The following is a 72,089-nucleotide window of genomic DNA, read 5'->3' as shown; positions in this document are numbered from 1 at the left end:
TCAGCCCCCGCCACTGCCCACCTGCCCGCCTCCTCAGCCCCCTCTCCCCCAACACCTGCTCACCTGCCCCCCCTGCTCGCCTCCTCAGCCCCCCAACTTTCCTCCTCATCCCCCACCACTGCCCACTCGCCTCTTCAGCCCCCCCTCCCTCACCCGCCACTTGCCTACTCACCCCCCGCGGGCCGCACAGTGAGCCTACACGGCCGCATGCGGCCCCTGGGCCGCATGTTGTGCAGGCCTGCTCAAGACGATTGCTCCTTGTTCTGTCATCTGCCACTACTGAGAACAACCTAGCTCCATCCTCTTTGGAACTCCCCTTCTGGTAGTTGAAGGCTGCTATCAAATCCCCCCTCACTCTTCTCTTCTGCAAACTAAATAAGCCCAGTTCCCTCAACTTCTCCTCATAAGTCATGTGCCCTAACTCCCTAATAATTTTTGTTGCCCTCTGCTGGACTCTCTCCCATTTGTCCACATCCTTTCTGTAGCAGAGGCCCCAAAACTGGACGCAATACTCCAGGTGTGGCCTCACCAGTGCCAAATAGAGGGGAATAATCACTTCCCTTGATCTGCTGGCAACGCTCGTAAAAAATGCATCCCAATATTCCATTAGCCTTCTTGGCAACAACAAGGGTAGAATGTTGACTCATATCCAGCTTCTCATCCACTGCAATCCCCAGGTCCTTTTCTGCAGAACTGCCACTTAGCCAGTCGGTCCCCAGCCTGTAGCAGTGCCCATGGGATTCTTCCATCCTAAGTGCAGGACTTTACACTTCTCCTTGTTGAACTTCATCAGATTTCTTTTGGCCCAATCCTCCAATTTGTCTAAGTCACTCTGGACCCTATTCCTACCCTCCAGCGTATCTACCTCTCCCCCCAGTTTAGTGTCATCCATGAACTTTCTGAGGGTGCAATCCATCCCACCATCCAGATCATTAATAAGATGTTGAACAAAACCGGACCAAGGACCGACCCCTGATACCGCTTGATACCGCTGCCAACTAGACATTGAGCCGCTGAGCCTGACAATCTAGCCATCTTTCTATCCACCGTATAGTCCATTCATCCAATCCATACTTCTTTAACTTCCTGGCAAGAATACTGTGGGAAACTGTATCAAAATCTTTGCTAAAGTCAAGGTATATCACGTCCACCGCTATCCCCATATCCACAGAGCCAGTTATCTCATCACAGAAGGCAGTCAGGTTGGTCAGGCATGACTTGCCCTTGGTGAATCCATGTTGACTGTTTCTGCTCACCTTCCTCTCCTCTAAGTGCTTCAAAATGGATTCCTTGAGGACCTGCTCCATGATTTTTCCAGGGACTGAGGTGAGGCTGACCGGTCTGTAGTTCCTCAGATTCTCCTTCTTCCCTTTTTTTAAAGATGGGCACTATATTTGCCTTTTTCCAATCATCTGGGACCTTCCCCAATTGCCATGAGTTTTCAAAGATAATGGCCAATGGCTCTGAATTCACATCAGCCAACTCCCTCAGCACCCTTGGATGCATTGCATCTGGCCCCATGGACTTGTGTATGTCCAGCTTTTCTGAATAGTCCTTAACCTGTTCTTTCACCACTGAGGGCTGCTCCCCTCCTCCCCATATTGTGCTGCCCAGTGCAGCAGTCTGGGAGCTGACCTTGTCTGTGAAGACCAAGGCAAAAAAGGCATTGAATACTTCAGCTTTTTCCACATCATCTCTCACTAGGTTGCCTCCCCCATTCAGTAAGTGTCCCACACTTTCCCTGACCACCTTCTTGTTGCTAACATACCTGTAGAAACCCTTCTTGTTACCCTTCACATCCCTTGCTAGCTGTAACTCCAATTGTGCTTTGGCCTTCCTGATTACACCCCTGCATGCTCGGGCAATATTTTTATACTCCTCCCTAATCATCTCTCCAAGTTTCCACTTCTTGTAAACTTCCTTTTTTTGTTTAAGCTTACCAAAGATTGCTGTGTTAAGTCAAGCTGGTTGCCTGCCATGCTTGCTATTCTTTCTGCATATCGGGATGGTTTGTTTCTGCACCCTCAATAAGGCTTCTTTAAAATACAGCCAGCTCTCCTGAAATCCTTTCCCCCTCATATTAGCTTCCCAGGGGATCCTGCCCATCAGTTCCCTATGGGAGTCAAAGTCTGCTTTTCTGAAGTCCAGGGTCCGTATTCTGCTGCTCTCCTTTCTTCCTTTTGTCAGGATTCTGAACTTGACCATCTCATGGTCACTGCTACTCAGGTTGCCACTTACTTCTACTTCCCCTACCAAGTCTTCCCTGTTTGTGAGCAGCAGGTCCAGAGGAGCACGGCCCCTAGTTGGTTCTTCCAGCACTTGCACGAGGAAGTTGTCCCCAACACTTTCCAAAACTTCCTGGATTGTCCATGTGCTGCTGTATTGCTCTCCCAGCAGATGTCAGGGTGATTGAAGTCCCCCATGAGAACCAGGGCCTAAGTCTGAGGTCTGTCATGTTTCAGGATGGGCCAAATCCATCCTGCCCCCTGTCTCTCCTCACCGGCCTTCTGACATGTGGCGGTGGTCAGGCCCACTGCTCAGAACAAAGCCCTGCTCTTAAGAAGTCCTCTGCCTCTCTGCTGTGTTCTCCACTGGGAAACTCCTGCCCCCTCCCACTGTCACACATGCCCCATCTGTGTGGAAAGACCATAGTTCTGTAGGAGTGGGATGGTAGTTGACAGTCATTCAAAGTCCATAACTCCAGATTACTCTCTGTGACATCTTGTTGAAGGGCTGTCGCAGAGGTGCTCTTTCCTTAGCAGGGCAGCTGTCTGGAATGCAATTCAATAGGTTGCCCTCAGGCAAGTTTAGATGTGTGTTCAGCACATGATACAAAATGGAGTTCATAATTTGATACAGACCTATTACACTTTTGTCATAAAGTGTATTTTAAAACAAATTATTGATCACATTTTAACTAATACATTTTAAAGTCCTAGTATAAACAAGACCAGCTTTTTTTTAACAGGTATTAGTGGGTCAAGGAAAACCCTGAAACACTCCTTTTATCCTAGTATGGACAGGTCCTGAGTTTTTAACATTGTGTTAATTAACACATGTTCTAACACAATGTGTTTTTCCAGTGTAGACATCGGCTAGCTTTAAACAGACCATATTAATCAGATGTTCATCTTCATGAAGTTTCCGGATACTAGCAAATCTAGCTCCTCTAACAATTCACAGCTCTACCTACTCCCTTGTCTTCAGCATCCAGTGACAGTTGATGCCACCCACTAGGCATGTCCGTGTCTCTAATCTCAACTGACGCTACCCACTCTCTTTCCACTCTAGGCTTCTAGTAACTTCTACAGCATTGTTATTGTTTTCTAACAGGCTTAACGCTAACCTTAACCTTCTTCTCATTGCTTCTCCTTTAACTTTTTGTAGAATAGTTTAAAGTTTTCATTTATAGATTGAAATTAGATCCTCAAGATTAATTTCCAGTGTCAAAAAACTGTCAAATACATGCTATACTCATATAAAAACTTCAGTGTGACACAGTGACATTTTAAAAATAAAATTAAAAAAACCCTGACTCACTGTTACCACAAACACACACTGTTGGACTGGGTTTATTCCTGTAAACACCCATTTACCCTGCCACCACTGTTGTTCTTAACCCTTTCTAAATGAGTAACATAAAAGGTTTAATTGGCCCAGCACAACTTCATTGGTAGATAAGATTAGACTTTCATTTGTATACGGTCCACTTGTTACTTGAAACCATTTAAAAACAAAGTGGAACCAAAAAAGTGACTATTTCACATAGGAAATAACCAATAATATTTTAATTTTATTTGCGTTTCAGTTTTTTGAGTTATGATTTGAGCCATCAAAAATCTATATCCAGTTGGTAGTAAAATGGTAAATTTTATGTAGCATGTCACTAGTCAAATTATTCTGCTGTACTTTCTAACCTTAATTTTAAATACTGTCAGCATCAGCTAGAATTTCAAACAAATGGAACAACTCATCACCATACTAATTGAACGAAAAATGCTCCATGATTTAAATACCTATAGCTTCATCATTGACAGTTTTATGCTTCCATTTTGTTAAGCATGAGGTTGGTGATTAAACTAGATGCATAATTATTAGCAACAGAGAGACTGTTGTCATATCTTGCAGTTTCCTGACCAGGTGCAGGCTTCTCAGATTCATACTGAGCTTATCTGTCAGTCTTATGAACAATCCAGCAAAATAAGTGACTGATTTCTCGTTATAATCACAGAGGCACTTTTCAGCAGATTGTCACACTAGACCCTGTTTTCTGAATGGTATAATGAACGTTCCAGTGTCTGAAAAAAAAGTGTGTGCACATTTTTTATATTTATATATATATATATATATATATATATATATATATATATATATATATAAAAGACATGTCAAAATGATATTTGCAAACCAATCCCCGTTATCAATATAACTCACAGTAATTTCTGGGTTAATGATGCATCTTGCAACAATGTTGAAGAACAGAATGAAGGATTATTGAATTAACCCAATATGATGAGAACTTCAAAAGATCAAGGTTCTTTGCCCTTGTTCTCCAAAAGTCTTTCATGTTTAAAATCCTTAACACCAAGTAAGTGAATTAACCATGTGGATAAGAATATCTTTCATGATCTGGAGGATTAATAGTTTTAGGATTGTGAACCTGTCTTGTTGCAGTCCATACCAAGACTCATTTCAACAGGTGTAGTAGCTGGCCTCTGACTAGCAATTCACTAGGTAAAAGAGAGAATTTAGAGTTCAAAAGTTATATGAAACAGGACTTAAAAAACATGTGCTTTGTGATCAGTTACAAATGTACTGTGTGGCCAGATTCTGCAGTCTTTATTCAGGCAAAACACTAATCGACTTTGAACCTAATTACCCGAAAAAGAACTGCTGGATTGGCCCCATAGTTTGGAAAGTCAGCTTCTATTTCAAGGTAGAGTAACAGTTATTTTGTTAAAAGTGACAAAGAGTCCTGTGGCACCTTATAGACTAACAGACGTATTGGAGCATAAGCTTTTGTGGGTGAATACCCACTTCATTGGATGCATGAAGTGGACATTTCCAGAGTTATTTTGTAAGTTCTTTACATTTTGTGATATAATACTTCTTCATATCCAGTGGAATTTTGCCATCATTTACAATGGGGCCAGGACTTGACTTACATTGCACGGATACCTATATTAATATCTTCTTAGATTAGAGTATTGGTGAAACTTTCGCATGATTTTTGTCATAAGAACCATGTAGTCGTCTGGTTATAAACTATAAATATCTCTTCTTGTAGCTGAACTTGTGGTTCCCGGTTCTCAGTGGGGAGTTGCTAGCCAGTAGAATATAAGTGTACGAGAAATGTAATATTCCAGTTTTCCAATGGCAAATAAGTCTGATTTAATTGTCACTGCAGGCGAGCTGGAAGATACAGGTTATTAATTCAGGGCAAAAATAACCTTCAGACTCATAAGTCATAAAACAACATTGCATTTCAAAAGCTGTTCCTTCTGAGCCCAGCTGTCACTTTTCAGAATGTTCCTTCCATCCTCTCCTGTTGCCTCCCTTCCACCCTTCTCAATGACCTGCAGTTCAAGTTCCCTTATGTTCCAATTCCCTTAAGTGAGATGAATAGTCTGTTGTGGGAGAGCACTGTGCTGACACCTATGCCCCAGAGTCTGACTCCCGGCTCATGGCTTTTGACATTGGTTGGTTTGGATTGAACCCCATGGTGGGTGATTTCAGAGAGTTCCATTGGACTACCATAACTTGGCATGCTGGACTGGGGCAGGACTCCAGATGACTGAGTTAAGTTGAGGGAGCTGGGACTGGTTTTGGTATCTAGTGGATAGTCATAAGAGAAACCACTGGGCAGGAGAAGCCTCTTTTTCAGCCTGCTGGGGTCCATAGCTCAGCTTGCCCAAGCTTTTAAATATGCCACTGCTGTTAACTGAGATGGCTACTTGGTAGTCTGTTTATTGGATGGGCAGTTGCATCTGTTTATTGTGTAGACTTATGAGACATCTGTATGTTGCTTTCTGTTATTCCTGGCAATGGAATTGCTTGCGCTCAAAGCTGCTTTGAATGCTTCTGCTGCTTTCTTGCATCTTCTTTTATTTAATTTACAGTAGCACATGAGTACCCCAAGGAGGATTAGGGCCCTAATGTAATAGATGCTGCATAAACGAGGATAAGAATCGTGAGAGCAGCCAATCCCTGCCCCAGAGAGCTTTAAATCTACATGTAAGAGACAATACAGATGGACAGAACAGACAAGAGCGGTGGGTGGGGGTGAGATGAGGTAACAAAATGAACAGAGAATAAACAGATAAATAGGACTCTCAGCTTGCCACTTGCCTACCCAACTATTATTCACATTAGTAATGTCAATGTCATTGAATCATAAAAATGTAGGGATGGAGATGGTCTATTAAGCCATCTAGTCCATTTCTTTCCATAACAAAGTGTGGGTGGGTGGGTGTGGCCGGCCAAGGGAGGAGAGGGAAGAATTACAGCTAAAAATCAGACTTTATGCATCCTGAACACTATACTTACAGCTAGAGAGCAATGGAAACAGTAGAATCTGCAAGGCTGGTAGATGTGCCTGCATGCTGATGGCTCATTACTTGTATGAAAATGGGCATGGCCAGGGATGTAAGTAGCTGCACTCTAGAAATGTCACCTGCCCCATAGCTAATGTGCTTGCTGTTGGCAGAGATGTGTCTGTGGGGGTGGTTTTGCCGTGCAATAGGGTTAATGAACAAGCCTGAGGTTGACCCTGGGCACCTCAGTGAGCGTGCAACATATAGCTTGTGATTAGGCAAGTACTACCTACATGCACGTGTTATTTGCACTTTGTAAATAACATTGTGATATTGTGTATCCATAAAAACAGGTGCCTGCCTTACTGGTGATGCATCTTTGGAATAAGAAGGGACAGAGTCTCAGTAGTTTAGATCTGTGTGTCTCTATTGACTTGGAGCTGATTTACAATAACTGAGGTTCTGGCCCTATGTATTCAAGTGTAAACGGCCATAAGTTGATGCCTAAACTGCACCTACAAAATTTGAATCCATTCCCACTTATGTGAGCAAATTTTCTGTCTGCACATACAAATGTACATGGGCAAATTAGGGTTTTACAAATTATTCAAGCATGATTTAGGTGCCAGCCTAAGTGAACGTTTTGCCCAATGTGTGTTTAGAGGATAAGACTGTTCAGTGTAATGTTCCTTTCTGTCACTTTTCCAATATAATTTGCTACCTAATTTTGCCAGATCAATCTACATTTAAATGTGGAATAAACATCCAATCTAAAAATCAAGTCTGCTCAGTAGGAAGATAAACATTTTGTAAATGTGCTATTAAAATGTTATTCTGCGGGATTAAAAACATCATGTTGGAGAAATCAATCTGTAAGTCAAGTTTTCCTGTTTGACTCTCTTGTAAAGTAAATTCTCCAGGGTATTTGTCATTTCTGCCTCTCATTGAAAATGTTCATCTGCTTTACCAATATAGAGCTAACCTAATCATGGAGCTTTCAAGTGCATCCTACATGTCCCATGAAATAGAAAAGCAGACTAGAAGTTAATATGCTATAATTTTGTCCTGAATAATTTTGTCCTGTTTTTTAACTTCCTCTTCCTCTTTCAAGATATGTGCCCTCGTAGTCACATTTTCACAAACACAACAGTAACTAACTCGAAATGGGTTTAAACTAGGTTTTAAAAAATCAGCCTAATTTCACTTAATGCAAGTATAGCAATACTATTGCATTGCTGGAAAACATGGTTCTGCCAAAGAACAGAAGTATCCTGAAGCTCTAAAACATGTGAAAAACATATTTTTCCTTTACATCAGTACAATGCCCCAAAAGAATAAGCGAAAAATCTATTTTTCACCCTTTGTCTATTTTGCTCGGGTAACATCATCAGAGTAGTTTCACTTTTGTATCTAGTGATTTTTGCTTTCTGATTGTCTTGAACTAGCGCAATAATACATCGTTTCAGCTGCAAATATTGGAGGGAATGAATGTGTAAGTTCCAACCACCTCCCCAGGTAAACAGGAAGCACAGGAACGTTTCTAATAATAGTAGGTGTTGTCAAACGTTTGGGGGTAATGGCTTTGAGCACCTTGCTAAGGGCAATGTTAGTTGGGATCCCTTTTCCCAAACAGGGGTGTTGAAGCAGGACAGCGTGGGTGCAGGCAGAGCTGAACAGGCTGTAGGATGCTATCTATCTTTAGTCTGATATATCCTGCAGATTATATACACTATACGTGTTCTATGGCTTTTAAACCAAACTTTGTACTTTTGGATAATTTAAGCATTATACCCAGACTATAGAAATTCTTTCCTTAACCCATGTATTAGATCATTTTAACATTCGCTTTAATACAGTTTTTATCTCGACCTTGGCACCTTTGCGTCTGAGTGCCTCACAATCTTTAATGTATTTATCCTCGTAACACTGCTGTGAAGTACGGAGGTGCTATTATCCCCATTTTACTGCTGGGGAATTGAGGCACAGAGAGGCTAAGTGACTTGCCCAGGGGCACACACAAAGTCTGCAGCAGAGCAAGGAATTGAATCCATATCTCCCAAGTCCCAGCCACTGGAACATCCTTTCTCTCTGAGAACCTCTCTACATGCTGGGCTTTATTATAGCTTTACAGACAGTATTTCACAGCACTAACACAAGCTGCCCCTTCTGGCCCAGGTAGAGAAGGAGACCAGCTCTAAAAGAGTCCTGGCCCTCTCCACTGCTGGCAGAGGCTGCTGTGGCATAAGGGGCTGGTGCAGAATGCAATATATGTCCTGCTCATAGAGGACTAGTGGTATGGAACCGGGAGAAGAAATACTCAGGGGGAGGAAGACAAGGAATGTCTCTCTCTTTACTAGAAACACTTTCCCTTCCCTCTTCCCTGCTGGTTAAACACCAGCCTCCCGTGCTCTAAAGGGAGAGATGATGGCATTCCATAAGTGAGTATAACCAACATGGAAATGAATTAAGTCTGTCAGTTACCCTGTTACAAATGACTGCATTATATTAGATAGATTATTTGAGAAATAATGTGATCATGAAATTGAAGATGGTAAGGTAATCATCAGGCCTACACCTAAAGGGGCAGACTTAAGGCTGCACGTGAAACCTTATCTTAGGCATCTCCAGACTTTTGAGTGCCAAGCAGAGCAATCTGTACATGTTTTTAACACAGCTCTTTTTGTAGGGGTAACAGACATGTTCAATGAAAATGTCAATTTTTTCAACCTGTAGTTGAAAATGCTGCTCAAACATTTGAAAAAAGAGCTGGCAAAAATTAACTGCAGAGCATTTTATTATTAACGAATTAAATATTTGTCTTTATTTAAATATCAGTATTATTAATTTAAGGCACTGACCCTGCACTGTTTCACAGACAGCCTCTGAGTCACAATTCCTCCTCTGCTGCTTTCTTGCTATAAGGGGTAGGGTGAGGTAACAATTTGCTCCTGGCATTATCTACTCTGGCCATAGAGTAGGGGGAGAATAACCAAGGCTGTGCTCATGCCCCTGCCTATTTGCTCTGGAGAAGGGAATAAGCAGGTGAGTAACCCAGTTACTCCTATATCCTTGGACCGAGTTCCTGGTACCCTACACAGGGGGAATGGGCTTCTTTCTCCCTCTCTTTGTCCTGAATGAATTCGTAGCCCAAGTCCAAATCTAGCCCTTAGCTATTTCTCTTGAGATTAATTCTCCAAGAGGTATTAGAACAACACCTTCAAAAGAAAGCATAATCTAGTCAAAATCACTATATTATTTGCCCTTTCCAGCAATGTATTTGAGCTGTACAGTGATATTTGAAAGCCTTTTTTAAAGATCTATTTTCTTTCTAGAGTAAGCCAGAAAATAAATTAATGGTTTTCTGAAAACAAAGAGGCAGCTGGTAGTTTGTCTAACAGAAAACGCCAAACAAACAAGAAATTCAATTTAGTTTTTATCTCTTAATGACAAAAAGTGAGAGAGGTTCCATTAGGGTCAAATATATGAACTACCCAAAAGGCACAACAAACAGAAATATTCAATGGATTTGTAATTTACCCTTGAAACGGCCTGGTCTGATTGAAAGTAATGATGTCTCACTGTGCTGGGGTCAGCATGTTACTCTTTGTTAATGCACAGCTAACCAAGATCAACCCTGCACTGAGACTCAAAAACCAATTAGCTATTCCAGAAAGTATATTAGCATTGGAAGATAAAATGTTCTGATTAATCCTGTAGAATATACATATTCCTTAGTTCAGTAACTCCTGTTTGAATATGTTCATTAATAGTTCTGAGTGAAATAATTTAGTTGTTGGATGTCCCAGCAGAGATCTTGGAGCCAGCTATAAGTTAATTCTTCTGAGAGAATGTACGTGTGTATATGTATCTACAAATACATGATGTCAGATATAGCTATAATTTATATAAATGTCTGCATGTGAGTATATATGATTACAGGAACAAATACATTTCACTTACTCTGGTGCAAATCTTAAAGAAAATTATTTAAGTATTACTATATTATGCTGATTACAGTTTTATTAGTAATGTACAGGAAACTTCTTTCTTGAGAAATTTACCATTTTTCCTATAAGTTATTAACAAAAATATATTGGTATGGTGCAATATTACTGATTTTAATAATTTCAACATTTTTTTATACTGGCATTAGAATACTAGTTTTATCCAATTGATTCTTATAAGAATCCAGTTGCTCCTTTGGGTTCCTTATGCTACATTTGTACTGAATGGTATAGGAAGCTTTTTAATGTTTATAGCTGTAAGTGCATGAGAAAATGGATTTTCAGTTAAAAATAGGAAATCAAGTAAGGGTATCTCTACACTGCAACCTCTTTCCGCTGCCCCCCACACCCGGCAGTGAGTCTTAGAGCTTGGGTCAATTGACTTGGGCCCACATTACACGGCTAGAGATAATAGTGTAGATATTACTACTAGGGCTGAAGCCTGGGCTCTGAGTCCCTCCCCCTTCATTGGGTTTCAAATCCTGGGTTCCAGCCTGAGCAGAAACATCTATTCTGCTATTTTTATCTCCGTAGCACAGGTCCCATGAACTCAAGTCAGTTCACCCGGACTCTGAGACTCCCTGCCTTGGGTCTTTTCTGCAGTGTAGCCATATCCACAGCGAGAGGTTTTGTAGCAATTGGAATAAGTTACTCTAGTAATGAATTTTTCATGTATGTTTTTAGCTGCCTTCTTGGAGTAGATTTTGTAGCAGAAGAAGCGCACACTGCACACAGGTGATTGAAACATCAGTCATTCATTTACGCTACACCAAATCATTTACCTGTAAGTATCCCCACTTATGTTACCTGGCTGCTGACCTGTCCAATGCAGAGCTCTTTAATTACAAGCTGCCCACATCAGTGGAAGGAATCCAGTTACAACACACCCAGACACCCACCAACCTCCAACTAGATTGTGCCTTTCTGCACAGCACTCAGCTACTCTGGCCAGTGAGTGGCAGGGGATGGGGCCAAGGCTTTGCCCATTTTCAGCTTGTCACAACCCCAGGTTTTCTACAGCCTGGACTCAGGTAACTTCTGCCACCACCTAGCTTTACACTTGGAAATCTTACCCTGTTTCGCCCCTCGCTTTGCTCCCTCATTCCAAGGATGCTGTTCCCAAGGAGCAGTGTGATCACTGATAGATATCATTGGTGCTCTTCAATGGCCACTGCAGGAAAAACCCAGTCACCACAGCTACACTCCAGATTTGATTAATGAATTATTTATTTCAAGTAAACCCATGAATGAACTAATTTAGAGTCCCTTTCTGCACTTCAGCCAGGTCCTGGAACAAGTCACCTCCAGCCAGCCAGCCAGGGTCAGCTTTCCCTTCCAGCGGTGCTTGGCCAGCTGCCGGAGTGTGAACAAACATTCCGTGTTGGCTCCTGGCAGCCAAGTGGGCCTCTACAGAGTCCTCAGATGTTGTGTTACTGACTCATGTCCAACTCCCGCCTTTACTTCCCCGACAATCCCATACACAACATAACAGTAACTGAACACATCACCTAACTTTCTCCACATAGCCCCATCCTATTCACTTGCTGACAAGAGGGAGTACCCAAAGAGCAGGGACTGCGCTTCATGCCAGACTTAGACCAAGATTCACATAGGTCTCATTCAGCTGAACGAGATGGAAGGGTCTTACTCTCCAGCTGAGCAGTGGACAGGGTAAGTAAGTTAATGACTAATAAGTAGGGGACAAGTAATTCAAGGGCCCAATATGGCCCATTGGGATTAGATTACAGAACAAACTGTCATTCTTCCCTTTCCTCATGCTAAGAATTTGGGCACTCAATTTGTGGTCACTGTTGAAGCCCAACACCCTTTCCCATCCCCCTGAGCTACAGGTGTTATAACTTACGTGTGCTTAGTTATAGCTCAGAAAATTGTTAGTGAATATTAACTTAACTAAACTCTGCTATTGTTATACCCATTTAAATGAATATTCCAGTAAACATATTCTCGCTAGACAATTTCTATCTTGAAATCCAAATATTAGCACTAGAAAGCTGATTTGAAAAATAACTCATTCAACCAGGGAAAGGAAAAATACCATGTAATCTATCAGTTCAGGCAAAATGACCCAACTTTACTTAGATTTTGAATACAGAATACTTGCAATAAACTGCTCATGAGTAAGACTAAGATTTAGTCATGGGCATTTTTAGTAAAAGTCATGGACGGGTCACAGGTATTAAACAAAAAATCACAGCCCCGTGTCCTGTCCATGACTTGTACTATATACCCCTGACTAGATCTTTGGTGTTCTGGGGTTTCCAGGGGTACAGCTGCTGCTCTGGGGGGTGGGGGGACTCCGTGGCATGTGCAGGGGGGAGGGCCTGTGGCTCCCACTGGTGCTGGGTGGGGGGCTCTGGGTCACTTGCTGGTAAGTTGCGGGGGGGGGGGGGCTCCAGGGTGCCTGCTGGTGCGGGTGTGTGTGTGTGTGTGGCATGGGGCCACCTCTGCTGGCAGGGGCGGCTTGGAACTGTGGTGGGGCAGGCCCACCAGCCTGGAACTGCCGTGCTGCTGCAGGTGCGGGACAGCCCAAGACTGTTGCTGTTGCGGCGGGTGGGGAGCATGGTGCGGCTGTCCCCAGGGCCGCCTGAGCTGCTTGGGCAGCCTTGGGGTCAGTCGCACCTGCCGGCTGCAAAAGACTTGCAGCCTTTCTTATGAGCACTCTACAGACCAAGAATTACTGAATGAAATTATTCAGGAATTAATTTTGAATAATGAATATATCACAAATTGTTTGCAGACAATTCATTAATAGAAAAAGTAATAATCTCTATGTGGGCCAGTCAGGAGAGATAATTTGAGTGCCTGCACAGACATCTATGCATAAAGGCCCTGATCCTACAAAGATTTTGTGCAAATCCTTAACTTTATGCATTTTGGATGAGATCCTCACCACTGCTCTGGCCCCTTGGCAGGTAAAGAGGCCAGAGGGGCCTAATGGGGCCCTAAAATCTCTGGTTCTAGCCATGGGATGATTCTCCCAGCATAGGTGCTGTAGAAAACAACCATAATGCTATCTTCAGGTGAACTCTTACCACCACTGACATAGGGGCATGTCACAGGTGGGGCTATAGGGCAGGAGGGGAGCATCAGGGTGGGGATGCAGCACACAACACTGTGGAGATTTTGGGCAGCATGGAGAGGCTGCTATAATTTACAGGCCCCTAAGGCTGTGTTATACCGGGGGCCATTCCTGCTCTGGAGCAGCCAAGAATTAGGATGGTGCAAAGGTGTCTTAAAGCTGCCTTAGCCACTATTCTCCCACACTGCAAATTTTGTGCTACTCCTCTCTGGCTATGTCTTCATTTTAAAATAATGCAGTTTTTCAGTGTGCTAGTTATCTCACTGAACGCCCCCCCTCCCTACCCCACTCTTTTGGCAGTATAGAAATAGTTTGAGGCACAGTATGAAACACTGAACGTATTTCAGGAGAGCGACTCAATGTATAAAGTTCAGAATGCATATAAGACTCTGCAGGGTTGGGGCCAAGGCTAGTACTTTACAATTGCCTCTGCTTTGGGGCAGATACTTTTGAATTCCACTCCCCTGGCTAATTAATTCAGAGTTAGAACACTCTGTCTGATTAAACACTAGTTCGGTTTAAATACATAATATCTTATAGCAGGTGGCTCATTTGCATGCCAGTTCCCATATTCTTGTCCAAGCTATTTCTTACCTGTGTTGAGTTCTGAACTCTAGGGAAAAATCTCATGGTATATACTCGATCATAAGATGGTTCGTTTATAAGCTGACACCCCCCGCCCCCCTATGGATAAGTAAAAATGGAAAAATTTTATGACTCATTCATAAGCCGACCCTATAATTCAGGGGTCAGCAAACTTTGGCTCCCGGCCATCAGGATAAGCCGCTGTGGTGGGCCGAGATTGTTTGTTTACCTCGAGCATCTGCAGGCACGGAGGTAAACCTAGGCTGACCAGGTAGCAAGTGTGAAAAATCAGGACGGGGGTGGGGGGTAATAGGAGCCTATAAGAAAAAGCCCTAAATATCAGGACTGTTCCTATAAAATCAGGACATCTGGTCACCCTAGGTAAACCTAAGTAAACAGAGTGTCCTGGCATGCCAGCTGCTTACCCTGATGGGCCGGGACAGCAACTGGTGGGGAGATGTTTAGGTGGGGAGAAGCTGGGGGTCAGGGGAGTAATCCCTGTGACCACCCCCCCACATGACCCCACCCCTAGCCCGGGACTCCCACACTCTCCCCATCCCATCCCTTCCCAGCTTATCTGGGGAGGGCCAGGGGAGGATGTCTCTGGCCTGGCTGGAGCTGCTCTGGCAGGCTGGGCAGCGTGGCTGCAGTCTGCTGCGGGAGGCCAGACCGGGCGGCGTGGCCGCAGCATGTTCCATTGGGTGGGGCCGGGCGGCATGGCCGCAGCGTGCTCTGGCGGGCCAGGTGGCATGCCTGCAGCCTGCCAGCCCCAGAGCTGCAGCTGCTTCGGACGCTGGGGGCAGCAGCGTGGCCAGAAGCAGAGAGACTCTGGCCCTGCCTCTTTCCTTCTGGCTCTGCTGGCAGTGCTGCCTCTCCTTGCTCCCTCTGTTGGGGGGAGGTGCTGTGTCCCACCTCTCCCTCTCTATACTCGTTCATAAGCCGACCCTCTTCTCTGGTGCTTCCCTTTTTTACTAAAAAAATTCAGCTTATGATCAAGTATATACGGTACTCTGAGTTCTTGCCTGTATGTTTAGCAGCAATTTTAAGATATTAATCAAGCGATTTCAAATTTCTCCAGGATCAGTTCTGTACCTAATAATGATGACATTGGCAGTGGAGGTGCACACACGTTCATTAGCCTACTGATATTCAACCAGTTTGTTGACCTTGGCCCAACATTTACCTTGCTTTAGGACCACTTTACATCATATGTGCGGTCCCAGACCAAAGTCAAGAGAGGGAACTAAAAGATAGGTAGAGAAAGCTATAGGAGTAGTGATTCTTCTAGCCTGTATAGAGAGGATGGATGGTTTGTTACCTTTCACTCCAACTCATCCAAGTCTAGAATAGGGAAGGCAACTTTAAGGTAGCAGAGGGCCAAAAAACCCACTAAAACCCTTTGGTGGGCCTTACATTTTTTAAAGAGGCTACCTATTGCATAACTCAGAAACGTTTGCTACAGTCCAGCATTCTTAACATACAATTTACTATGTATTAACTGTGTAAACCTGAAGTGTTCTTAAATATAAAAGCCCCCTTTAGTACAACCTTTAAAAACAAAACAAAAAACTCCCACACCACAGTTTACACATCAATCTTTCATTAACCTTTTTTTTCAAAGTTCAGAGGAGCAGAGGGGTTAATCAATGAAAATAATAAAAACGTCCTTCTGAATGTTTTCTCTCTGCTGCTCCCAGTCTCTGTTCCCCCATGTATACATGCTCCAACAGATGGGGTGGAGTCCAGGAGTGGGAGCAGGAGCATGTGGACTGGGTTGCAGTGCCACTCAAATTTGGCCTGGACACTCATCTGTCATGCCAGAAGGATCACATATATTCTAAGTAACCCATCTACTATGCATGACAAAATTAATTCTCAGGCTCTCAGAACATTAGTAAAGTTGTCTAGATTACTTGGAAACTAAAACACATCTATGAATAACACTGTGGAAACTCATCATTTTTTTAGAAAGCCTCTCCCTCCTTAACCTGCCTTGAGCAATTGAGAGACAACACTATTAATCAAAAAGTAATTAGTCATTCATTCATTTGGTTTGTAAAATTTTCTCAGTATTTCATTTCAGCCTGGGGGTGATTTATGTACTGATTGGGCTGACAAAATGTGTGGTTTTCTTTCTACCATTTAAAAATAAATACAACCTTTAAAAAATTGCTCTCTCTCTCCTTGCTCAAGGATAAAGAAGGGTAAATGTTGTGTATTTGGTTGTCATGGTTTTTGGTTCCTATGGTAACTGAGTTAGATTATTAGGGGATAGCTCAGCCAGCTTCAGCCGGCTGGGTGAGTTCTCTGAGTCTGTAAATAAAATGGTGGTTTTGTTAGCTGTCTGCTGTCTGGCCTCAAGTGATTTCTTCCTAAACCGGCTGCCCCCAAGGATATAACAAGTGGCGACGATGGATGGGATCCTGGTGCTGCTCCAGTAACAGAAGGAAGTAGAAGTCAAGGTACAAAACAAACAAATAAAAATACTGCTTGTTTGCACTGACTGTGAAAGTGAAACTAAAATCATGGCTACTCTGACCAGGCCACTGGAACCTTTTGATGAGACTATAGAGCAGTGGCATGTGTATACTGAGCGTTTTGAGCTTTTTGGTATTGCAAATGACATTACAGAAACAAAGAAGGTGCCAATATTCTTAAGTGTTGTAGGGGCTAAAAGCTACTCCCTGCTACGCAGCTTACTACATCCTGTTAAGCCTGAGACTAAATCTTACAGTGACATTGTGGAAATCCTGGGGTCCCATTTCTCCCCCAAACCACTGGTAATTGCTGAAAGATATAGGTTCCACAAAAGAGACCAAAAGGAAGATGAAACAGTTGTACAATTTGTAGCCATTTTAAAAAAGCTAGCAGAACACTGTGAATTTAAAGAGATGTTAAATGATGCCCTGCGTGACAGGTTAGTGTGTGGCCTGTACAGTGAAGCTATACGGAAGCGCCTACTGACAGAGGCTCAGCTTACCTTACAGAAGGCTGTTGATATTGCTGTCTCCATGGAACTGGCTACAAGGGAGGCGCAATACATCGGTGCATCCACTAGGGTGCAAAAAGTGTCACAAGAACTGACCCCAAAACGGTGCAGAGTCAAGAATGTTACCGCTGTGGTAAGCCGGGTCACCAGGCATCGGAATGCTGGTGTAAGGACCTGGTGTGTTGACACTGTGGCAAAAAGGGACACATTGAGTGTGCCTGTAAACAAAAGAAAAGGAGGCCTGTGGTCTGGCCGACAAAAAGAGGAACCCTGCATACCCTAGAGCAGACCCAGGATGATCAAGGTGACACCTCAGCGCAAGAGAAAGTGCCACTGCATGTTTTGTCTTTGGCAGTGGGCTCACATGAATACTGGGTAACCCCGTTATTGGATGGCAAACGTATACGCATGGAACTGGACACCGGTGCAGCCGTCTCACTGTTCTCCGAGACTGTGTATAAAGAAAAGCTACAGCATCTTCTGCTTAAGGCAACAAAAACTGTTCTGAAGACGTATACGGGGCTGTGCCTATGCTGGGCACTACTGATGTTAAGGTGGAGCTCAATGGACAGGTGGCTAAATTGCCACTGTTTGAGGTGAGAGGTAACTACCCAGCCTTAATGGGTAGGTCTTGGCTTGGGAAGATTCAACTGAACTGGGCAGAAGTGCACCGGATGACTAAAGAAGAAACCAGTCTAACCCCTATACTAAGGAAACATGCTGCTGTTTTTGGAGATGATTTGGGAAGTATGAAGGGAATCACTGTGACATTGAACATTAAACCTGACAGTCCACCAAAATATCTGAAAGCCCGAACTGTGCCATATGCCGTCAGGCCAAAGGTTGAAGCAGACCTGGAGCGCCTGGTCACCAATGGAGTCCTAATACCAGTTACCCATAGCTCATGGGCCACTCCTATCGTTCCAATAGTGAAGAAAGATGGCTCTCTCCGGATTTGCAGTGATTTTAAAGTCACTGTCAACCCAGTGTTGTGTGCAGAGCAATACCCGCTTCCCTGCATCGATGACCTCTTCGCAGGCATGGCTGGGGGACAAAAGTTCAGTAAGATTGATCTGAGTCAAGCATATTTACAGATGCACGTCGATGAAAAGTCCCAAGAGCTGTTGACTATTGTGACTCATAAGGGGCTTTATCGATACTGCCGCCTACCCTTCGGAATCACATCTGCTCCCGCCCTGTTCCAGAGGGCTATGGACCAGATCTTGTGTGGCTTGTCAGGAGTTCAGTGCTATCTGGATGATATCCTGGTCACTGGAAGAAATGAAGAGGATCACTTAAAGAATTTAGAGGCTACCCTACAAAGACTGGAAGAGTATGGCCTACGAGTTCGCAAAGACAAGTGTGAGTTCTTCAAGCCCTCTGTTGAATATTTGGGACACATCATTGATTCTGCAGGTCTTCATAAGGCCCCTGCAAAAGTTAAAGCTATTGTGGAGGCTCCCCCACCTCGAAATGTAAGCCAGCTGCGCTCGTTTCTAGGACTACTGAACTACTATGGAAAGTTCATCTCACAGTTAGCCACACTACTAAAACCACTTCATGAGCTCCTTGGGCAGAACAAGGCCTGGAAGTGGACTGAAGCCTGTGATGTTGCATTTAACAAAGCTAAGGATGCATTGCTAAATTCTGAAGTTCTAACGCACTTTGATCCATCCTTACCCCTACAATTGGCCTGCGATGCCTCCCCTTATGGAGTGGGAGCAGTCATGTCACACATTATGCCTTCAGGAGAAGAGAGACCTATTGCTTTTGCTTCACGCACTCTAAGCAAAGCAGAAACTAACTACGCCCAAATCGAACGTGAGGCATTAGGAATTGTTTTTGGAATTCGGAAGTTTCATCAGTACCTGTTTGGGCGAAAGTTTACTCTTCTCACAGACCATCGACCTCTGACGTCAATTTTTGGACCCTACACAGGCATTCCCCCATTAGCTGCTAGTCGTATGCAACGTTGGGCATTGTTACTTTCAGCACACACATATGAAATCAAATATCGGAAATCCACTCTGCACGGCAATGCAGATGGCCTCTCAAGGTTGCCTTTGCTGGTCAAACATCAAGATAGTGCCCAAAAGGAAATCTTCTACTTTGAACAGGTAGAGAATACACCCATCACTGCTACTCAGATAAAGAAGGCAACCCGCGTTGACCCAGTATTGTCCCAAGTTATGGACCTGGTGATGCATGGAAAATCTCGACAAACCTCTCCGGTCTCATCTGACCTTGTTCCCTACATGTCCAGAAGGATGGAGTTATCGGTCCAATCTGGTTGTTTGTTGTGGGGGAGACGTGTCATTATTCCACCACCACTGAGATCACAGATGTTAGAACAGCTACATTCTGGTCACTGTGGAATAGTGCACATGAAGGAAATTGCACAAAGCTATTTTTGGTGGCCTGGATTGGACAGTGCTATTGAAGAGAAGGCAAAAGCTTGTATGTCATGTCAGGGTGTGAGGAATGCACCCCAGTGGGCACCCCTACACCCATGGGACTGGCCTGAAAACCCGTGGCAATGTATTCATGTTGACTTTGCTGGCCCCCTTGAAGGAAGCATGTTCTTGGTGGCAATAGATGCCCATTCTAAATGGCCAGAAGTCTCTATAATGCAGTCCACTACTGCAGAGAGTACTATCCAAAAATTACGAGGACTCTTTAGTCGTTTTGGTCTGCCAGAACAACTTGTGAGCGACAACGGACCGCAGTTTGTCTCTCAGGAGTTTCAAAATTTTATGAAGGCAAATGGGATACACCACATCACGTCAGCACCATATCATCCATCCACCAATGGATTAGCTGAAAGATTTGTGCAAACAATGAAAAACGCTTTGAAATCAGCAAGGGGACAACACTCCATTCAAAAGCGTCTGGATACCTTCTTACTTTCCTACCGAAACACACCTCATGCTACGACCCAGGCATCTCCGGCCTTTCTAATGATGGGACGACAGCTGCGCACTTGCTTTGATCTGCTGAAACCTTCTGAACCCAGACAAACTGTGCAACATCAGCAGCAATATCAAGTCATCAGACGGGCACCCAGAGCAAAAGACCGAACCTTTAGCCTGGGACAGCCAGTTTTGGCTCGGAATTATACTTCCAGAGCTAAATGGGTCCCGGCCACAGTCATCACTCAAACAGGACCTGTTTCCTACACAGTCCGGACTGCAGAGAATCTTACCTGGCGGCGACATGTAGATCAGCTGTTGCCAGGTCATGCCAGTCCTCAGGACACATCTGCAATTGAGGGGTCTGACTTCACCTCTTCTGGTGAGACACCGAATCACGAATCACCTATTCCTGACTGTCCTCCTCCATTACTGCCGGCGGCTGAGATGCCCCTTTGCCCAGCACGAGCTGATACCACCTCCTCACCCACTCGTGCTGCGGACCCTGAGCCCATGGTACTTTCGGGTGCAACAACACCAGAAGTTCGCCGTAATCCACCTAGAGACAGAAGGCCTCCTCATCGGCTGGATCTTTAGCTAGGGCGAACCCATGGTTATGGGGCAAAATAATCCCCAGGGTTTAGCCGGGAATGGAGGCAGTCCACCCTCCTTCTCTAGTCTAGTGTGTGTTTTATTTAGGGGATGTTCTTATTAGGGGGGGAGGAATATGTTGTGTATTTGGTTGTCATGGTTTTTGGTTCCTATGGTAACTGAGTTAGATTATTAGGGGATAGCTCAGCCAGCTTCAGCGGGCTGGGTGAGTTCTCTGAGTCTGTAAATAAAATGGTGGTTTTGTTAGCTGTCTGCTGTCTGGCCTCAAGTGATTTCTTCCTAAACCGGCTGCCCCCAAGGATATAACAGTAAATGTATCACAAAAGGTTCTATTACTATGGAACCACCCTGCATATGTGAGGCACAAATACATAAGACAGATATAATTTTTAAATTGTTTTTATTTGTTTCAAAGCCCACACATAACAGTTAAAACCAGAAGTAATCTTGACAGCTTTGCTGTATCTAAAACTGGCCTTACCTTTACACAGTGGTTAGATAAGAATGTATCTTTTACTCTGCATTGTATTTCATTTGCTTTGAACTTTGACTGGTTTTTGTCACATGTGGTTAAGGATTTGTAGCATAACACAGCACAGATCTCAGTTTACAAGAAGCCATGTGCTATTGCTGCACAGGTATCCAGATTGGAGAAAGACCACAAGCCAGACTCCTCTTCAATATTTTTTAGGAGCCTACGATTCTCTTGGAAGTGACATCCCGGTCTCTAGGGATGCCTCATCTATTTCATAGAGCAATGGCCAGATTAGTCCAAAGAACACGAAGAACTGAGTTGTGATCACCATACTCATGTAAGCAGAGGCGATGTGTGCAAGTGGTCACGTGTCCCCCTCCCCATTTCTGCCAAGGTTTATATGCCCTGCCCTGAACTCCACTGCATACTACCAGAACCTTTAAATTGCCTCTCCCCCCCCCCCACCACGCAGTCTGAACAGTTATGCATATTCTCTGCTCATAATGAGCATAGCTCCAGTGAAAAAATGGGCTTTCTATCTGCTGGGGCTGTAAAAGGAATTCCTCAGCCAAAACAAAACTATGAGCTGAAAAGCTTGTCTTGATCATGCTTGGAGACAACTCAAGCACTGAAGTCTTTAGAATCACTGCAAAAAAGCTAGAAGTCTCCACACATTGACTGAGTAATGTGATGCTCCCCAAAATGGGCTACATTTTCAAAGACTCTCCATTAAACATATCATTTGTTGATGGGTTCTAATTTGTGCATTCATCTTCTGCATAGTATACCAAAAGTGGACACCCACGTAATGAAAACTATACATTCATTCAACAGCCTGGGCCAGATTCACTCTGTTGTAATTCCACTGAAATATATCTATTGGATTTGATCCCTCTCTGTTTATTTTAAAATATCCTGACACGCTGGAAGAGCATATTGAGTGTGGTCCCGCAGGGATCGGTTCTGGGTCTAGTTCTGTTCAGTATCTTCATCAGTGATTTAGACAGTGGCACAGAGAGTACACTTATAAAGTTTGCGGGATGATACCAAGCTGGGAGGGGTTGAAAGTGCTTTGGAGGAAAGGATTAAAATTCAAAATGATTTGGACAAATTGGAGAAAAGGTCTGAAGAAAATAGGATGAAATTCTATAAGGACAAATGCAAAGTACTCCACTTAGGCAGGAACAATCTGTTGCACACATACAAAATGGGAAATGTCTGCCTAGGAAGGAGTACTGCAGAAAGGGATCTGGGGGTCATAGTGGATCACAAGCTAAATATGAGTCAACAGTGTAACACTAGTGCAAAAAAAAAAAAAAGCAAACATCATTCTGGGATGTGTTAGAAGGAGTGTTGCAAGCAAAACACGAGAAGTAATTCTTTTGCTCTGCGCTGATTAGGCCTTAACTGGAGTATTGTGTTCAGTTCTGGGTGCCACATTTCAGGAAAGATGTGGACAAATTGGTGAAAGTCCAGAGAACAGCAACAAAAATGATTAAAGGTCTAGAAAACATGACCTATGAGGGAAGACTGAAAAAAATGAGTTTGTTTAGTCTGGAGAAGAGAAGACTGAGAGGGGACATAAGTTTCCAAGTACATAAAAGGTTGTTACAAGGAGGAGGGAGAAAAATTGTTGTTCTTAATCTCCGAGGATAGGCCAAGAAGCAATGGGCTTAAATTGCATCCAGGGCCATTTAGGTTGGACATTAGGAAAAACTTCTTAACTGTCAGGGTGGTTAAACACTGGAATAATTTGCCTAGGAAGGTTGTGGAATAATACTTAGTCCTGCCATGAGTGCAGGGGATTGGACTAGATGACCTCTCAGGTCCTTTCCAATTCTATGAACTGAGCCAAGTCAATAATTACAAGGTCTGGGAGGGAGTCTCTCTCTTTTATGCTTATTTTGCACTTGTCATTGTTAACAGCAAGTAATTGGCTATGTTATTCACACTCCAGCCATGGACCTATGGAGATTTCTAGGAGATGAAGAGATTGATCTGAAAGAAATTGAAATCATAAGGGTAGGATTAAAAGCTGTGTTCAAACAAAAAGGTTTTAATCATAGAAAGTCTGGGAACAGTGGGTGGAAAATAATTTCTTTCTTCCATTTAATTTGATAGTTGAGAACATCACCTATTGTTTTGCAGATGGAGATTTATCTACTTAAATTGTATTTTGAATTATGTACAATATGATGCAGGTTTAGTGTTTTTCCTTATTATTATTATTATAATATATGGAGATATACCTATCTCTTAGAGCTGGAAAGGATCCTGAAAGGTCATTGAGTCCAGCCCCGTGCCTTCACTAGTAGGACCAAGTACTGATTTTGCCCCAGATCCTTAAGTGGTCCCCTCAAGGGCTGAGCTCACAACCCTGGCTTTAGCAGGCCAACGCTCAAACCCCTGAGCTATCCTTCCCTCCTCAAACCTAATGCTATTGACAGTTACTCATTTCATCCCATCTCTAGGCCTTTTCTTCCCAGGAATCCCATATTCACACCTATCCTACAAACACCCTCCTGTGTTCTTTACTGTTAATAGCTTTTTGATAATAGATTTTAAAATGTTTTATTTGGTTGTAGAAATGCTTTAGTTGCATCCTCTTTGATTATCTGCTGCACATTTTCCCCCATAGGACTAACATCGCTCTCCTCCCCCTTTGTTGCTGTGCTGCTCGAACAGAGCTGTTCTGCAGGGACATGAAGAAAGGAATATCTTCCAGAACCCATCATTCCTGTGATCCCTCACCATTGGGATCAATGGCCAGTCTATTTGTGTAACAGCAGTCCAAGCCACGGCTGGATAAAGACCGTCTAGGGTTCCAGGCACACCATGACAAGAGACCTCCCGGAGCTCCACCACTATGGCCCTCCCGCAATTTGGAATAGTGGTGTCAGGGCCCCCCCTCCCACACCACTTACCCCAGTAGCCAGGGTGTAGCTACTGGGGTGGGTGCTCCTGCTGCACTCTTCCTTCCTGCTGTGCACAGAATCCTTTGCTGGGATCTTGTTAGTCCAGAGCAGTGAATCTTGGTGTTTACCTTGGCCTGGGATAGTTCTTATCTCTCAGAGCTATTGTTTCAGGCTCTCTGCAGATGCAGGCAGACTTCCATGTGCTACACTCATTTCACATTTTCAAGCTTTCCTTTGTACCTACAAGGGCTAGAAACTTGCTTTTTAAAAAGAAAAGAAAACTATGATTCAGATGTAATCAGATGACTCCAGGCTCACAGTCCCTATGCCATAATTTCAGCCCTGAATATAGCCCTACCATTGGTTCTCTACTGGCCTATCCTTGCTATCCATCCAACCTGCTGTGCGGGGATGCGCAGAGCACTCTCACAAAGCTGAGTTCAGTGGTACTCAGGTGGCATGGACAATCAGTGGAGATCCCCCCAAATCTTGGTACTAACACATACAGCAGAGTTGTGCTGTATCTGGACACTAGGGGAGGCAGGACTGTTTCTGAAGCCTGCCGGGTGACCCACCCTGGCCTTTGCAAATTGAGGGAGGCTAACGGGGCGAACAAGTTCCATGTTAGTTGAGGTTTTATTTGTAATGGGGCTTTTGACTTCTCAGGGATCCATTCTTATAATGTCATGAAATATTTATTTGCCCAGGCTGCCTTTGTCTATCCCTTCCTCTTTTCACCACCCATGGTCATTAGTGCCTCACAAAAAGAGACATTTAGGAAGTTTTAATTTTTCTTAAAAAATCTAAATGGGAACCGGATCCAAAGCCTACTGAAGTTAATGAAAAGACTCCCATTGACTTTGACGGGCTTTGGATCCAGCCCTTGTACTGACAATTGATTTTAGAAATACGTGATTACATAAAATTATGTACTAATGAATAATTTTGGTTTTACAAATGAAACATGAACACTTTAAGAACTGTGTTGATGTTCTTATGATGAGAAAAGTTCAGCATTTCAGACAAGTGTCCAGAATGACTAGAGAAACTGAACAAAAGCAATGATGCAAGCAGCATTGGGTGCTGGTGGTTAGACAAAGTCCAGGGGTTAAAAACGGACGAGCTGGGATGCTATCTATCTTGTTGCAGGTTTAGCTCAATGAATAAAGAACCTGTGTACAATAAGAGGGAAATTATCTTGGCCCATTCTATCATATAGAGCTTTAATAAAACTGTGCCCTATACATAACATTTAAAAACCTCATTACAGATCTACATTGTGCTTTAAAAACACTCACAAAATGTGTATTTCATATAAAATGCTGCAAGATTCTAACATCTACATGCCCTCTATGTGGGGATGATTTGTCCCTAGTATGCTCCTCAGTAATGATGTTTTTTCATTTAATAGACACAATTTCTTCCATATAGAAACATATTTTTGATATTTTTTTTTCATTTTATCAGTGATGCTCAAGTTTGCTATGTGGAATTCTAAAATTACTGATAGACACAACTAGTATATTCCTGTTGCCAGAATGTAAACCTGCTCACCTACAGAACTGAAATTAGTGAAATTGCAGAGAATCTGTCACATGGCACAAGGATATGTCTTTTCCTCATTTTAATTGATTCAGTGTGTCTTCATGGTATTAACTCCTCCACCACCAATCCCCTCCTCAAAACCCACCACTCTGATTTTAATCCACAAAGTCACATAGATTTTACATACTGTACTTTTCCTGATTTTTTTCCAATATCTTGCAATTGTTGTACCCACTTTTTCTCTGTTATACCAGAGTAAAACTCCATTGTAGTGTGCAGGTAAAACCCTATCCCCTCAAGTTAAGTGGGAGTTTTCCAATTGACTTTAATGGGGCCAGGATTTCATCCAGTGTAATGTAGCTGTAGTTATAGTCCTCTGTATCTGGGTAATCTGATGTCTATGGGAAGGCTTGCTGTTGGTGAAGGCATCTAAGAAACTGCATGATGAGCATCTACTGTATGGAATATTTCAATGCGACATGGGATTCTTATCAAGCATTTAGAGAAGCCTCAGAAAATGTTTTACAAGAGCACTGCACATTATTATAGAATTTTTTTTATAAGAAAGGAGGCCACATTTATGTGAACTAGAACTCAAGAGGTTTTGGTTTATTCCCAGGCTTGATACAGACTTTCTGTGTAACCGTGGCAAAATCACTCAGTCTCTCTCTCTCTCTCTCTGTGCCTCAGTTCCTCATCTGTAAAATGCAAGGCTAACACTTCTCTACCCAACAGACATATTGTGAAGATGAACTCATTCGTGTTTATGGGGTACCTGGATTTTAGAATAGCCACTAGAATAAAGAGTGCCACAGAAAAGCTGCTAAATAAATGTGACTTATTGGAGTTGCCCCAAGAATAAATTTGGCCAGTGAAAGTCTGGATGGACCAACCATCCTTGTACCTTGGCAGCATACAAGGGATAGTTTATGAGGGTGTAGCAGTCTAGGGAACCTTGGAAGATTTTGTTATGGCTTAGCTCAGGCAATTCCGCTTTCTCAGCCTCCGGTTATTGTAGGACACAGCATGCTAGCTTTGACCTGCCTCAACCGGCTGGGACTGCTGCGTGGCAAGCCCCTGGCTGTTGGCCAGGGGGGCAGCCCCAGAGGGTGGAGAGTTTCTATTGCATTATGTATGAGCTGATATGCTGCTGTTTTGTATAAAATGAGCATGCTTTGTGTTTGTTTTAGGACCTCACCCCAGGCCGAGCTACAGGGCGCTGGGTCCCCGTCTCAGTGACAGCAACGCTTGGGGTCCCCGTTGCAGATGTGTCACTTTACCTTCATTAAAGCCAATTACTCTCAGTGTGGAGTTGGTCTCGTTCTTGCAGAGTACCTCGGACCCTTTTGGGCACTAACAGAGGGAGTGTCAAATATCTTTACAACTAATGTAGTAATTTTGCCTTAAATGTTGCATGGGACAATGATCCTCCCCAGAAGTACCATGGTGCCACTCCTTACACACTTCTACTTGTGTAAATTTCCTTCTGCCTCCTCTGAGGCCCCCCATCAGCATTTTGGTGCTGCTAACCCTTCTTTGTCCTTCTGCAGAATCACCAGAAGTCCAGGAACCTACTTCTTAATTATGCCATTTTAGAAAATATATGCACTAGACAGTCAATGGGAGTTGTTTTGCCTGAGTAAGGGTTGCATGAGTGGGCCCTTCATTAGGGAGTCTCAATTTAGTTTATTTCTTACAATAACGGTCTCATTATCCTTCTATTAAAGGGAGGGAAAATTAAGATCTGGCAAAAAAAAATGCAAGCAGAACTGGTTTTAAATTTGCATTTGAAAAATGTATTCTAGAGTGGTTTTTAAACATATCTTAGAAATGTAATGCCTGGGCTAGGCTGACGAGACAAGCTGTGATTAAATCGCGTACTATGCTTTAACCATATTTAAAATGAGTTCCACTGACAGTTCAATTTCCTTTGTGGTGGGAATGTTAAAATGGTCTTTTCCTGCAGGGAGGATTTACAGCTCTGGAAAAATTCTGCAGAAATCTTCAATACAATGGACTGACTCTGCCCTTGGGAACCTATAAAATTCTGCAGGGATTGTGCAGTGAATGAGTTTCTGATCTAATAGAGGGCTTTTACTGTGGGATCCCCTTTTTGTGTCTGTCTGCCTGGTCTTTGGAAAGTTTTTTTTATTTTATTTTTTAGTCTATGTATTATTATAATCTTCAATAAAATGTTTAAACTAAACATTGACAGCTCAATTAGATGAACATGCTTGAGAATACAAAAACATAAACCAACCCTGCAGTTTAATGATGACCAAATTTAATTACAAATAAGTGGGCTAATTCATTCCTAGTGTAACACTATTGAAGCTGATAGAGACACAGCAGGGATTAGTTTGGCCCAATAGCTTTAAATAATAAATTCCATTTTTCTAAGGTGGTTTTGTTCTATCCTGTAGTAAGGACAAATAGTTTGGGAAATTTTGGAAAATATTGCAATGCTGATGTTCTCTAAGCAGTTCAGGGCATAACAGTCATCAAGACAAATGCTCAAAAGTCTTTAATATTGATTTAGAAATCATACCAAATCTTGTAAGTGGAAAAATATTGACTGGTTTTATAAAAGATATCAAGACTACTAAAAGGCAGAATATACTGCACAATCAAGGTTTTGCTCTCCAAGAGCAATGTGTCATGTTAACTCTATTTTTAAATATTATAGAGGCATATTATATCAATGGATGCAGTTTGACTGAGTTAATGTGAATGTCTATCTATATGTATATATAATTACACAAGCACATATACATTATATAATCTCAACCACTAAACCACTGTGGTGATGCGTACTAGACAAAACCATAAAATATGTATCCTGGAACTCTTCCTTTCTGCCACTCTGCATCTGGATGGGTATGCTGGAAAACCGCATGTTTCAATAACAGGTTTCAGAGTAGCAGCCGTGTTAGTCTGTATCCGCAAAAAGAACAGGAGTACTTGTGGCACCTTAGAGACTAACAAATTTATTTCAGCATAAGCTTTCGTGGGCTACAGCTCACTTCTTCAGATGCATAGAATGGAACACACAAACAGGAGATATTTATACATACAGAGAACATGAAAAGGTGAAAGTATGCATACCAACTGGAAGAGTCCAATCAATTGAGACTGGGAATGGTTGGGTCATTACACTAATTGATTCTATTTCCCTATGTTAAGTTCTCCTCACACCTTCTATGGGTCATCTCAATTATCACTTCAAAGGTTTTTTTTCTCCTGCTGAGGACAGATCATCTCAATTGATTGGACTCTTCCAGTTGGTATGCATACTTTCACCTTTTCATGTTCTCTGTATGTATAAATATCTCCTGTCTGTGTGTTCCATTCTATGCATCTGAAGAAGTGAGCTGTAGCCCACGAAAGCTTATGCTGAAATAAATTTGTTAGTCTCTAAGGTGCCACAAGTACTCATGTTTCAATAAGAATCTCCAAAGTACAAAGCTGTGTATTGGCTTCTGTTGGGATTTGTTTGACTACGTTTTTAATCACTGGTGCAGGAATTCTGCTTTTTGTGAGGAAATAGAGAAAAAGAGAAAATGTTCATTCAGAGTGAACACTGACAGTTCAGAAGTGATGTGACAGCTTCCATTGGTGTCCAGTGCACAGGAGTGATTTTTCATTATGCAAAGCACTGACAAAAGACAGCATAATCCCAACATTTTCTTCAAAAACACATGGATAACAAACATGTATTATGACAGGTTTCAGAGTAGCAGCCGTGTTAGTCTGTATCCGCAAAAAGAACAGGAGTACTTGTGGCACCTTAAAGACTAACAAATTTATTGAAGCATGAGCTTTCGTGAGCTACAGCTCACTTCTTCGGATGCATAGAATGGAACACACAGACAGGAGATATTTATACATACAGAGAACATGAAATGGTGGAAGTATGCATACCAACAGGAAGAGTCTAATCAATTGAGATGAGCTATCGTCAGCAGGAGGAAAAAAACTGTTTGAAGTGATAATTAAGATGGCCCATAGAAGGTGTGAGGAGAACTTAACATAGGGAAATAGATTCAATTAATGTAATGACCCAACCATTCCCAGTCTTTGTTTAGACCACAAAGACTAAACAAAGACTGGGAATGGTTGGGTCATTACATTAATTGAATCTATTTCCCTATGTTAAGTTCTCCTCACATCTTCTATGGGCCATCTTAATTATCACTTCAAACAGTTTTTTTCCTCCTGCTGACGATAGCTCATCTCAATTGATTAGACTCTTCCTGTTGGTATGCATACTTCCACCATTTCATGTTCTCTGTATGTATAAATATCTCCTGTCTGTGTGTTCCATTCTATGCATCCGAAGAAGTGAGCTGTAGCTCACGAAAGCTCATGCTTCAATAAATTTGTTAGTCTTTAAGGTGCCACAAGTAAACATGTATTATAGTATCAAGAATATATAACAACAAATTCAATTAGCAGGGGGCCTTCTTATGTCAAATCCTTCCAAGACTCAAAGAATGGACAACACGAATGCTCCGCTAAGTGTAATTTGCAGAGTAAAGGCCAAATTCTGTCCTGAACTACACTAACGTGACTCCACTGATTTCAACTATTGAAAATTAGAACAGGGTTCTTATTCTGTGCTACTGTTTTCTCAATAGACCATTCTTCCAGTTAGTAATGGGATCCTATCATCATACTTCTAGCTACTCTGGCGATGTGCCTTCTTTGGCTTCCAGCCTGCAGCTAATTCCTTCAACCTAACCACCGTGCCAATTCCAGAATTTGGCTTCCATTCATACACAACCAAAAGTAGATTCTTATATTGTTTCCTCTTTTGGGTGGAGATTAGAGTAATGCACAGGAGGAACCCATAGTAATTCAGACCTTTTCTTCTCTCATAATATACCATAAAAGAGAAGGAGATTTTGAAATATCTTCTACAGCAACAGAAATCTAACATACCACTGATCAGCATGACTACCAAATGACCAGTGCTATATTTACCTATAAACTGTCTGGACAAAGGCAAGAGTAAATAAGTGAAGCGACAGATACCATAACAATGAGTTGATGGGCATTATATACATTCCTGCATTATTAGTAGTAATTATAATGATGATAAACAACATCAAGCAGGGTAGGAGGATCAGAATGGGCTAAATACATTTTCGGTTGTGTCAATTGAAGGTGTCTTTAGATTTGACTTTGTGGATTCAGTATCTAATAAGTCTTAAGGGGATGTGGAGGGGAAAACTATAAAACTGGTATTGTGAGCTAGATTCAAGACTCTACAGGAATCTGTTTAATAGTGTAGGCCTACTTTAAAGAAAAGTATTTCAGAGGTAAATTTTGTTATGTGCACTGTTATGTTCATCGTGCACTAAGCAGACATATTCTTATCATTACATTTATCATGCTCTCCTTCCCCATCCCCAGCTGCCCCGAAGTACAAGTTGGAGGAAGAAACAGAACAACAGGTAAGCGGGTCTCCTCTCCTTGGTGTCAGAGTTATTGGATTACTGGCTAAAGTGGTAGCTCATCCTATTGTACCAATCCTCTTAAGAAGAGGTTAAAAACAACTGGCCTAAGCTGATGAAAGTGAAACGGTCCTAGTCAGACCACAGCCAAGCTACCCAGGCTGTTCAATGGCCTTAACTGTGCTTTAGCCATTCTGCGTTTGTGTCAAAATAAATCAATGAGCATCAGTCACATGTCCCCCCACTTCAGAAAGATCATCAGAGACAGGCTCCTTGGAAAAGTAATTAATTTGTTATCATGTTCTACATCCCAGGCCAATGTGTAATCACATTTACAGACTGGCTGATAGGTAAAGAATTATCACTAAGTGAGTCAAATATTGGGGGTCCTCTATGGCAAGCATTGTACTTATGGTCTGACCCCACAGTCATGTGAGGGACCTGGGTGCAGTTAGTCCTCCATTACTATCCCACAGTTCCACCTGGGCTATATTTTCTTGTCTACTTTCTCCCTCCTTCTGCATTGGAAGTCACTAACTTTCACTGGCTCATTTGCCTGCTGCATTTCTGCTGCACTTCCACGGCACTTGAGAGAGATGCCAGCTAAGAAATCTTCCTCCCAGGCTACCAGCTGGCCAGAAGCTGACACCACTGTATTAGACTGACAATATCCTGAACAAACCTTATTGAATTAGGGTTAATGCCTTTGGGGTCTATTGTATTAAAATGCAATTGTGTATGTGTTGTTGTGGCACTGTATGTACCTTCTCTAGTAGGGAAGGGGGATGCTAATATATGTCCTCCGTTATCGACCTTTGGAAACCACTCCTTGGAAAGGTTCGCATATAGTTATTCAAACTGGAGTCTCTGGGGACCAACATACAAAGAGAGGGTTTCTGGATAAATAGCCTGGTTTTAAACTGGCTCAGGGCCTTCTTGATCTAGCAAACAGTCAGGACCCCTGATCCACAGAGGGACCCAATCCCTAGGGTAGGGTTAGAAGGTCTGGGTGCTTGTTCTGAGCTGAAGCTGTAATGAACTGGTAACCACAAGGAATCTCCCTTGGGTGAGGGGTTTGAAAGACTGTTCCTGCCAGAATCCATGTTAGGATTGAGTGAGCTCTGGTAGGCTTATTAGCATTCATGAAGGTTCTTTTATTGTTTTGAATGTATTTTCTCTGTAATGGTTTTTACCTTAAGACTAAAGTAGGCTTACATAAGAAGAGCTATGTAGTACCTTATAACTGTAGCAATTATACCTGTTAACCATCACTGAAGAGAAAGCAATCAGGTGTCCTGGACCTAAGGCAATCTGTCTGTGCTGGGAATAACACAATGTAAGCAGGAAACTGTGCAGCCTGGAACTATGGTCACAAGGGAGAGGGATGTGTGTCTCCACCCAAGAAAGGCAATGGCTGGGAAGCTGAAAGCGGGTGCCCTTTTGGATCACTGAGGGGAAATACAGGTGCAGTTGCCCTAAAATGTGACAACCACCCTTCTGGTAAAGCCATGTTGTGATATCAGTAAGACCCATACTTTGTGGAAATGAATTCAAATCAACAATGCTATGATGATATCTCCAAGAAGCTGGCAAAGGAGGAGATTGAATGGACAGGATTTCAGCACAAGGAAAAAATCAAATCCCTTAAGACCATGTACAAGAAAGCTATGGATCATACCACCACGTCTAGCAAATTTCTGGAAACATGCCCATTCTACAATGACTTTGACCAGGTGCTGGGCACTTCTGATGCCATGGTGCCCCCTTTAATTTCTGGTGATCTTTTGGTATAGGGGGAAGAAGGCGTAGTGCAGCTGCAGCAGGAAATGGGGCCAGAAGACATGGAGCAGACCCTCAACCCCAACCCCTATTCCCACCATACCATACACTGCCTCTGCTTTGGACAACAACCTCAAATTAATGTTGACCCTGGAATTCTTCATGGACTGATCCCAGGATGAAGTGAAAACAGCATCTCTGCATCAGGGTGAGTAGCATGTAGCCAAGTTTGTTATTGTTATAGGACCTATTACAACATAAGGGATCTGGCTTTGCCTGCAAAGCTTCAGTTGAGGGTGGAAAAGACTCTATTTTCCCTGGTATGCTTTCCACCACCTCCTGCCTTCTGCAGTCATGTGTGATTCAAGGTGGATTCCTAGTGAGGAGAAGAATGCAAAAAGGAAAACAGCAATATATTGTGCTGCAAGTATGCAAAGCACAGATTTAGTAAAAGCACAGCAATGCACTGCCTGCAAATACAGGGATGGGGCAAAACAAAAATATATGGATATATCATATTTTGAGGCAGTCTGCATATTAAGTCCACTGCATGACCTTCGTTGGTATTAAGCCAAGCCATAGCATTTGCAAAATTTTTGCAAGTTTGGTGGATAGCTGATACAGGTGGAAGGGGGGTGAGTGGGAACACACATCTGCAATTCTTCTAAGCAGCTGCATCCTCGTTCAGCATCCTGTTTATGTTTGCTGATTTTTTTCTCCACTCTTCGATTTTTTTCTTTTTTGGGGGACATAAAAATAAAATGCTGTTTCATTGCTTTTCAGAGACATATTGACCCCAGTGTGAATAGGTACAGCACCATGATGCTATGGACTGTCAGCGAGGAGTGCAAGAACTATCGGGTGAAACGAAAAAAAGGCCAGAGATTAACTGCTGCAAAAATACATAGGGAATTTTCCAGCAAGGTGGACTGGCCCCTGGAACACAACAGGCAGATGATGGAAAAGGAGAAGAAGCTTATAGTGGACTACATTGCCTGTGACTGTGAGGTGAGGAAGGAAGATAGAGAGCTGCTGTGGGTGACAGCAAAATCAACATAGGGAGATATCTGGACTGGCTGCTTAGCATAATGTCCAGCAGGCAGCAGAAAATGCCAGCCATGATGTTAGCTTCTGCCATGCATTCAGAAAACAAGCTTGGGTGGGGAATGAACCACTCAGTACAGTACACGGAAGAAGTGCACGTAATGTACATAGTGCACATGGCCAGATGTACCTATTTCATTCTAGTCAAGCTCAGCAAAGAGCGAAGGAAAACAAGTTTGATCTTGAGGACCAGTCTCATCATTTCATAGAATCTTAGAAATGTAGGGCTGGAAGGGACCTCTAGAAGTCATCAAGTCCAGCACCTTGCGCTGAGGCAGGACCAAGTAAACCTAGACCATCCATGACCAGCCTGTCCTTTAAAAACCTCCAGTGATGGGGATTCCGCAACCTCCCTTGGAAGCCTATTCCAGAGCTTAACTACCCTTACAGTTAGAAAGATTTTCCTAATTTTTAATCTAAATCTCCCTTGCTGCTAATTAAACCAATTACCTCCTGTAGTCAGTGATTTTTTTGGGGGGGGAAGGGGAAGGAAAAGGTCATTTCTTTTTGTTGCAATTTATTTAGTGCTTGCATATTCGCTGAGCCAAGCAATAGCATTCTTAGTGTCCAAGTGGAGCTTTCAGAGCCCACCGCTGAATTTGGTTAGTGAGCATTCCTCAACAATGTGTATCATTGTTTGATCTGTGCTGCAGCTGCAGTTTGGATTGTATCGAAGACCCCAATGGTGCTGTTTGGCTGCACAGAGCCTTGCCCAGTCCAGAATCAGTTAAGAAGGGCCCACTGATCACATAGCAGGTCGAAGCTGGGTGGACAAGCGGTAGGGTCTGTGGCGAGGAACTGATTGGTGGTTGGTGTTAAGTACCAGTCTTCCCGCTACAGAGACTCTGCTGTCATGTACTGACATGGCAGCCTCGACCACAATGGGTGTAGTGATTAAAGACGTAGATTGTGGGCTATAAAGGTCATTGAACAAGGGTAAGCTTGGGTTGGCTTGTACCTTCTCAACCAGCTTGCCAGCTGCAATCTCCCTCCTGATGGAAAGGGGAGCAATGTGGCTCAGAACTGGAAGCCATGGAAGATGAGTCGGTCAGAGAGTTCCTGTGATGATGATCATTGTTGAGTTGAGTTACACATCAACAAGTTTGGTGGGTGCTGATTGACTCCATGCTGGCGCACAATACTCTGTTATTGAGTACGAGATGGCACGAGCTGAGGTCCTTAGGGTTGGAGTGTAGGGATATTAAAGAAGGTTTATATTAAACATGGTTTATATGAGAAATGATGTATTGATTTATTGTTAATTGATACTTTATAACTTAAGGTTTATGTTAAAAGTAAATTTGTGATTCCCAACATTTAGCCTCTAACCTGCAAGCCACCGGCTGTGTCTGTGTGAAGCCTGCTCAAAGAAATACTTTGTATAAAACTTGCTAAACATTAATTAACTCTTAAGTAAGCCAAAACAGTAGCTGTTATAGTGTATAGATAGAGACCCCCACCCTCTGTAAATTTTCATCTCACTTTATCTTTGCTTGTTAAAAGACAGGGAGTCTCACATAAATTGGTAACACCCCAAAAGGTAAAAAGACAGTGAAATAGATGTGATTAAGATAGAGAATGTATGTAAATGAATGGTTAGGGAGGTACCAGCCTGAAGAATTCAGTGTCGGCTGAAGAAGGTGTCAAGTAGGATCAACCAGATGACCCCCGGAGGGCAAACTGGAATCCACCCACCACACCTCAAAGGAAGGAAAAACAAAACATCTAATAACATGGAGCCAGCCACCTGCTGATTGATTTAGCAACAGCAAAATGAAGCAACTCTCATGAACTGACATAGGAATAAATTCCTATAAAACTGGACTCTAAAGACTGAGGACTTTGAGTCTATGGTTCTGCTGCCAGCCTCCAGGAGCATCAGATGCATCTGACACAGACTCGGCTCCATCCTCATGACCAAGATACCTGGCCAGTAACTTGGCATGAGCAACATCTAGGCTGGTAACTATAACATCTATACAGAACCTGAATGAATGATTGTGTGAATGAATGTATATGTGTGTGTGTGTGTGTGTGTGTGTGTGTGTGTGTAAGGAATAAGTAGTGATAGAAATAAGTAGTAAAACAACGTTGTTTGCTTTTGTCTTTTGCTGTCTTTTGTTTTGTTATGGTATTTACAATAAATGTGGCATCTTTGCCTTATCCCTCTTAATAAGATCCTGCTGGTTTTTATTATATTGGTATAACAGGAGCATCTCCTCCCCATGAAGAACCTACCAGTTTGCTGAGAAGGTTGTTGCGTGTCTTGGCCTTCGCTGCTTTCTTGCTCCGGTGGCTTTTGTATGTTGGAGTCAGTTTGTTGCAATGATTGTTTATATTGTACCTTGACACACTGTTGATTATTTTTTGCTGCTCAATCAATAGCTCATTTTGTTATTGTTTTGCAGTCAATGGACATGTGAATTAAAGAAAAAGCTTTTAATAAAATCTCAGTTTAAACATACATCTAGTTGATTGCTACATTGGTAAATATTATACCATATACTGATTCACACAGGTGTATTGCTACAGCTCTCCAAACCTATGGTCACATAATTCCCTCTGCCAATGTTTTAATATCCTTATGGTAATTCCCCCTGCAGCGCAAGGGTGTGGGCACATAAGGCATTCCTTATGTCCCTGGCTCTCATGCCCTGCACCTTTGCCTTTGGTTGAATTCATTCATTAATGTGGGTTGCATTAATAGCAGCTGGAACAGGTCCTCTTCCAGACTAGAACCCAGGCCTTGCCATTGGTTGTTTGCTTTATTGAAATGGCAAGCCCATGCACTACAAATAAGTTCTCCCACAATATGCTGCGAATAGTTACATAAAGCTGCTCAGTTTAATGCACCACTAAGAACCATGGGAAATCCCACCAGAAATCATCCCAGCACACTGGCTAGTGCAGTACCATTGCAGACACAGTTACACAGTGTTAGCATGGGTAGCGCTTTTCCAGTGGGCACACTTCACCCATGCTAGGCTAGCCCAGGCTTATAATTGATCAGTCACAGTTATCTCCAACATAAAATCTTTTTTTAATGTCTGCCAGTGCTGCAAATTCAACTTTGGATTTGAAAGTCAATCTGGCTTTTGTGGGTAACTCAACGTTACCAGCAACAATGTATTTGAAACATAGAAAATTATTAGACCAGGCTGACTCCCACGAACTCTCTCTTAGTTGTATTGGCTTTGCAGTGCTAACAAGAGTAAGTACAAAAAAACAAACAAACAAAACCCCACCAAAAGTAAAAATTGATCTTTATCAGTAAAATAAGCAAATATGACTACACCTGGGTTGTGGATCTGTTGGGAAAGAAGGTGGCATTTTTATATAGTTAATTTCCTAACCATAACCACATTCTAAGCACAAGGCTGTTTTTCAGCTTCAGTGCTTTAGATCTAGATGAATTCATTTCTGGACACATATCAGTCAGTGGTAACATTTTACTAATGAATATTCTCAGATTTCTTTTGAAAGCTTCAGCATACGTATTCTTGTATCCCCCTCTTTAATTTACTCCCTGCAGGTAGGATGTCTGACAATCCTCTATCTGGATGTGTTTGGTTTTCTTCAATCTTTAGCATACTCTCACTAGCCTTTGAAGTCTTTTGCGTTTCAGACAAGCCTTTGTAGTTTTTTCAGATGCCTCATTTTAGCAGACCTGTTGTGGGGCCTACCTGGACTTCTCTCTCTCTCTCTTCCCCTTCTTTTACACTACAGTTGTATCATTGTACATTTTAGTCATTCTATTTGTCATTGAGCTACTGCAGTTTTCTCAATCTCTCTTGTCTCGTATTCTTGCAAAAACACTTCTCCCCCGCCCCCCGAGCTGGAAGATTGTATTTCTGCTGTGAAACCCATGTTTTATTTTATGTCGTTACTCGCTGTTTTTAGTGATAGCAGTTGAGGTGTTGCCAGAGATCTTGTTCTAGTCTCTACATCCTCTTGAATGTGTCTGTGTTTCTCTGCTGTCTTCAGGGGTTGGGGTGTTGGGGAAAACTCCCTATTGTCAATAATAATGTTTTTGTTGCTTTGGCTAGTATGGTTGTGTTCCTGTTAAAACTGTGAGTTTCTATACGTGTCCTGAGAATTGTTACTGATCCCCTCTGGTCTCACAACAACATTCTCAGAACTTTGGGTTTATTGCTGTGTTTTTGCAAAACCAATTATATTTATTGCAAGGTTCCACTGAAGCAAAGTTTCATGTTTCCAGTTGTACATTTCTGTGGTTTATAAAGCAAAGGCTTACAGAGTCTTCACTGGTGTGAACAGCACTACTTTAAATAAAATAGAATTTATCTATACTAAATCTTGAAACTCCAGCTCCAATCCAAGCAGTTTAAACAGAATCACTCAGTCAATACCAAAAATTGTTATTTTCAAGGATGTTGCCTTTCCTTTTGCCTAAAAGGGAGAGGGGGTAGATGGAGATGCATGGTGGCCTGAGTGTCTGTGGGAACCTAGCTGTATAATTTTTCTTTAGTTCATCATTGTAGTTCTACACCTTAGCTTTCAAAATGAACTCAAATTCTGTGGTGCTTGAAGTTCCAATTCCCTGACTTGGTCATTGAATATAATTGGCCTTCTCAGTATGAAAGTGTTGGAATATTCAGTTACTTTGATGATGGGGGCCATATAGGAATATAGACCCAGATTCTCAAAGGTATTTGGGTAGCTAACTCCCCTTGAAATCAATGGGAGCTACCCACCTCAATACTTTTGAGGATCTGGGCCATGGCATTAAATACATAAGAGGGAGCTCTCCAAGTCTCTTAGCACTTGTCTTGCATTCTTATGCTCTTCTGGGTGTCCCTGATAAGGGATGAATTGACTGTGTTGCTCCTTGAATGACTTGTGCTGTGCTCTGCCTGTTTTCCTCACTTGTTTGAGTGCACATAAATTAAAAAGAAAGTGCCTGGTGAGTTAGCTGGGGTACAGGCATATCTCTGCCTTTTAGTGGAATATCATGAACTTTCTTGGATATCATGGGCCTTTCTACTACTTGCTGAGTTAGTGAAGATGCTCCTTTAATATTAGCAGACAGAGAAGTGCTATGCTTTAAGACTGAAGTTCCTATGTTTGAATCTTATTGATATGTAAAATGATTAACAAGAATGGGATCTGAGTATGTGTAAAAAGCCAAGACAAGTCCTTTGGCCTTAGGAGAGTCCTGGATTAAAAGAGTGAAAAAGTGGGCATTGGCTAGGTGTATTAAAGTGCCATGAAAGAGACTATTCTAGAAGTATTTTTAAACAATTGAAACCAGCATTAGGAATTTTGTGTGAGAGCCTGATTTTGTGAGATTACCAGCCCAATTTTCTTACCCTGCAGGTTCAGATAAGTTCACGCAACTATTGAATAATGATTGTACTACTCTTATCAGAGTGAACTTCCAAAATTCCAATCTTAAAGATTCAAAATTTCTGGAAGGGTTGTTCAACTATGGAAATCCTTAGGGAGTAATTTTAATTATTTTTAACATGTTAACTTCAAATTACCACTGCAACTTACAAGGGAGCACAGCCATCATCAGTTGACGGATAATATCTGCCCTTGCCAGTTGCTTCATATCTCCTAAGACTTAGGCTGGAGCTTGTATTCTTAAATACTCTCCGTGTGCTAAGTGAAGTGTTAATCTTGTTCTTGCATTTATAACAAGTGCTGTTAATGGCATCATTGATGCATGACACCTCATTTTGTTTCTTTAATAAGAACCCCCGCCCCCTTAATTCATTGGCTACATATTATGAGTAATAGTCTATCCACACGACAACTTAATCATACTACATCTCAGTTTAATCACGCTCTGTGATGTCCCATATTTAGTGCAATCATGTATATCACCTTTAATAAATGGCTTAATTTTTCATTCACATTTATGGTATTTGCAAAACAATATCATCTTCAATAAATTGGCATACTGGAAGAATTCAAGTTCTCATCTTTGTCTGAAATTGTAGCTAAACAGCCTTCTATTTAACTTTTAAATACCTTGAAATTAAAATATATGTAAATATGAAGTTTCATGTTCCTTTTGGCTTTTTTCTGAATGCTGTATTTTGATCTGATATTTGCTAGCAACTTTGAAACAATCCTGTGTTTCACTCTGTACAGAGTGTTACATACATACGGGCTCTTTAACTGCCTTTTTATGCTGCCACTGAAGTTAGCTTGCACCAGTGAGCTCAGACATTTACTTCTGTAGACATCAATATCCATCCAGTTGCTTGCTGATGTGAATAAACAGTATCATGACATGGTGGACTGACACTGGTTGTATTAACACATTTTATGTGATCATGCACTTTATGTAGTAATACTATGATGTGAATAGTTGCTCTGAATATGTAATGCTACCGTTCAGTGTATTGATTTTTAACAGGATATTGTGTGAGTGTGTGTGGACCTCATTTAAAGAGAGAGTGTGATGAACAGAGTGAGAATGCAGTCATCTGACAGGTACATTTCTGGGGACACGGATGGGATATTTAATTGTTTGGCAAAAAGTAAATGTAACTAACTAAGCTGCTAACACTCCTGACTCTGTCTCTTTCTTATCTCCCTACCAAACTGCACTTGGATCATCCCCATCTGTCTAACACTCCCAAACTGCATTCATCTTTTTCTGCCCTTCCTTTCCAGCCCTATGTTATCACAGTCATCTCTTCCAACTATCCTCCCATCTCACTCCTCTCCCAAAAGCTTCCTCCTGCTGAATATGTAGCTCTCGTGTCTGCCAGCAAAGGGAAGCAACAAACACCAGCATGCTTGATGCTGGATGTCCTGCAGAACAACAATGCAATTAAAGCACCCAAGTGGGAATATAATGTATGGATGATGTCATTAAGTGCATAAGCAGCAAAGAGTCCTGTGGCACCTTATAGACTAACAGACATTTTGGAGCATGAGCTTTCGTGGGTGAATACCCACTTCGTCGGATGCATGATTAAGTGCATAGTGAGCCCTAAGCCTGCAGACCTCTTGCAAAACTCCTGCTGAGATCAGTGGGAGCTGGAGAGAAGCTCAGTTCCACCAATCAGGCCACCTAGATGCCTAAATTAGATTCCTAACTTTAGGTACCAGGTTTGCAAATGTTGGCCTTACCATACTATTTTAATAGCTTCAATACCTTGTAGATGGGGATTGCACTAGTTAACATGTTAAGGGGCCAAAGCTGCTCCCATTGAATTTAGTGGAAGTTTTCCCATTAGCTCCAATAGGAACAGGATTAGCTCCTAGAGACTTTCAGTGTTTTGAGAAATAAGACCAAAAGAAACAAAAAAAAAAAAAACAAAAAAAAAAACAAAAAAAAACAACCCAACCACCCTGAGAAAATGTTAATAAAAAGTTGCAGTGAATTATATGGATTACTACAATTCTATATGTCCCTGAATCAGGAACACATCCCTATTTAGGAAAGTACTTAAGTATGTAATTAATTTTAAATATATCTTATGGGACTTAAGCACATGCCTCAAGGTCAGCACATGCTCAAGTGCTTCTCTGAAAAAAGATGGATTTAAGCACTCCATATGTGCTTTCCTGAATCTTGGCCTAGATAATGGCCCAGAGCGTTGTTCTCTCTATTTAAAATGTTAAAAACAAACAAACCAACCAAAAAAAACCCTGTTGGAATTATTTATATTACTGCAGCCCATTTATGAGTTCACATATATACAGCGATTGAACATATACTGGTCCAAGGTCTTGGTCTTCCTAAATTAAATCTTGGTACGAAAAAAGCAGTGGCATCCTGAAGAACAGTGAGAAATTAATGGTTTGATATTTCATGAATCACTATGCTATTGTTTGTTTATTTATTATTGTAGCAACTTGGAACCTCAGTTATGGACCAGGGCCCCATTTGTGCTAGGTGCTCTACAAACACACAACAGTAGTAACAACAGCAAAAGATGGTCCCTGGTATAAATGAATGATATAGGCATGCACACAAGGTGTATTTTTCACAGATTTTTAGCACTATGCAGCTTTTGTTCTAGCCCTGGTAAGTCCTTAAATACTGGACTTTACATTGATTTCATTCTGATTACCATCTTCTTCATTTACTCCTATTTCCATTTCAACTTGATTTTTAATGGGTGCTATCTTGAGAATCACCAGTACTAGAAATAATAGCAATATTAGAGTGCAAGGAGTCTCAATTTTCAGACTGTATGGAAGTATTAATATCTTTGATCTGAGAAATAAAAGAAGTTGGTCCAATATTACCTCATCCCCCTTGTCTCTATAATGTCCTGGAATCAACACAGTTACAATACCACTGCAGACTAAAAGTATTAATGTGGTAAACTCTTCTCCACTTCTGTGAGCTGATGGGACCCAAATCAAGCAGGGCTGGGCCAGAGAGTGGTAAAGATGGTGAATGCCAGTTTTGGAGCATGCTCTCCCAATATGCCATCCGTCCTTCCCAGAACCCTATGAAAGCTAATTAACTGAAGCACTGCAGGGTTTGGATTCAGCAGAATTTTGGAGGCAAAGTTGGAAATGGAGGTGGTTTCTATCGCATACTCTTTAGCTGAACCCATGAATTTCCAATGGGCCTCCTTGAGGGGGGTCAGCCAGTGTTGGTAAAGTTCTGCAGAATTAATAGGGTAACTCTTTACAAGATAACATGCATATGATGTCTCTTTACTAGTCCTGCAGGAGTTGCACGGCTTGGAGGATGAGGGCTATCAGAGCTGCTGTGCAGAGCTCTGTGGATCCCTTTCTGGAGCTGCTGATTTTAGGAGCCAAAGACCCTGGCTATTCCATGGAAAAAGAGCAGGGAACTCCAGGCCTGGAGACTCATTGAAAGTCGTCTTCTACATGGGGTAAAATATAACCCACAGTCTCTCTTTCTGTGTCACGGTCAATGCTTTACTGAATCATAAACTATTGGCTATTATCTTGGTGAGGGCTCTGGGTCTCTTTAACTTGCTCCCCGGCCTTGGTCTGAAATAGCCAGAATTGGGTGATCTTCCAGGCATGCTGTACAAGGCACTTGTTTGACAGGGTTTTGGGAGAAGGTTTTGACTATGTTCTCGAAATGATGGAGGTAGAAAGGAGCTTTTTTTCAGATGGCCTACTGGCTGAGTTAATTTGTTCCTGTTTGAATGTTTGATTTTTAATGCTGCCTGGTGTATTACACTATTGAAAGATTAATTGTCAGGGGGCTTAGAGCTCTTCTGTAGGCATTTTATGTTTTACTACTATTTAAATCTAAAGAAAAAAATAACTGAAAGAAAGTTGTATTAGCGCTGAAGTGAGAGAGTGGGGCTAACGGCAAGATGTCAGTCAGAATGATTTGATTTTAAAGGCTGGCGTCACCTCATTTAGTAACATATATTTTCCATATTTTATTAGGTTACTGAATGTTACTTTATAAAACGTCTCCATGGTTCCACAAAAGTCCTTTCAACAAAGTCTGAGAGGCCATTAGAGACCTACGCAACATCCACTACCATAAGCAGTTTCTCTTTTCCAGACTGTGAGCACTACCATGGTGTAAGAAAGTTAAAGTATTGGTGTCTCCTGGAACTTTGAGGGGCCCGCTGTTGCTGGCATCATAGGTTAGTGGGGTGCTGAACATCCTCTGCCATGGAAGTGACATAAGCTATACTGAAAAAAGTCACTTTTACTCCAGAATAGAGTGTGCATATGGGGAGTTATATTAGAACTAGAGTTGATCAATTTCCCTGAACAGATAAGCCCCAAGGCGTCTCTATTGGGAGGGTACAATTTCTGGGTCTGTGACTATAATTTTGGCAGGATCCAGATGCAAAATCTGGATTTTTATGATGCAGTTGTACATCAGGGTCTGGAGCCTTTTGGTGCAACAGGAACAATTAACCTTGTTCTATATTCAAGCAGTGAAATTTTGGGATTAGGGTGAAAAATTGGCTATATCCGGCAGTGCAAGTTTTCTGTGATGATGTATCAGGGTTTTGTATTTTTTTTTGTTGGTTTTCTTTTTGGGTGTAAGAGGCATATCTACACCTGTTCTCTAGTTATGCTGTACAATTAGAGGATTTGTGCAAAACAAGGGCTGTAGCTGGCAGGCTTCAGGTGTAAGATCCAGGGCACCCGAACTACTATTGCTCCAGCATGAGCAGTTTTTATGGGTGCAGTAGGAGCAGCTGCACCTCATTTAGGCTGTGGCCTGTGGAAACTGGGAGGTGGCTGCCAAAAGTGAGTGGGTCTAGCAAGACAGCGGGTTTGCACCAGACTCTTTGGGACACGTTTGCGCCAGGGGCCAGGGCTTTTTTGTTCTGCTGCAGTAGGAGCAGCTATAGTTTTGACAGCGCAGTGTGGGAGTTTGGAGAGGACAACGGGGCGGCTCCATCGGAGCCAGGTAGCCCCAGCTTCACCCTGCTTCTGCGCGGGGGAGGGAGGGAGGTGCCCGGCGGTGCAGGTGGGTGTGTGGAGGGGGGAGGGCTGGCTTGGGACCCGTCAGCAGCCACCCCGCTCTCCCCTCCCCGCGTGGCGGGGATGGGGGTGTCAGTGTCAAGAGGCAGCAGCAGCCTCTGGTGCCAATCCCGGGGCAGGGCGAAGGCGACGAGGGGATTGGAGTCGCCGAAGCGTCAAGCGTGACCGCCCGAGGCCCCTCCTGCCTGCTGGGAAAGCCATAAAAAACCTCGGCGAGGCGCCGAGCCACAGACCGGAGAGTCGAGCCACCGGCAAGAGAGCGACGCCGACCTGAGCGCGGGAAAAGCCCCAGCTACAGAGCCTGCCGTGAGTACCCGCGGGTCCCCCTGCTGCCGGCCCGCCGCGCCGCGCCGGGCGCGGGTGCGGGGCGGCTCCGCGCCCCTCGTTAGCACCGGCCCCGCGGCCGGGGTCTCCGGCGGTTCCTCGCCCGCCCGGGCTCGGGTGCAGAAACGTTCGTTTCTTCCGCTTTTCGGAGGAGGTGCGAAGCCTCTGCCCGTTTGGGGGAGAGCCCCGGTTTGGGTGCCGCCTCCTGCCCGGGCTGGGTCCAGCTCAGCAGCCCGTGGAGCGGGGGGGCATAAACCACCAGCCCCCCACATGCTTTTTAAAGGGAACTAGAGTGTGCCGGTGCGTGGGTCTCTCTCCCCACTCGCGTGTCATTGGAGGCTCCGGGTCGCTTCCTAGCATCCTCCTAGAAAATCCCCGCAGCGTGTCCTGGCTCACGCAGCTCTGCCCTGGGGCTGCTGCTATAACCAGACCCGCCGCCCCCCCCCCCCCCCCCCCGGCGACAACAAGTGCAACTTCCTTGCACGGGCTCAGCGCGCGGGGCGCGGGGACTTTTATCCAGCGCCAGCGGCTCCCGTGTGACCGATGCCCGCCAGAAAGGCGGGGGGGGAGGGGCAGACTTTGCAAGTCGTGTCCGGGTGGGACTGACACGGTCCCGCCGCCGAGCGCTCAGTCCCGGGAAGGGGCTGCTGCTCTCTGGGCTCAGCTGCAGCCCGACGCCCGCCCTTTCACGCTCCTTTCTCCCGCCCCACCGCCCGGGTGTCGTGCAGATGCAGGGGACCATGCGGTTGTGGCTGTCCGTGGTGACTTTCGCCCTGTCCTTGCTGATCTGCCTGGGGACGCTGGCGGAGGCGTATCCGTCCAAACCTGACAACCCCGGCGAGGACGCGCCTGCGGAGGACATGGCCAGATACTACTCGGCACTGAGGCACTACATCAACCTCATCACGCGGCAGAGGTAGGTGCTGGGCACCCCAGCGCGGGCAGGGAGGGCGAGCACAGACCGGCTGTCCTGTGTGGGGTGGGGGGAGAGCCTGTGTATTCAGCAGGCTCATCCCCACCCCGTTTCTCAGAAAACAAACGGGGGAAATAAGTTCTGGTCTCGCCCAGGTTCTGCTCTGTATGAGGGGCTCTTTCCCTCTGCACAGCAGCCACTAATGAGCACTGCTCGGAGTGGGGTCTAAATCCACTAGGATCTCTAGCTCATGGGTCCTTCTACACCAGCCAGGCGGGCAGACGCGAAGGACAGTCTGGTCAAGGCTGAGACCAGGCACCAGAGACTGAGCATGGTCCAGTGTGGGGTATGGAAACAACAATATGAGAGGCAAAGTGGTGAGGGGGGCACAACTGCGGGGAAGCTAAAATGCCCCAATCAGAGCTCTGAGCACTTGTGAATTCACAAAATGAGGCGCCCAAGAAAAACAGTAATGGAGAAAAAAGTGTGATAAGGGTGAATTCCATTTCTGTAGCAACCACAGCCACCGCTTCATGACGGGGCAGGGGTTCCTGTCTGGATACAGCACATGGGTTTTGTGTAAAGTGTAGGTAAATGTGACCTCCAACATGAATAACATGTAATAAAGGATTGGTGGAGAGGTACCAATATGGGCTCATCCAGTTTTGTCGGTTTTAACACAAAGAGCTTTCGTGGCTAGGAACATGACAGTAATAGGAAGTTTATTTTATGGAGAGAGTACCGGCAGAAGCAAAGAGGGAAATAAAACATCAACTTGGAACGTGAGAATGTGAGACAGACCGGGAAAAAAAGCAGAACAATTTCACACTTCCATTGCTGCCGCTGTGTCTCATATTTATCTGGTGTTTATCTGGAGCGAGTGACAGTTCTTATTGTTGCTGAAGAATTGTAGTAATTCAGAAATCTTTTGTTTTGACAGCTGCTTAGTACACCAGTCACTTAACAAATAATTAAAGAGCGCGTTGTGTCGGTAGGCAAGCCTGCCTTTAATGGTTATCTAGGAATGGCCCTGACTTGCTCATGTTACTGCAGATGTGTGTGGTGAAACCTCAGATTGAAATGAAAGGTAAAATTACAATGTCAAATCCCTTTATTTGGGGGCATCAGTCCAATTTAGTTCAGCTGGCTAATAGAAGAGAAAGCTTCCTTTGAACCATGCGTCACCCACAAAAGCTGATGCTCTGATAATTTCCCATCTAGGCTATTGGAACCTCCCTTTTGCTGTGTTTTTGCTTTCCTCCCTCTAGTTCACATAAAATGCAGATGCCAACATTTTCTCTTCTTTTCCCCAAGGCTCTGCCCATATCATCTTCCCCTTTCTTCACACACTTAAATCACTACATTGGTTTCCCACCTCTTCTCTCATATCCCATTTCCCAAATACAATTTCTTATATCAGCTGATTTATTCATTAGACCAGTGACTCTCAACCTTTTCAGACTACTGTACCCTTTTCAGGAGTCTGATTTGTCTTGCGTACCCCCAAGTTTTACCTCATTTAAAAACTACTTGCTTACAAAATCAAACATAAAAATATGGAAGTGTCACAGCACACTATTACTGAAAAATTGCTTACTTTCTCATTTTTACCATATAATTATAAAATAGATCAACCGGAATATAAATATTGTACTTACATTTCAGTGTATAGTATATAGAGCAGTATAAACAAGCCGTAGTCTGAATGAAATTTTAGTTTGTATCGACTTTGCTAGTGTTTTTTTATGGAGCCTGTTGTAAAACTAGGCAAATATATAGATGAGTTGATATACCCCCTGGAAGACCTCTGCTTATCCCCAGAGGTACATGGTACCCCTGGTTGAGAACCACTGCATTAGACAGTATTTCAAGTGTGGTTCTAGTCTGAAAAGTGACTGTGTAAAAATGACATCACCTTACTTAACAGATCCACTGCTTGCGTATATTTCATATTCATATCTGCTTCCTTTAGTGACAAAAATAAGATTTTACTCCCCCCTTATCCCTCTTAGTTCTGCAAAGTCAGTATAGCAGGGGGAGAATAAGCTAGATTCCATTCTAGTGTGCACATTATAAATAGAATGATTAACCAAAGTCTTTATTGATGATAAGGCATGGAGCAAAAAAAATCAAGTTTGATTTTTATATTCCAGGTGGCAAGTAGTGGGAACAATCATTTTACTTTTAAATGGAGTAAATTTGAGTTGGAGAGTCAGTTAGAGAGTTGAGAGACAATAAATGTAGAACCCTACAATGCCAGTTTCACAATGTCACTTTCCAGAGTGGACCACACTGTAATCAGAGGAATGGAGGCCCAAATAGGACTTAATTAAAAAACATGATGCACCGTTTCTCTCGTTCAATGCATTAACTGCACTGAAACAACCCACGGCAACAGGCTTGCAATTGGTTTTAATTTAACTTTTTCACATTTCCTATTTCAGCAATGATAGAAAATTTTGTGGCATAAACGTCTTTCAGCTCTGATCTAGGATCTTGAGTAATATTCAATATGTTCTAGCAGAAGTGTCAATAAATTTCTTTCTCTCCACCCCTTATACTTTTACAGTTTTCCCTTTCTTGTGATCTACAGCATAACTAAAGTCAAAGTTCCCCAGTGGGAACTTTATTTCATTTTACTTAGTACTGGATGATGGTTTTCAAGACTGATTCTGACGGGCTATGGAACCCATAGGTGCTGGAACTAGGGGTGCTGGGCGTGCTGCCGCACCCCCTGGCTTGAAGTGAGTTCCATTATATACAGGGTTTACAGTTTGGTTCAATGGCTTTCAGCACCCCCACTATACAAATTGTTCCAGCACTCTCGATGGAACCTGTGATTGTGGGGAGACCCGTAATGAGAGGGCATAGCTAGGCTGCAAACTAAACCTCTGTCTGTGGGACCTGGGCTTGTGCACTCAGCATTTTCAAGCCCATGCTTGAACATCCACTCTGCATTGTAAACCTGGGTTTACAATTTCTGGACCCAGCTCTCTCAGCCATGCTAATGTGTTTGTATTTGCATCCACACTGCAAATGACAGGGCTTGGACTCAAGTGACAGCAGGACGCAGGCTTTGACCCACCCCCTTAGCAGAGTTCTAGGAGGACCCGGGTTCTTGAATCAGACTGATTTGTGTGTGGATGGAAGAGGGGATGGGCTCAAACCTGAGTTAGAGCCTGGGCTTAGTTTGAAGTGTAGACATAGCCAGAGAGGCTCCAGACGGGAGGAAGAGAGAATTTCGGTATGCTCATCAGGTCTCACTGATGGTGAGCAAGATCCCAAGGCCTGGTCTGTACTAAAAAGTTAGGATAACCCAGCTACGTCGCTCAGTCCACACCCATGGGCTGTGCAGTTAAGCCGACCTAACCCCTGGTATAGACAGCACTAGGTCAATGGAAAAATTCTTCTGTCGACCAAGCTACCACCTCTCAGGGAGATGGATTACCTTGACCAATAGGAGAACCCCTCCTGTCAGCGTAGATAGTGTCTACACTGAAGTGCTACAGCCCTGAGCCTCTCATCTTACCCTGGGGATATGGCGCCCCCTAGGCCCAGCCATGAGCTTCCAGCTCACCGCACAATTGGTGAAACATACAGGAAAGGGTATGTTTGAGGGGAAAGAGACAGAGATAAGTGCCCTTTCTTTTTAGGTTTCCACTGCCTGCTTTGTCGTCTGATGCTTCTGTAGCTACTGATGGCATTTTTCTGCCCCATTCCTCCTGGTAACTGCTGCTGTTTTAACCAAGACCTCTTACGGTCTCTTTCCCATGGGCTACTGTTACCCACAACTACAGTAAAACCTGCCACCAAAAGTGACCATTCATGGGAGCTAGCAAGAGTGATTGCTTGTAAGAAGTGGCTTCTCTTCAAAGGTTTGCACACGGGAGAGCGGTGGCTGTTGGCGAGGCACCCGGCTCTGAAGGCAGTGCCACTGCCAGCAGCAGCGTAGAAGTAAGGAAGATCAGTTTCCTCCTACAAGTTTGTTTTTATGGGTGGGAGTAGGAAAATGTGGTCACTGGTTGCAGATGACAGGTGGTTACTCTTCACAGTTAAATTATAGGGGGAAAACATTCCATGGCCTCTGCAAGTAGTCACTCATGACAGGTGGTCTCTTGCCAGAGGTGGTCATGAAGGCATGTTTTACTGTACTTCCTCTGCCCCACCTTCCATGAGGCTATTCCCCATTCCCAGACAGGGCCCTTCTCAGCTGTACCCTCTCGCTCCAGTGGTGCCCTTAGGAACTTCCTCTGGGCCTCATCCCTGTCCTGCTGCTTGAGTCAGAACCCCATCCTTCCTCGAACCATCTGCTACTCCTGTACAGTGGCTTCCTTCCTGCAACTGGCACTGCCCTGCCATTTTGTTGCCTGCAGCTTCTGATCCCTGAACCTTCCCTCTCTTCTTCACTTCCTCGAGGGCTTGTCACTGTCACCACTTGCCTCCCCCAGCTTGTCCTTTGCATGCATTGCCATTCTGTGTTATAAAGAAACATATAACATATTGTTTTAATTATAAGACCACAAGAAGGTGGAATTCCTATAGGAAGTATCAGAGGGGTAGCCGTGTTAGTCTGGATCTGTAAAAGCAGCAAAGAATCCTGTGGCACCTTATAGACTAACAGACATTTGGCAGCATGAGCTTTCGTGGGTGAATACCCACTTCTTCAGATGCCTTCAGTCAGCACTCGTATTCACCCACGAAAGCTCATGCTGCCAAACGTCTGTTAGTCTATAAGGTGCCACAGGATTCTTTGCTGCTTCCTATAGGAAGAGGCTCTAATCCAGGGGCTCTGCTGGTGGCTCTGGATGTGTCTGAACCAGCTCTGATGACTTGGGTTTCAGAAAATACTAGTTTTTTCCCATTTCACATCTATATCAGATCTGTAATGTGAAAAAGAGCCTTTGTTACATGCAGATTCTTTTGATATTGAAGACTTTGCAAGGTTCTGAGCAACTCCTACAATTTGCTGCTGAGCTCCCTCAACCCCTACTAGAGGTGCTGAACACCTTATAGGATTTGAATTCCCAGGCCCAAATTTTCAAAAGTGGTGCTCTGGGTGCACAATGTGGGACAACAACGGCCTGACTGTCACAAGTGCTGAGTGCTCACAGATCCCCTTGACTTCAACTGAAGTTGTGGATTATCTGCACCTCTGGGAAAACAGGCCTTGATGTCTAAGGGTATGTCTGCACTACAAGCGCTGCAGCAGCACAGCTGCAGCACTGCGGCTACACCACTGTAACACTACTGTGGACACTACAGTGATGGAAGGAATTTTTCTGTTGCTGTAGTGAATTCACCCTCTCGAAAGGCGGTAGTTAGGTTGATGGAAGAATGTTTCCATTGACCTAGCTGCATCTACAGTGGGGGTTAGGTTGACCTAACTATGTTGCACAGGGCATGATTTTTTTCATAGCTCTGTGCTAGGTAGCTAGGTTGACCTAAGTTTTAGGAGTAGACCGGGCTTCAAATTGGGCACCAAACACTACTGGCCACTTTTGCAAAGTTGATCCTTGATCTTTAAAATGTTAATACTATTTGATGGAAGTGGCTGTTCAAACATCTTCCACACAGCAAACAGTAGGTTGGGATACTGTCATTGAAAAGTCTCTGAATTGTGCAAGATAGATACAGAGAAAGTACCATTTACTCTGGTGTAAAGACTTTGAAGGATTTCCTCCAATGGCAACTAATTCTCTTTTGTGTTCAGCCCTGGCTTTCAATTCAGTTCTCTTGTCATTGTTCTATTGTGACCATAAGGGCTATCCTAGGTGATAGAGACTGCAAAACTAAGGGGCTCACCCAAGCCTCGAACATTTAACATTAGAAGAATTTGCTTTCCTTTTTAGTCCTTTGCCACCTGGGCTGATCCTTCAGTCAACACTCCATTCCATGATGGCATAACCCTATTCAGGACACAGACACAGACACACCCTGTATGGCAACACAGTGCAGCACAAGGTGTTGTCCTCAATCAGGGAGCCAGAGAGCTTCAGGGACAGAGTGTGTCGAGTATCTCAAAATAAGAATCCTCTTCATGTATCTGAGCCATGTCTCCTCTCTTGCAAGGGACCCGACTCAGTCTTTAGTCAGACAAAATTCTCATTGAAGTCAGTGGGAATTTTGCCGAGATATGGGCTACTGGATCCAGTTTTTAATTTGTTTAATCAATTTCTTAAAAACAAATATTTTAATCAGGGAAATTAGATTCCTCCTTAGGGGACACCCTGGTCACATCCATATTAATTGGAGTAGGTAATTAGAAACAAGTTCCTTTGTGGTGATGGAGCATAAGACATTTGATTCAGCATCACGCTTGATTGAATTACTATAATAGCATTTCACTGTGTGCGGCTGGTTCTTTTCAGATATTCAACAGAAATTTGCTTCCAAAACTTGAAACTGATACTGCATCTCTCTAAAGCATGGACAACATACTAAATTGACCAAGACCATGGAAAAAAATCCAGTCATTAAGATATAATGATAACAAGTCAGCCTTGTTTCCACAGTCATATATCATGGTAAACATATGAAAATCACCACACAAATTGTATCAAGAAAAGCTAAGAGTTTTTTGTTGGAAGTTTGCTCTTCTGCAATCTAGCTGAACCCACTGGAGGGACATCTTGAGGACCATTGACTTCAATGGGGCCACGATTTCACCCCATGCATTTAGTAATTCTTTGCCTATGTAATTTTACTGTCATTTTACCCATACAGTAGAACCTCAGTGTTACTAACACCAGAGTTACGAACTGACCAGTCAACCACACAACTCATTTGGAACCGGAAATACACAATAAAGCAGCAGCAGAGACCACCTCCCCCCAAAAAGCAGCAAATACAGTACAGTGCTGTTAAACATAAACTTCCAAAAAATTAAAGGGAAAGCAGCATTTTTCTTCTGCAAAGCTGTATTAAGTCAATGTTCAGTTGTAAACTTTTGAAAGAACAACCATCTTTTGTTCAGAGTTACGAACATTTCAGAGTTATGAACAACCTCCATTCCTGAACTCTGAGGTTCTACTATATATCCATACAAGTAATAAACCATGATCTTTATTTCTTTACAGTGAAGGAAGTGTTCTCTTGTGGTTACCATTACTATTGTAACCTAGTGATCCTAGGCAGTAATGGATTACCTGTCAAGCTGACTGCTCATTATTGATACTGTTTTCAGAAAGGAGAAAAAGGGCACATTCCTTTACAAAAAATGAGAATTGGGATTGTTTTTTCAAGTAAATGCCCCTAATGGAATCTACTGTTTTCAGTATTTTTTTTTTAAATGCAGGAATAGAAACACAGTTGTCAGGTTTACTAAGAACAAAGATCACACCCGACAACAATTGTCATACCATCTTACTAAAAGCTCTGATTTGCAATACAATATCTACAATGGCAAGATTTTTAAAAGTGACTAGTGAGTTTGGGTAGCTCAAGTTTTGGGTCCCCCCTTGAGACAAACTTTAAGGTGTTTGATTTTCCACAGGTCTATACTCAACACGTTTTGAAAATCTGGCGCCTTTAAGGCATCTCATCTCATGTTACTAGTTAATTTTGAAAATCTTGGTCTATATGTATGGTAAATTGATGCAGTATGAGTCTTTTTTTGTATTCACTATATAATGCAGGTAGTTTTTGTGGATTTCTCACTCAGTGAATTTCTGATGGAAGATGCAGCACTATCCAAAACTGTGCTGGAATTGAACAAAAAAACCTTAACTGTATTTGTAGAAAAGGATCATAAACCTCAGATCTGCTGTCATATTTCAACTTCTCTCTCCCTCCCTCACTTGCACATCCTCCCGCACAAAGAGTGTGAATGTCAGATATCTGCTAATACCCACCAAACAAAGAAATGTTAGAAATGTCCGGTTTCTATCATGTACATTATAACAGATTATTATGAAAATATTTCTATATGAGAGGTCTTGATATGTTCTAATTATTAACATATTTGTTAATGATTTAACAATGTGACACTAGAGTAACACATTCTCATATGAGCAAACTGGGTTCAACTAAACACCTGCTGGAGAGTTGCCTTTACTTCTGCCCTACAAAATTTCACAATAAAGGTTTGTATGAACATTCCAAAGTTAGTCTCAATTTTAACGTTGGAGGTATGAAAAAATAGGTACTTTTTTTTTTCATTTAATAGATATGGAAAGAGATCAAGCCCAGAGACACTGATCTCGGATCTTTTGTTGAGAGAAAGCACAGAGAATATTCCTAGATCTAGGTAAGTACAAAAGTGCTTTGTGATAGCTTTTATTTCTATTTTAAATTTAGCTATTTCAGTAAATGATTTTCATAGGCAGAAAATATGTAAGCATCAGAAATTAGAACACTGTATTTGGCTGTCAGTTTATATATATGTGTATATATATAAACAAATACAATTATTTATCCATTATTAGAACAACACAAATATCCTAGGAACATAGGGGCTATGATACCAGACCATTGGCCCAAGTCAAGTACTGTATCTTACTTTTATCAGTAGCTGATACCTGATGTTTAAAGGAAGGGAATAATCCCCATAATCCACCTGCCTTATTGTGAAATGCTGCACAGAATACCACCCTGATGGTGATTGTGACGTTACCCTCTGGTGTTATCCAGACCAGTGATCTGCTAGGTCACTCCAATCCTTGACTCTGGGAGCCAGCCTTACCCTGCTCTGCTGTGAGAACCCCCACTCCTGTGCTGTTCACTCACAGCGTCTGGCATATAAACCACTCCCAGCTACTTGCAACCGAAATACACTAGCTAATATCTCCGGTCCCAGACACCACCCTAGGAACCTCCATCTTGCAGTGTCCAGTTATGCCCACTGGATGCTGCAAGCTTATATGAGTTTGTCAATTTAACAAAGAAATTGATATGTACCAGACTTGTTATCCCAAGAGGAGTCTCTGACACACTTCAAACCAAATGCACTGCTTCAGGTAGAACAAACAAACAAATTTATTAACTATGAAAGATAGATTTTAAGTGATTATAAATCAAAGTCACAAGTCGGATTTGATCAAATGAAATAAAAGCAAAACACAGTCTAAGCTGATCTTAACACTTTCAATGCCCTTACGAACTTAGATGCTTCTCACCACAGACTGGCTGGTTGCCCTTCTGCCAGGCTCTCCCCTTTGATCAGCGCTTCAGCCACTTGGTGGTGATGTCTGGAGATGGAAGTGGATGAGAGAGGAAGAGCATGGCAAACGTGTCTCCCTTTTATCATGTTCTTTCTTCCCTCTTGGCTTTGCCCCCCCACTTCAGAGTCAGGTGAACATTACCTCATCGCAGTCCCAAACTGACCAAAGGAAGAGGGGGTGACTCACTTGAGAGTCCAACAGATCCTTCCTTGTTGCCTAGGCCAGTGTCCTTTGTTCCTGTGAGGCTGGGCTGGGTTTGTCCCATACATGCCCTGATGAGGTGTGAACTGCCCCGCTGCTCTTCGGGAGTTTTTGCCTGGGCTTGCTTTAAGCCATGAGGACACATTTTCAGCCTTATAACTATATACATGAAATTACAACCTATAACATTACTATAACAATGATTACTATAATATTACTATAACAACAGTGCTCAGTACATCATGAGCCTTCCAAAGACACCCAACATGACAACCTTTGCATTAGATACTACACAATCATATTATAAGGATGAACATGGGGGTGTAGGGTGTTCCCACGAGGTACAGAACGTCACAGTGATCCACCTACATACTGAAACATGAGGCATATTTCCCCATTAACTATTACTTTCCTTAGTTTTAAATCCTGGGTTCTTTTAAAATAGCTTTAGGTGGGAAAATCTGAGACTATCTTAATCTAAACACAGATTATGTACAATGCTTTCTTTAAAATATTACGTTTTGCATGAGTTTTGTGCCTAATATTTTACAAAGTGAAAAAGTCACAAATTGGTAAATTTTGGTTGGCACACACAAGAATATCCACATCTGAAAGCCCATGATCTGGATGTCTGATTTTACAACATCATCATATAAAATAACATTGTCCAGGGTGGCTGATTTTATTAAAGGTGTTATTGATTATCTCAGTATAATTTTAATTGCTAAGGTATGACTATCAGTATAAGATCTATGCATCACTGAAATTCCACTTAAACTTGATGTTGTGTGGAAAAAGCAGAACCTTAAAGATGCATAGGTCTGGTGTTGGCCTTTTGCACAGGGGTGAATTTCAGCCTGTTAAGTATACATCCATTTAAGGTAATGGCATATCTGATTAAAATACTATAATAATGACTAAGATTAACACAGTCTTGCAAAATTCTACTTGCCGCCTCATCTGGATTGAGTCTATTTTTTTAATGGAGATGTAAAATAGTATTTTTAATCTTAATTGTAGTTAAGAGTGGGTAAGCAGAGTTTAAGCCTTGACTGTTATGTTTAAAAGATTGGTGATAATATGTCTACTGTAGAAGTAAACTATTTTTACAGTAGCTATGTCATAATGCCCAAGCCAGTTGTTGTGCTTCGTAAGTCAACATGCATGAGCCCAATGGGAGTACTCTTGTGCCTAAAACTAAGCACACATGTAAATCATTGCAGCATTGGGACTGAAGGGCCTAATCCCGCAAACCCTTTGTGTCCAGAATTCTCATTGATACCTATGGAAGTTGTCTGTGCAGTGGAGATTGGGCCCAAGTGTAGGAAATTCTACTACAAAGTTAAAATACAGCATTATGGTTATAACTTTAAGTGCACCTGCCATGATAAAATTTATCTTGCTGATTTGATGTAAACATTAATGTAAACTGTAGTGAAATATGTTATGGAGGTTCTCTATGCTTTATAAAGACAAGGCAGAATGCTAATTCTTCAAGGAATGCTATCAGTGTCATCAGCTTGGGGCAGCACACATGTAGTGTTACAATTTATGTAATTCCTCCATGGAATTCTTTATATATAATTCTCCCCCCACCTCCAAAAATGCTACAATGCTTTATTTATAATAATAATCAGGGCCGGCTCTAGGCACCAGCGTTCTAAGCATGTGCTTGGGGTGGCCCTTTTCAAGGGGCGGCATTCCGGCCCTTTGGGGGCAGCACTTTTCAAGGGGCGGCACTCCAGCTTTTTTTGTTGTTGTTGCTGCTTTGGCAGCCTCTAGCTTCTTTTTTTGCTTGGGGCGGCAAAAAACCTGGAGCTGATAATCATTAATAACAAAGCTTATGAACAAAAGTAAATAAATAAACAAGGTGTGCATGTGAAATGGAAGAAATTATAAGGAAGAGATTTTAGTTTCATGCCCTCAACAGGGTATTGTAATCAACAGTAAGATTAAAACAAGGTCCAAGATTAATAAAAAAATAAAAGCAGTTTAAAATTAGTTCAAAACTTAAAATAAAGTAATTATGTATATATTTAATTATGTATGTATTTAAGAAATAGATGCACGCACGGGTTGCTAGAGAATAGATCTAGTTTCCCATTGCTGTATCATCACCAGAAGGGTCACATTTCATGGCTCTGTCACTTCTGTGAACTTAGACATTGTACCCAAAATTAATGAAGTATGAAGAAAAACCTGAATAGTTTTCAGATTGGCTGAGTCTCCTCTGATGTGCATTCTTACCAGCTAATAAAGAGAAACTCCATAAATGTCTTGAATTAACACTGTACTTTTGGACATCTAAAGAAAGTTTCTCCCTTGTGGAACATCTTTACTAGATTCCTAGAGAAAATAGATCAAAAATAAATGTGCTGGGAAACTAAGGGAAGCATTGAGTTTAATACAAATGACTCTCTTATGGCAACGGTGCATGGTTTTGATCTTGTGGATCCCACGTAGTCATTAGGAAATTAGTATGTGTATTGTCTTTTGTCTCAGTTATGTTCTCCCTCTTTTTGTCTCGCTTTCTGTACACATGTAGTACAATACCAGGATACAGAAATACTTTGGGCCCGCAGCATTTGCTTTAGCAAATATTTTAAACGTCGTTTATTTAAAATATTAAGCAATAATGCACTGTAAGATTTTAACAATCACTGCTGCTACCTTCAGATTGAGTTCTAGAAAAAACTAAAATCTGGGAGAACAGCATTATAGAATTTTGCTAAATTCAGTAAGTCCTCTCTTTGAAAAATGTCTGTTGTACTGCTTAGTCAGAGATACAAATGTGGTAATAGGCATGTTTATATCTCTACATGCCATAATTTTTTAGCAAGTGTTAGCCACTAGCATGCATTTTTTCCGCAGTGGGTTTTAGTACTGTAAAGACACAGCACTGATGCAGCAACATTTAGGGGCCCATTACATAACAACGTGTGGGTATTTAGCCACCTGACTTCCATTCATTTTCATGGAAGTGGAGCAATTCAGTCTTCATACTCACATTGGAAATGTATCCCATACTCTACTAGTGGTATTAAAGTGAGAACTTTTATTACTTTTTCCTGTTAAAAGATCATCGATTATCTTAAAATCTATTTGGTTCTATCACGAATCTTTCAGAGAAAATTTCATAACATGTTTAATGTGTGTTACAGGTTTGAAGACCCTTCTATGTGGTGATGGAAATTTCAGCACATCGTCAAACTTTTCCTAGTTTTCAATCCATACTTATTGCTATAAGACCAATCGCAGTTTATCACTCCTCAGTGCATGCAACCATCATACTGAATTCTGTAGCATTTTTCCTTCATCATATTTGTATATACATTTATTTAAATAATTTATTTGTGCATTCCACAATGTAACATACTAAATGAAAGACACCACCACTATTATTGGCATAGTAAAGATTTGTTTTAAACTATTAAAATTGAATTACAACCTCCCTGCAGTCTAAAGTAGCATGTACAGTGATCATTTCACAAATATTAAAATAGTGATTGTGAAAGGTGAAATAATTACAACACTTACCTGGGCCTTTAATTTAATTTTTCTGTTTTGATTTATATACATTTATTTATGTTTCACAACAGTCAATATTTCCTACATAATTTAGGAAAATAAAATGATCTGGAAAGTGTTTTTTCATACTCATTATACAGAACAATTGTTTATTATTTACATTAACCCATATATTAAAATTAATAGCATTTTCAAAATACAAAGAGGTTTAATTCTGCTAAACTGTCAAGACTGATTAAGAGTTCAAATTTAAAAAATGGAATCTCTTCATTTTGGCAATATACAAAGTGACAGGAAACAATATAATTCCTAGGTAATATTGCAATATGAATTTGGAAGTGTTTGGGAGTTAATAGTTGATTCCATGAAAAGCTACCTAGTGAACGTTTGATATTTTCTTTGTGATACAAAGTTTTGAATAACTGAATCCAACACAAAGAATTTTCTTAATTTCTGTCCTAGTCACTCTTTCCATAAGCAGAGAGTACCTAGATCAGGTATAATGGTATTTTCTTTGGTGTTTCTTCTCCAAATGTTCCATGTGTAAAATTCCCATTACCCTGGTGGGAGAGCTACTGATGCTTGTTGAGTTGAAAATAACCTTAATGTTTTCATTCAAAACTACTTAATGTTATAACAGCGTTTTCTACTCTCATTCTATATATGGTTCTGTCATTGTCAGAGATTCAGTGTGGAATATTGTCAGTAGCTGTTTGTATTATATTTGGCCTCTTATATAGAGTGGCACAGATTCTGGTCCTTGGTCCCTGATATTTTAGCATGCTACCCCTTATTTATACATCAGAGATAAATGCATAGGGATCGTGTGAAAGAACACAGCCAAAATTGTAAGTCAGAGAAAAATCTGCTTGGAAGTTTGATGTATAAACATTTCATATCTGTTTTACAAATATTGTTATATTGCTAAAACACAAATACATCTATACAATTTAAGTGGGTTTTTAATCTGCTCGTTACAGATACACACTGGATGTGTTGTTACATTTTGTAATTCCTCCACATTTGCCAGTTAATGTATGTCACGCCTACTTCAGTGAAACATTAAAAACATATTCATTTAAAGAAAACACGCAGATGGTATTTTAATAGGCAAACTGTTTCAACACCTACATTGTCACTTTATTGATTTAGACTATATAGTTGGTCTATTCTGGTGCAGTCTTTACAAAAATTGAATTTAATGAGATATATATTGTATTTACCACTGATTTCTGGCATTGTGTATAATAAATACATTAGTGATCTTGGGGGACTATGATTTGATGGTACTGAGAATGTTAGTAGATCCCATGACTGTTAAATTAGAGTTGCCTAGCATTATCTTCAATATATATGCCTGAATGGAGAAAGGAACGGTTAAAGTAGAAGCATGTCCACAACTTACTCACTCTATGCAGTCCCACCTAATTCGGTGAATTTTCTTCATCTTATGGAGCACACACCTGTGTACAAAAGCTAGTGAGATCTCTAAGACATTGTTTTATTTACCTTATTGTTTTAATGAGGCATCGATGACAGAGGCAAAGCAATCAAACAACATGGTACCGAATGATATTATATATACTAATATGGTTCTTGGATTTTCTTTCTAAATCTTCCTGTGTTGCAAATGAAGCTCTTATAGTATTGAGTGAAACTTGCCTTCTGAGGAACTGAGTCTTTGTGTACCTCATCTTCCAAATACTGAGGAAACTGCAACATTCAAAATCATGAGTCAGGCCCTCAAAATCATGCAACTATCTTAAAAATAATGAGATGTTAAATAGTAAATTTAGGGTTCTTTTTATTTGCCTTCTGGTTTTTGAGCCTTTAGGATTTATATTTTCAAACTTTTCCATAGCCATGAGGAGTAGACTCTAATTTTTTCTTAAAAAAAGCTGAGATTCATGACTCCAGAAGTTTGAGGCTTTAAGAAAATGAGAAACTCACAATAAAATCATGAGAGTTGTCAACACTGTATTGGTTTCACTGGGAGTTCTGGATTAATAAGAAACACAGTGTGAACCAGGGGCAGCACAAATAGGGTGGATTTATGCAGAAACTCATGCATGTGCACGGGGGTTGGAGGGTGGAGGCAGTTTGAGGGGCTGACGCGGCATCCAGGATCAGGCCACGGAGCAAACAGAAACCGCTGGGACCCCCTTCTTAGCCTTAGTTGGCTCCCTACCCTGTTGAGTCTCAATAACTTCCCTTGCTCCACCTCTGTCTCCTTCACAGTGAACTTCCGCCTACCCCTGCAGGGTGAACCATATAAGTGACAGGCCAGTTATTATATTGCATGTCTACCTTTACGACAGACAAACTCTCCAAAATATAAGTCTGCCCAACTCTGATTTATCCAAAGAGAGGGTTTCCAAAATAAGACAGATCATATATATCCTGTAGATCCTATTTGTAAAAGGAAAATTATACACACACAATCTACTAAAAACCCCACCCCACTCCATTTTCTGCTGACTCCAGGAGTCTCATGCACAACAATGAATTAATTCCTCCACCCACCGCAGTCTTCCACCCCTAAGAGGCAGCTCCCCTTCTTCCTAATTCTGACCCTCTTCATGTTGCAACATGATTTTGGCTGGGGTTGCAGTCTGACAATGGTGATGACTCCAGCCCTCTCTCAAATCTCAGTCCTACCTGAGGCAACAGCCCCGCCCTTGCTTTGATTGGCACCCCTCCTTGAGATAGAGCAGCCAATCAGAGCTGCTGCAGGAGGCAGGCTGAGCTCCTTCCCCTCATCAGTGGGAAGGAATTTTTGGGTGGGAGAGGGAGTAGCTTTCATCATTCTCCCAGGAGGGAAAGAGTCCAACAGCAGCTCTGCTGTTCCCCTCCTGTGCAAATGGCTCAGTCTGCTTTCTGCTCCTCTCTTCTCCATCCCTGCAATACCAGGGCAGAGGAGAACCACCCACCCCTGACCCGAGGAAAGGGGATGAAGAACTTCTGGAGCTGCAGGAAGAGCAGAAGTGAGCTGGGGGGACAGGCAGATGTGGGGACTGAGGGTTGCATAACTGATATGGGGGCTAAAGGCTGAGCTGATGTGGGGGTGCATAGTTAAGGGCTGAGAGGGCAGAATTGATTTGGGGGCAAAACTGATGTAGGGATGAGGAGGAGACAGAATTAATGAACTAGAATTTGGTATCTCGGAAGAAGCTGGAAGCTCTGCACCATCAGGCAGCCAGCGAGAGCTCCTGAAGGCAGGGACCAAAATCACCTTTGTCTATAAATTTGGAAGAGTTGGCAATACCAATTGTCACAGAGACATACTGGGAATGGGCCTGGGGAGCAACAGACAGACCGAAAAAAGCACAACAGTGTTTAAAAAACCTCAAGATTGGGGTCCAGTCTTGAGTTTTATGGGGTCTGACTCATGACTTTTGAACTTCTGGGGTTGGCAGTGCTGCTCTCTTACCTTCTTCCTAGATGGGAGGTGTCAAGGCTGATTCCCCACTCTGGCACTTCGAGTGCAGAAGGTGGGGGCCTGCAAGGACTCTAAAAATTAATACTGAACACTCCAGGCTTGTATTAAACTCCCAAGGTTACAGCTTCTCTCTGACCTTGGCTTGGTTAATGCTGCCACCATCCAAGGCCCCTCGGCTTTTCCACCCCTCCCTCGGGGAAGCCGAGAAAAAACAAACAAACAAAACAAAAGGGAAACCCAGCTGTTGCTACTAGCTAATTTAAAAACATATGCACAGACCTTTTAAGACACAAAACCAATCAGGTTCTTAAAAAAGGTAAATTTTATTAAAAACAAAAAAAATACATCTGGAATTTAGGCTTTTGCTAGATTTTAAAAGAGCAATTCCAAAAATTAAGTACCCAAAATAGCTTTCTTGGGGGTTCAGCTTAAAAGTTACAAGCAAACAAAAGCATCTGTAGTTAGCACAGAGGAGTTTACAAGCCTTACAGAAAATAAAAGATGTAATCCTAATTGTGTCTATCTAAATATTCCTTGTTCCAATGAATTCTTCTAGGTATGGATGATGAATTTTCATACCTGGTTCAAACTTTACACCACATTCCAGCTGCCTCCTGTCTCTTCAGCTTAGAGAGAACAAGACAGCGACAAGAGATGTGCTTTTGTCCATCTGGGCGACATGACTGAAGAGCATGCAACACTGCTGTTGAATACAATGAGTGACTGGAAGGATGGCCAGATCCTTGAAAGAGCGTGACATTTTGCACAAAATCAAACCACTTTATGATCAAAATTTGGCACTGACAGCACAAAGGTAATGCATCTAGCCACTCCAAGTCAGCCTCTAAGAGAGTCCAGGTTTCTGACCATATAGCAATATGGGTATCACACAGGTATGATAAATCCTGAATTTTGTCTCAGCACAAAAACATTCTTGTATCCATAAGAGAGAAATAGTCTTCATGCAGGAGGCAGTGAGACCTGCTCATTAAAGTATATCCGGATTGCTGAGACCATTTGAACTTTGCTTGCAGCCTAGGTGGATGAACTCATCAATGCTTTCCACAGTACTTGACCCCACCTGCACTGAGAGTTTTGGTGACCCGCTCCAAGGTTCTGGACCCTGGTCTTCTGCCATTTTCAACCCCCATGTTCTCCCAGCATCTTGGAGACCTTGAAGAGCTGGGACCAGGTTTATGGTCCAAATGTATGTTCAGATAGTTTGTGAATCTATCTCCACAGGCATTCTTTGGGGTTGTGATTCTTAAGAAGCCACTGAAGGACACAGTTGTCTGTGGACATGATGAATTCCGTACCTAGTAAATATGGACAATAGGCATTGTGGACATCCACTATAGCCAGACAGTCCAGTTCTGTAGCCGAATACTTGATTTTTCTCTCTTTAATTTGTGACCTCCAAAAGCCACCAGTCTCTGCCTACTGAGTTCATCAGTTTGTTCAAGTGCAAATCCAACAACAGTCATAGGTTATCATAAATGGACAGGAAAGGTCTGGGAATAGTATAGAAGTTTAGAAGCATAGTTTAGAAGTTCTGCCATCATTGATTCAAAAGCTTTTTGGTGTTTCTCTGTCTAGACAGTTGCCTGCTACCTGCAATAGCTAATGATTAATAGTCAACAATTTAACTTCTGCAGAACAAGTTTTTTTCCCCTTCAGCACAGAGTGTTCTCCATGGATCTGACATTTTTCAGATCCTGAGTTTAACAGCATTGTGGTTTTCCTAGTGTTCATGTATCCAGACACATAGTAACAGGTATTTGGGCCACTCTTCACATGGGCCATTCCAATAGTGGATGATGGTGACCTTACTGTGTCAGCAACTTTTAGTTTCCCTGGTGTTACTTCCCTCTGCTTGGGCAATTTGGTTTCCAATGTCCTTTGCTTCCACATTGTGTGCAAATGTCATATGGCCTGGGACCCACAAGGGAAATAGTCTCACTCATCTGACCCACAGAAAGTTTGTGAATCGCTTGCACCTGGCCCTCCTGCAATTGTTTAGCTACTTCATTAGCAATCATTTCTGAAGTGCTGCATCTGGTATAAAGGGGTCACACTGTAGGAGGGAGTTGAGCTGATACCTTTAAGGAACCCCCAATTTCTGTTTCCATGCATTGAACTCTGCATATAATCTGATCCATAGGTTTATCCAGTATGTGATCCTCCTTCACTAACAGGTTATAAGGTTCTGCTGTTAAACAATTTATACACTCAATTTTCACACAAGCTTCTCTCATAGTTTGCCATTGGACACTGTCCCCTCTATGCATTCCCAGGCCTACTTTTGACACAGTGAGTTCTGCTTCACTAAAGTCATCTCCTGGCCAGGGAGGCGCATGGACAGTCCTATCAAACTCACAAATAACTATGCAGGCGTTCGCCTTCCTGCTGTCGCCTGGCTTGCCATTCCTTCTGGTATTTCAAAAGAGCCAATCTCCCCTCTTAGCAGTCATTTCAGTGTTTGCAGAACAGGTCGTAAGGCCCACAATGTGCACTGAGATGCTGCTGGTAGAAAGCTTTGGCAATACAGTCCAAAAACACTGCTAGGTACAGTGATGTTTTCTCATCAGTCCAATCATTCTCAGAGAGTAACACCCCAAAGTCTGTCAGCTACTCACAGATTCCAGGCTCATCTGCATAACTGGTACATTTCTTCTTAGGCACAAGGCACTGCCAGCAGTTGCAACACTCACTTATAGAATCGCAAGGGTTTATGCAAACACTGCAAGTACCAACTCCAGCACACACAGGCAAAACAGAACTACTTCTTTGAGTGATTGCTCATGTGTATTCCACAATAGGTGTGCGTGCTCGCCACGTGCACCGGTGCCAGAAGTTTTTCCCCTAGCAGTACCTGTAGGGGAGCGCCCCAGCAACCCCTGGAGTGGTGCCTCCCTGGCGCGGTATAAGGGGCGCTGCGTGATCCCCCCCCCCTCAGTTCCTTCTTGCCGCCAGTGAAGGTGCTTCGGAACTGCTCTGCTCCAGCTTTGCTGTAGCTCGTCCCCAAAACTGCTTGTTCACTCAATATATGGTACCTGTAGTTAGTTTAGTTTAGCTAGAGCGCACAGGCCAGGGCATGCCCCATGCCCTGGGCTTTAAGTTGTGCAACACTTGTAGGCGATCTATGCCAGTGAGTGATCCGCACACGGACTATTTACACTGTTTGGGGGAAACCCATGTCAGCAAACACTGCAAGATTTGCAAGTCGTTTAAGCCTCGGACCAAGAGAGAAAGGGACATCAGGCTCCGGCCTATTCTGATGGAGTCGGCACTGACCCCGGCTCTGGCATGCTGCTCTGAGTCGGCACTGGGCACCGCAGTGTCGGTGCGCAGCGACCCTTTGGCGCCATTGACTAGTCGGTACCGCTCCCCATCCAGGGGGCACACCAAGAAGACTAGGAAGAGGCCTTCTTCGCTGTGGCAGCAGAGTAAACCCGGGACAGAGGCTGGACCCATGTTGGGCAGTCCTCGATCCCTGCTGGCCTTTAGGTCTCCAGAGTAGCCCGGCCCATTTGGAGCAGGACTCCCTGGATGTCCGGATGTCCTCCACATCTGAGGCCCTGCAGGTGGCCCGGAATGTTATGCCCATGCCGGTACCAGGAGCACCACCGATGTCGGCCCTGCGCTCCAGATGCTAGCCACCGCTGGGATCTCCGCAGTCGCCCCCATCTTGGTACCGGTTTCGGTGGAGGGAATGTTCCCAACGCTGTTCGCCGCTCAGCGTTTGTTCAGGGCAAAGTCCATGTGGATCGCCCTCGACGCCCACCAGGCTGTTTGGTTGGGTTCCGTTTGACCGAGACTCTCAGTACTGCTGTCATAGGTCTCACCCCCACTTAGAGCTGTTGGGTTCCAATGTGGGGACCTGCCTTGGTTTCCCTCTAAACTAAAATCCTAGTTTAGATCTGGTAAAACTGCCACCACCCAATCAATTACGTGGATTGGGACACAATCCTTCCCCAAAATCCTAGGGGATCCCAAGAGCCCCAAATCCATGGAGTTCTTATACCCAGGAGAAATAAACCATTCCCCCCTGCTTCCTCCCCCCTCCCTTTTCCTAGGAGAGACACCGGGATCTAACTACAGAGGGATACCTCCCCCTCCTCTTTCCCTGAGAATCCACCCAAGGAAAGACCAACCAAGTCCTTAATAGAAAAGAATTTATTAAAGAATAAAAAAGAAAAGTCACTGTCTCTGTAACCAAGATGGAACAATACAGGGTCTAAACTTATCAATCTCTGGAGAGAATTCCCCCTCCCCCTTTCTCAGTAAAAGCAATATCAGCAAACAGGAATAAAGAATTTCCTTTAGCAAACACACAATTGCAAATATAGAAAGCAACTCAAAAGACTAATCCGCCTTTCTAATTAATACTCACTATTAAATAGTAGAAACTACTCCAGGAGAACTTGGAGACATGACTGTCCTCTCTTAGATCCAAAGAGAGCTCTGAGCAAACAAGGAACACAGACAAAGGCTTCCCTCCACAGAGATTTGAAAAAATCTTGTCTCTGATTGGTCCTCTGGTCAGGTGGTTATCAGGTACTGCATGTTAACCCTTTACAGGTAAAAGAGACCTTAATCCTTAACTATCTGTTTATGACAACTGCTCTACCTCGAGGAGCGAACACTGCCGGGACTGAGGCAGACAACGCCAAAGGTCCTCGTCTCAGAGGGGCTATCACAGCTGGTCACAGCACGAATGTCAACATTGTTCCCATTCATCATCCTGCTCCAGGACCCCGTCACGGCACCGCCTCTGCAGCCTCATGCGTCGATTGCCAGCATCTTGCCATCGTGGGTCCGCCCGCCGGAGCCGATCATGGAGCAGCTGTTACCGACGGTACTGGTCCTCCACGTCAGGATCATGGTCCCTTGGTCGGCATTGCTCCCAGCACTTCCACTCCTTCCAGTCCAGGGACAGCGGCAGGTTGTATGTCAGCCCAGCCTCTCTTCGTAGTCATCCATCGATGGGCTGGGCCAGGCCAGCCAGGCCGAACAGCCGGCTCTGCTAGTGCCACAGCAAGTGCAGTGGCACCGGGCCCCGTGGCCAGCCCAATGGTACCAGTGGGCACTGTGGCCCCCGACGCAGCCCCCGGTGCGGGCTCGCTCAGTGGCCAGAGCCTCAGAAGGACCATCGGCCTCCCTCTCCAGACCTCCAAGGAAGGAGCGGCGGGACGTACATCCTCGGCATTATACCCGGAGACCGACCAGGTGGTGGACCCTCCGGTGCCAGTGGACACACAAAGTACTGCGCCGGCCTCCTCACCCTCCCTGGATGAGGTGATTATGGCCCCTCCGTCCCGCAGGAGGACTTTAGGGCCCACCAAGAGCTCTTGGAAAAGATTGCATCAAGCGTCCACCTCCAAGGAGAGGAGAGGGAGGAGCCCTCGGGCTCCCTGTTTAATGTACTGCCCTTCTCAGCACCAGGCAGGGTGGCCTTGCCTCTCCATGAAGGGAGGGGGTGAAAATTTCAAATGCCCTGTGGCAAACCCCAGCCTCACTGGGCCCCATCTCTCAGAGAGTGGAACGCAAGTATTTTGTACCCACCAAGGGGCATGAATACTTATACACCCACCCTTCTCCTAACTCCCTGGTGGTCGAGTCGGTCAACCATAGGGAACGGCAGGGCCAACCAGCCCCTACCCTGAAAAATAAAGATTCAAGGAGGCTGGACTCATTTGGAAGAAAAATGTATTTGTGCTTGAGCTTCCAGTTATGGGTGGTGAACTACCAGGCTCTCCTAGGCCAGTATGAGTTCAATCTGTGGAGCTCCCTGCCCAAGTTCGAGGACTCCCTCCAGGTGCGTGACAGGAAAGAGTTCAAAGCGCTGGTGGAGGAGGGCACAGCAGCTGCCAGGGCAACCCTGCAGGCAGCTTCAAATGCAGCGGACATGGCCGCGAGGTCCACAGCCTCTGCGGTGTCCATGTGAAGGGCGTCATGGCGCCTGCTCTCTGGGCTGTCCAGCGAGGCGCAGAGCTCCCTGCAGGACCTCCCATTTGACAGAAAAGCTCTGTTTGCGGAACAAATGGATACAAAGCTGCATGGCCTGAAAGACTTCCGCAAAGCTCTCCAGACTTTGAGTCTCTATGTTCTGGTTCCGGCTAAACCTAAGTTCAAGCAGCAGACTCCTGCTCAGGCCACCCAGTCAAAATACGAGACCACTTAGAAGAAGACGCAGGACTATAAAAGGTGCCCACAGAGGCAGTCTTGGCCTGCCCCTCAGCCTGGGTCCTCCAAGGGCAAGCAAGTGGGGAAAAGGCAGTTTTGACAGGATGCTTGGGGGTGCCCTGCCAGTCCTCATCAGGGATCCACCCTCAATAAAGCTTCCCTTCTCCAATCAGTTGTGTGCTTTCCTCCCGAAGCAGTTGTGGCTGACCTCGGGCCGAAGGGTCCTCAACACCATCTCCCGAGGCTACACCCTCCAGTTTACTTCCTCCTCATCCAACCACCCTCCACCCCGTCCCTCCTGCAGGACCCCTCGCACGAGGCTCTGCTCAAGCAGGAGGTGGGGTGGCTCCTGGGCCTAGGAGTGGTGGAAGCAGTACCAGGGGAGTTCAAAGGCAAGGGGTACTATTCCTGCTATTTCCATATCCCAAAGGCCAAAGGAGGGCTCAGGCCCATCTTGGACCTGCAAGGACTGAACCAGTTTCGCATGGTCTCCCTGGCCTCCATCATCCCCTCTCTGGATCCCAGGGACTGGTACGCCACTTTCGATCTGCAGGACGTGTACTTCCACATTCAGATATTCAAGGGGCACAGATGCTTCCTCCATTTCACGGTGGGGCAGGAACACTACCAATTTACGATCCTCCCATTTGGCCCATCCATTGCCACACAAAATGTATGTTGATGGTGGCGGCCTATCTCAGGCGCTGGGGGGTCCAGATCTTCCCCTATCTGGATGATTAGTTGGTAAGGGCAGCTCCCAGTCGCAGGTGCGGGATCATGTGGTGCTCCTTCTGTCCACGTGCACCACTTTGGGCTTGTTGGTAAACAACACCAAGTCCACGTTAGTCCTGGTACAACGCATAGAGTTTATCGGGGCAGTCCTGGACGCCTCATCAGCCAGAGCCTCCCTCCCACCGGACAGGTAGAAATCCTGAAGGGGCTCATCGACATGGTCACAAGGTTTCCGGTGACAACTGCCAGAGTGTGCCTCCAGCTCTTCAGTCACATGTCAGCGTGCACGTATGTGGTCCCTCATGCCAGACTCAGGATAAGGCTCCTCCAGCTCTGGTTGGCCTCAGAGTTCTCCCAGGCCAGGGACAGGATGGACAAAGTCCTCGCGGTTCCTGAACCAGTGATCACTTCTGAACAGTGGTGGCCCTTCCCAAGAAACATGCTCCAAGGGGTCCAGTTCAGGGGCAGGGCCCCATCACTGGAGCTGGTGTCCGACATGTTGGACCTGCGATGGGGGGCCCATGTGGGGAATGTTCAGATCCAAGGTCCCATGGTCTATGGTCGGCTCAGGATATGACTCTCCACATAAACGTCAAGGAGCTCAGGGTGGTATGGCTGGCATGCATGGCCTTCTGCTCGCACCTGGAGGGCAAGGTAGACAGGATCCTCACGGACAACACAGCCTTGATGTTCTACCTCAACAGGCAAGGCGGGGCCCAATCCTCTGTCCTCTGCCGTGAACCCCTCAAGCTGTGGAACTTTTGTATAGTCCACAACATCTGCCTACAGGCCTTCCATCTTGCCGTCCGGCCTGGACCTGCTCTCCCAGGACCAGGGCCTCCTCCTCCACCCCAACCTAGCAGAACTCCACCTCAAGGTGTGGCTGCTCAATGGTTATGTAGGGAGGAAAGGACGTGCTTGGAAGAGGTTCAGCGTGTCCTCCTAGAAAGCAGGCAGACCTCCATGCGCCGAGCCTACTTGGCAAAGTGGTCTCGGTTTTCCAGATGGGCAGACGAGTGGGGCATTTCCCCGGTGGCCACCCCGATCCAGCTGATTCTGGACTACCTCCTTCACCTTAGAGCCCTGGGCCTGGCGCCCTCATCAGTCAAGGTGCACTTGACGGCCATATTGGCCTTCCATCCGCCAGTGTGCAGGGCCACACAGTATTCTCCCATACTATGATCGGCTGATTCCTTAAGGGGCTGGATCGTCTCTTCCCATATGTTAGGCCCCCAGTCCCACAGTGGGACCTAAACCTGGTGTTGGCCCGTATCATGGGGCCCCCATTTGAGCTGCTAGCCACATGCTCCTGGTCACACCTCTCGTGGAAGGCGGCCTTCCTGGTTGCGATCAGGTCAGTTAGGCAGGTCTTGGAACTCAGGGCCCTGACCTCCGAGCCCCTGTATATGCTGTTTCATAAAGATAAGGTCCAGCTCCACCCACACCCTTCGTTCCTCCCGAAGGTGGTCTCCGCCTATCACATGGGTCAGGACATTTTTCTGCTGGACCTCTGCCCCAAGCCCCATGTGTCCAGTGAGGAGCACCGCCTCCACACACTGGATATGCGACAGGCTCTGGCTTTTTATCTGGAGCGGACTAAGCCATTCAGAAAGTCCTCACAACTGTTCATCGCCTTGGCCGAGCGCATGAAAAGTCGTCCGATCTCCACTCAGTGGCTCTCCAACTGGATCACCTTATGCATCTGTACCTGTTATGACCTGGCGGGAATCCCTCCGCCACTGATTGTGAGAGCACACTCAGCTTGAGCGCTGGCATCGTCAGCTGCCTTTTTGGCCCACATCCCCATTCAGGACATTTGTAGGCCTGCCACATGGTCTTCAGTTCATAAGTTCACCTCGCATTATGTGATTGTCTCTCAGACCAGGGAGGATGCCAGGTTCAGCAGGGCCATTCTCCATCCTGAGAGCTTGTGAACTCCTACCCACCTCCAACACATACAGCTTGGAATCACCTATTGTGGACTACACATGAGCAATCACTCGAAGAAGAAAAGACAGTTACCTTTTCTGTAACTGGTGTTCTTCAAGATGTGTTGCTCATGTCCATTCCACATCCCGCCCTCCTTCCCCTCTGTCAGAGTTGTCTGGCAAGAAGGAAATGAGGGTGGAGGAGTGCACAGCACCCCTTATACCGTGCCATGAAGGCACCACTCCAGCGGTCGCTAAGGCGCTCCCCTATGGGTACTGCTAGGGAAAAAGCTTCTGGCACCAGTGCATGTGGCGAGCACACACACCTATTGCGGAATAGACATGAGCAACACATCTTGAAGAATACCAGTTATGGAAAAGGTAACTGTCTTTTCTCTAACCCCCGCTGAACCAAGACAACATACGCTATCAAAACAGACAACAATTTACCACTAAGATAAAACTACAATACCACCTATTGGTGGAGGTGCTGCCTGCACCGATCAAACAATAGTTATTGTCCAATAAGTGGCAGAATTGTCTCATCTGTCAAGTCATCTTCCTTGGCCTTCCTCCTACACATCTCTATTTGTGTGTTTTATTAATGTGGGGTGATTTTTGGCTGATATCTTTTATTTACATTTGGTTTTAATACAAAGGGGTGGGAGGAAACAGCAGCTGCCAGAATCAGTCATGTGACAAGGGACAGGAAATAAAAAAACAGGCTCTCTGATGGGTCACATCTTTGTTACAGTCGGGGTGGGCCAGAGCTGCAGTGAAATAGCAGCTGCTAGACCCAGTCCTGCTGCTGCTGTGTTAGCAGTGTTGGTTGTGATGGAGTTAATGGGGGCTCATCCCATAGACATTCCTGGCAGATGGGGATAAAATGTGCCTGCACCACAGTGAAGTGGCAGCTCCTGAACCAATCATGCCTGGTCCCTTCTAAGGACTTATTTATCTAAGATCCTTAGGTTTTCCTCCATTGTTTCATTCTGGGACCACAGTTTACACCTGCTTTCTTCTCAGTTACATGCAGTCACTATAGTAGCCTCGTTCACTGGTAGGGCTGGATGAGGTCACCCTCCTAAATCCTTTAGTGGGCCTGATTCTCTTCTGCATTGCATGTTGGGTCGTCACACTAGTACAAATGAGCATGGAGAATCTCTCACTGACTACTGTAGATATGGGCTCAATCTTTTCAAATTTGTTTTCATTTTGAAACATGTCATTGATCTACATTATC

General features: G+C 43.6%; 1 protein-coding gene across 1 annotated transcript; it reads left to right on the top strand.

Annotated features, from left to right (window-relative positions):
• Positions 1 to 44,541: 44,541 nt before the first annotated feature.
• Positions 44,542 to 60,539, top strand: NPY (neuropeptide Y). Its single transcript, XM_045002740.1, has 4 exons — positions 44,542 to 44,743; positions 45,490 to 45,677; positions 53,839 to 53,919; positions 58,195 to 60,539. The coding sequence occupies exons 2-4, from the start codon at positions 45,490 to 45,492 to the stop codon at positions 58,217 to 58,219; spliced, it is 294 nt and encodes a 97-aa protein (XP_044858675.1). The 5' UTR covers positions 44,542 to 44,743; the 3' UTR covers positions 58,220 to 60,539.
• The last annotated feature ends 11,550 nt before the right edge of the window (positions 60,540 to 72,089 follow it).

The sequence above is a fragment of the Mauremys mutica genome, chromosome 2 (genome assembly GCF_020497125.1).
Source record: "Mauremys mutica isolate MM-2020 ecotype Southern chromosome 2, ASM2049712v1, whole genome shotgun sequence".
Classification (NCBI taxonomy): Eukaryota; Metazoa; Chordata; order Testudines; family Geoemydidae; genus Mauremys; species Mauremys mutica.
The sequence above is the reverse complement of the archived record's forward strand: the minus strand, read 5'-3'. Positions and strand labels throughout refer to the sequence as shown.

Excerpts from the sequence above, each read along its gene's own strand:
- NPY (XM_045002740.1), top strand. The coding sequence starts at position 45,490 with ATGCAGGGGACCATGCGGTTGTGGCTGTCCGTGGTGACTTTCGCCCTG. Across the intron at positions 45,678-53,838 it reads AACCTCATCACGCGGCAGAG|ATATGGAAAGAGATCAAGCC; the intron begins GTAGGTGCTGGG and ends TTCATTTAATAG. Across the intron at positions 53,920-58,194 it reads GAGAATATTCCTAGATCTAG|GTTTGAAGACCCTTCTATGT; the intron begins GTAAGTACAAAA and ends TGTGTGTTACAG.